This window comes from Balaenoptera borealis, assembly GCF_965194805.1.
Source record: "Balaenoptera borealis genome assembly, chromosome: 3".
NCBI lineage: Eukaryota > Metazoa > Chordata > Mammalia > Artiodactyla > Balaenopteridae > Balaenoptera > Balaenoptera borealis.
In genome coordinates, this window is record NC_138866.1 from 32,829,585 (window position 1) to 32,885,900 (window position 56,316).

The 56,316-nt window shown below is 50.7% G+C and overlaps 1 protein-coding gene across 2 annotated transcripts; it reads left to right on the plus strand.

Annotated features, from left to right (window-relative positions):
* Positions 1-4,048: 4,048 nt before the first annotated feature.
* ZFP36L1 (ZFP36 ring finger protein like 1) lies at positions 4,049-30,527 on the plus strand. Of its 2 annotated transcripts, none has more exons than XM_082384415.1 (2): positions 4,049-5,486; positions 27,682-30,527. In XM_082384415.1, exons 1-2 carry the CDS (start codon positions 5,481-5,483, stop codon positions 28,639-28,641), a joined length of 966 nt encoding a protein of 321 aa, XP_082240541.1. In that variant the 5' UTR covers positions 4,049-5,480; the 3' UTR covers positions 28,642-30,527. The 2 variants fall into 2 exon arrangements, with proteins under 2 accessions (XP_082240541.1, XP_082240540.1); XM_082384414.1 differs by lacking the exon at positions 4,049-5,486 and adding an exon at positions 24,895-25,258.
* The last annotated feature ends 25,789 nt before the right edge of the window (positions 30,528-56,316 follow it).

A 56,316-nucleotide genomic window follows, 5' to 3' on the forward strand; every position in this document is an offset into this window, starting at 1 on the left:
TGGGGCCCAGGAGTGCCCTGACCTGCGGTTGGCCGGGACCTGGAATTCCACTCGAGGAGGTGGCCTCTTCAGCCACGCTCTGGCCCAGCCTGGAGCAGGGTGAGTGGGAGGCCATCTCGCCCACACCTGTGAACCTGTGCTGAGAAGAGGCGGGGCCACAACGCGGGGAGCCCGCATCCGCCCGCAGGGGCAGCCCTCCCCAACCCTGGGAAGCAGGGCTAGGCTGGGGCCCTCTGGGGAGCGGGCCCGCGTGGCCAGGTTTCCACGGTGTGGACTCAGGCTGGATTCCAATCCTGCTCTGCCACGGACAGGCTGTGACCTTTGGGTGTTGCTTGTTTGCCCCGAGTCTGTTTCCTCATCTGTACAATGGAGATGCTTAACATACAATGGAACAGTATTCAGCCATAAAAAGAAACAGAATACTGATCTATGCTATAATGTGGGTGAACCTTGAATACAGGCTACGTGACAGAAGCCAGGCACAAAGGTCTGGATACGTGGACCATCCAGAATATGCAAATCCACAGAGATGGAAAGTAGACTGGTGGTTTCCAGGGGCTGGGGGAGGGGGGATGGGGAGCAACTGCTTAATGGATATGAGTTTCCTTCTGGGCTGGTGAAATGATTATGTACAGGTGGGAGTGCACACTGTGCATGTGCTAAATGCCACTGAATTGTTCACTTTAAAACGGTTCGTTTTCTGTTATGTGAATCTCACCTCAGTGAAAATTATGGGGCTGCTCCTGACCTTGCTAGGCGGTTGGGAGGGTTGAGAGAGATGTGAGGTGGATGTGAGGCCCTGGCGGATGTCAGGAATGGAAGCTGCGTTACCCTGGCAGCCGCAACCCTTCCTCCCTCCAATCCAGACTGCGGTCCAGCGCACAGGCCAAGGCGGAGATGAGGGCAGGCGGCTTAGGCTGGCGCATCCTTTAGCCAGAGGTAAAGGGGACTTCTGTGGCTGCTCCACCAGCTGTGGGTCAAGGGTCCTGTGCTGCAGACCCAGGTTCTAGCCTTGGATTTGCTGGGCGGCTTTGGGCTGGGCCTTCAACCTCGGTCTGTTTCTTAATCTGCCCAGACCTGCCTCTACCTGCCTTGGAAAGTGCATGTGACCACTGTGTCTGAGATGTCACCCCTGCCATATCCCTGTACCTCGCTCGACCCCTGTCTTCTTCACAGTGCAGACCACTGCCAGGCAGAGTATTAGGAATATCTTGGTGCTCGTGTTTATTGTCTATCTTCCACTCAGAATGCAAGTTCACAGGGGGGAAATGCTTGATCTGGTTTGTCCATGATGGTATTTCCAGCACCCAGGGCCTGGCACAGAGTAGGTGCTTAATAAATGTCTGTTGAAGGAACAAATGCATGAGGTCCTACAGTACTAAGTGCTGTGAGGTCAGAGCTATCACCATCCCCACTTTGCAGATGAGGAAACTGAGGCTCTGGGACATGGAAGAGCCACTGTGGAGCTGGGATCTCCATCAGGCAGCCTGGCATCAGCGCCATGGCTCAGACCCACCCTACCCTAGGCTGCTTCCTGGCTCCAGAGCTCCTGGTCTGAGATGCAGCCTAGGGCCTGGAGTGTTCTGCCCCCTCAGCCACCCAGCTCCTCCCACTCCCAGGACCTGGGTGTCCCACACCCATTGCCCTGAAGCCTTTTTCTCAGGCTCACAACACCCCAGCGCAGCTCCCTTTCCTGAGAACCTCTGTCATAAAGAAGGCGAGGCCCTGATCTGGCCTGTCTCTCCACCCTCCGGGCCTTCCTCACCCAAGGGAACCTTGGTTATAAATATGGGGGTCACGCCTTGCATTTGTATTAGGCACCTTTCATCTGGGGAGCTCCTGGCTGAGAGGAGGCTAATTAGCTGCTCTCTGGGAAGAGTAAGAGCTGACGTCCCAGCCCAGGCACTGGCTAACTAGGCACGGGGCTGGCCCTCTGGGGAGAAGTGGGTGTACCATCCTCACGGCACGCCTCCTACATTGCCCTTTGCTGCAAGAACTCTTCACAAGTGTCCCTTCTGTCTTAATAATAAAAGCTACCTTTTATTGAGTGCTTACTATATGCCAAGGGCTTGCTAGTCCCCTCCTGTCTACTGAATGTACCCACTTGTGCAAAGTACTGGGGGCGATTGTGAAATGATAACACCAAGGCTCCTATTATTGAACCTCACTCCTTGCTGGCAGCGGGCCAGTGCTTCATGCATGACCTCATGTAATTCCTGAGAAGCCCTTGGCGTGGGCCCTCACGTGGAATAAGTGCTTGATAAGTGGTAGCTATCACTATTCGCCTTCAGGTCAACCTTATGAGGTAAGGTACAATGTTATCCTCATTTTCTCAGACGAGGAAGCTGAGGCTCAGAAAGGTTAAGCCACTTGCTGGAGATCACACAGTGAGTCAGGAGCAGAGCCAGTATTGGAACTGGATTGGTTTGACTCTGAAGCTGCAATAGTTTTCCAGATGCTCTTCTCTCCCTCCCCCCAACCTGGAGGTGATTAGCCTCCAGGCCTGACTTTGTAGAGTTGTGTGTGGGGTCACTGAGCAGGAGCCTTTTTTTCACCCATCCCTCCAGCAGTGCGCTGGTAGGCTAGGCTTGGACCAAAACACCTTGGAGATCGTCTAATACAATTCATCCCCACCCCCATTTTTCAGATGAGAAAACTGGGGAGGGAAGTGACTGTGCAAGGCGACAGCCCTAATGGGCAGATGCCTCCTCACCGAAGTATGAGGCATAGAGGCAGTGGAGTGGCTGGTGGTCACCTCACCCCCCTGCCATCAAACTGGCATTGATACCAAGTAACAAGCATCCTCACAATAGAGTTCCTGGCTTCCATTTGCCATCTTGCTCCCTCCCCCTTTCCCTGCCAGGAGCTGCCCCGGGGATATTTGGGTGGGATGCAGGTTCAGGCAGCTGGCTGGGAACTGAGACTGGGGTCAGGGATGGTGTCCTCCACCTACCTGCCCCGCAGGACAGTCTGGGGACAGGCCTCACCCTTTGTAGCACACCTCACGCGTCACTGTAGTGACGCCAGAGCAGACACACAGTAGGTACTTAAAAATGCTCACTGAAGAAACGGCTGTATCCTGGACCTGCAGTAGGGAGGAGATGAAACATCCAGTGCACGGGTGCGTAGACGGTACACCAGGTCTTCTCACCATTGCTCACCTGGATCCATCAAATGCGGCACTCCCTCAGGCCTTGGGAAGGAGCCTGGCAGATCTGGTTCAGGAAGCAACAAGTTCATGGGTCATGGGCACTTGGCTGAGGTTCCCGCAGGTGGGACCCCATTCTTGGGCACTGAGGAGGGTGGCTAAGGGCTCAGTAGCCAGGTTCCTCTGAATGTTGCCCCTTCTGAAGAGGCAGGTCTTTGGGTACCAGATGCATAGACCTGGGGACTCTGACCCTCTGCCCACCCGCTCCCCCAATCCAGCTCTGTCCCTCCAGTCTCTGCATCTCCATCCACCGTCTACAGCTTCTCACCTGCTCTACCTGTAGCCTCAGTCCCTCTCCCGGCCTCCCCAGGATCTCTTCCCTTCTCCTTCCCGCCTCAACTTAAGGGTTTCCTCGGAGAGGGAACACCTGCCACGGCATCCCATATCTGAAATAGTTTTCCATGTATGTATGTTCTTTGAGCACCTTATTCTTTTCTTCCATGGGAATTTGAAAACTTTTTCAAATGGAATCTTATATTTATTTATGAGATTATCTGTTTAAACAAATCTCTCTTCTCTGTTAGAGTGGGCCCCATGAGGGTGGGATCTTGGTGGCGGTCACTTCTGGTCCTCAGTGCCCAGTGGGTGGATGACAGAATCCCCAGGACAGGATGAGCCACTGAGCCAGTGGTTCTATAAACGTAGTCCCAGCAGCAGCACCTGGGAACTTGTTAGAGAGGAAATGCAAATTCTCTGACTTTGGGTGTGGGACCCAGCAATCTGGGTCTGAACCAACTAGGCACCTGGATTCCGGTGCGCACAAAAGTTTGAGAACCACTGGCGCAGAGGCAAATCCCCTGCTGTTGGATCAGTGTCCACTGTGGCAAAGGGCCACCTGAGCCGCCTATAAAAGGCACTGGGGATGAGCAAGGCCACATCTTCAAATGCAGCAAGGGGAAGGAAGCCCTTCTCTAAGGAGGGACGGCCGAGTGTGCGGACATTGCGCCATCACCGGGACCCCGACCCCGGCCCACCGTGCTGTTCGGCGGACTGGCCACTGGAGGGCAGTGCGACCACGTCCATCGCGCCCCTGACCGGCTGCTGCCGGCAGCAGCCCTCGGAGGCCTACCCGGGAGACAGCTGGGGCGGCTTCAGCCAGGAGACAAGAAAATAGAAAGGGATCGCGGCCCAGGCTGCGGCCTCGGCTCACGGGCCCCAGACGTTCTTAGAGGCCGAAGGGACCCCGCCGGCGCGCATCCCCGGCCCGGTATCTCCGAGGGGGCCTCCCTGCCTCGCTCCTCCAAGGCCCGGTCTGCTGCCTGGAAGGCTGGGAGTTTGGCTCGCCTGGGGCCTGAAAGGTTCGGAGGTCCCGGAGTGCAGGACGCGCAGGGGAGGAGATGCCGTCAAGCCGCCGAGGGCAGAGCGCCAGGGGCAGGACCTTGACCGCCTCCCCAGAGGCAAAGGGCAGCCTCCCGCGTGACCCCCTCCGAAGTGCAAAACAAGGCGGCCATCTTGGCGGCGCCTTAACCCTCTCGTGGCCGGGGCCCCGGCCCAGCCAGGCCAGGGCGGGCTTGCGGTTGGAAGCTGCGATGCCACGGGGACGGCAAAGAATTTCCAAGAACTTGAAGAAAATCCTGGATCCTGGCAACTCCCTCGGGGGCGTTTGGAAACCCCATCCCGTTAGCATTAGGAGCCCGAGCCTTTGTAAGTGCATTGGACTTGTTCCAGCCCCCTGATTTCTTCTTGCCCCGTGTTCCAAAAGAGAAAGCCAGAGGCAGCAAACAGGCAGCAAACGTCGTTCCTGGTGGTCATCAGGTGTTTGGGGCTAGCAGAGCGTCTGGAGCCCAGACGAGTGTGTATCCAAGTGTTGTATCTTGTTGCTCACAGCGTAAAGGGCAGCTTCTTCACAGGCAGGCCAGTCTCCAGGCCAAGGACTGGCAGCCTGGAGCTGACTCCAAGTGGCCGCCTCCTTTCAGCCCCTCTCCACCGTGAGGACTTTAGCTGCCATTCTGAATGCCATTTGAGGAACCATAGGCCCTCCAGGCCCCACCATTCCTGTGGTCTCATATCTGATCTGGCTCACACATCGATATTGTCTCTCTGTCATTTGGGTACTTTTCAGCTTCTAGTATACACTTTCTTCTTAGTATCATCAGCCCTTCGAGATGCAGCTTAAATATCAGCTTCACCGGGAAGCCTTCCTCCAGTTCTCCCCCTTCGTTTCCAGCAGAGCCTGTCATTTCCCTCCTTGCTCACCGGAAGCTCCCTTGGTCTCTGCTGTAGGATCTCCTGTTTTCCTCTCTGCATCCCCTGCCACTGAATCGTGGGCACCATGAAGGTAGGGACTGTATGACGGTGGTCTTTGCATCCCCCTTGGTGCCTCGCACGTGTAGGTCATTCAGGAAAGGGTTGCTGCAGGAGCATCATGAAATTATTGAATGGGTTTTGGTGTTGTAAACAGATTTCCCAAACACTCTGAACCTTGAGCAAAGGAACATGTAATGGTGTTTTCTTAAGCCCTGTAATGGAGTCCTTTTGTGTGTTTAATTGCTTTGTTATTTTTGGTGGAAACGTCAGGGTGCCATAGGAACAAAAACCATGGGTCCTAGCTTGACCAAGAGGACTAAGCACTGAGCCCCAAGTGTTCTCATTGCTTCCTCTGTGTGGCCTTGGGGTCGGAGCCTGTGACATGGGATGGCAGGCAGCAGGGCAGACCCCAAGGACCAGCAAAGGAAGGTCTATGCATCTGGCTGGGCTTGAGGTCATGATTTCAGGCTGAGATCTCAGGATGAAGCAGAAAACAAAGTGCCTTGAGAGTCTTGGAGAAGGTGGAAGCTAAAGGAAGAATCCTTTCTTTTTCCTTTTAAAAGAAAAAGCCAAAGTGCCTCATGAAGGACTCCAGAAAACTCCTTTCATGCCTCACCCGCAGATGATTTGCTGAACGCTCATTAAGGGGAAAACAAAGAGGTGGTTTTGTTTATTTATTTAAGAGGAAAAATAAATGAGCTGTGACAAAACAATTTGAAACCAGGCCCCTCCGAGACCTGGGCTTTCACTTCCTTGATGGGAAGTAAAACAGAGAATCTGAATCCCCCTCCAAATAAAAGTGAAGTTAATAATCAGACAGCTCAGCCCTGGCCACATCCTGTGTCAGCTCCCTCCCTCTCTTGGCTCACTGTTTATAGCTGCAGAGCCCAGAGTCGACTTAACTCTTTCCTCCCCATCCCTCTGCATCCCGGGGAAGCCCAGCCCTGCTCTGAGGCCGGCAGGCTCCTCATACCTTCTGGTGCAGGCCTCGCCTCTGCAAGGCTGGCTCTCCCCAGTCCGCACAGGGCGGCCAGCCTGCCTCTCAGCCTCTGGCTGAGGAGTTTAACAAGCCCAGCTTAGATTTGAGTGATGTCTTCTGCTTGTCCTGCACAAAACCCGAAGTGGGCACAGGAGGGCTGCGCTGGGTACCTGCTTACCTCTCCACTGCCCCAGGGAAGCACTAGCTAAACCCATTCCCACTCCAGACGCAGGGCCTGTGCTCCAGGCAGCCTCCACAGCCTGGTGGTCTCCTTGAACTGAGTTCTGATGGAAAGAAGCACAGACCTTTGGGGCTTTTGGCCTGTGCTGAGAGCAGTACTATGCACGTCTCCGAGCTGCTTTCTATGAGGACTTCACGCTCTCTTCAAATGCCTTCCCATATTGTAACCAGCCATTGTTGTAAGCAGTGATCCTAGAGAGTCATTGTTACCCTCTTTTTTAAAAAATTTATTTATTTATTTTTGGCTGCGTGGGTGAGCGCGCGCTTTCTCTTGTGGCGAGCGGGGGCTACTCTTCGCTGCAGTGCACGGGCTTCTCGTTGGGGTGGCTTCTCTTGTTGCGGAGCACAGGCTCTAGGCGCGTGGGCTTCAGTAGTTGTGGCATGCGGGCTCAGCAGTTGTGGCTCGCGGGCTCTAGAGCGCAGGCTCAGTAGTTGTGGCGCACGGGCTTAGTTGCTCCGGGGCATGTGAGATCTTCCCGGACCAGGGCTTGAACTGTGTCCCCTGCGTTGGCAGGCAGATTCTCAACCACTGCGCCACCAGGGAAGCCCTGTTATCCTCTTTTTACAGAGCAGGAAACTGAGGCACAGAGGGTTAAGTACCTTGCCCATTATTGCAGAGCTGGGATTTGAACCCAGGCATTGTAGCTCCAAAGGTCTCACAACAGAGACTGCTCTCTTCTCTGGAGCCAGGGGGCTTTCTGAGAGCTTAGAATAATCCTGTGAATGCATTTCAAAGATCCCAAAGCCCAAGGACCTTTCGAGAACTTTCGAACTTTGTCTTGGGCTCTCTTCCTTTCTATTTCTTTCTGGGGTGAAGGCACAGAGAACATGTGGTGGGGTCCAGTGGACAGTGGAATGAAAGAATGTGGAGCAAGTTAGGATGGGACACACCTTTCATCCGCTTGGCAGGAGGTTCTAGAGCAAGGATCCAAGGACTTGGCGTGGCCGTTCTCTCAGCCACCAGTCTACCTTCTGCTTTTACTATCTCCCTCGTCCCTGCCAGCCCTGTAGCTTGTGGGTCCCTCACCCGAAGTCACAAACACCCTCTTCTGGCTGAAGCTGGTCTTGCAGGAAGCCACTCACCAGTTGCCTGGGGCAACTGGCAAAGACTTCTGAACTGGCGGTGTGGGCCATCTGCCTCTCTGGGATTCTTCCCTCTGCATGCCCTGGCTACTGAGATTTGTCTTGGAAGCTGTCTGTTGCCAGGTCACCTTTGGTGGGTCCCTCGGACCCCTGGAGGGTGTGTTGTGCTGCCCCCTGGTGTCTAGAGGCTGTCCTGCCCGCTCAGCTGCTTAGAGCTCCAGAAGCTCCCTGTCGGGGTGCTGCTGAGCACAGGGCCTGCTGTCTGTGTGTCTGTGCGCCCCAGACCCCTTGCCCCCATCTTTGGGAGTGAGCTGAGCTGCTGAAGATCTGCTTTCTTAGGATGCATTTCTCCATTCAAAGCCACAGCCCAGACTAGGCAGTGCCCTATTCCTCATTTTCTTTTTTTTTTTTTTAATTATTTGCTTTATTTTTTTTTTTAATTTTATTTATTTATGGCTGTGCTGGGTCTTCGTTTCTGTGCGAGGGCTTTTCTCTAGCTGCGGCAAGCGGGGGCCACTCTTCATCGCGGTGCGCGGGCCTCTCACTATCGCGGCCTCTCTTGTTGCGGAGCACAGGCTCCAGACGCGCAGGCTCAGTAATTGTGGCTCACGGGCCTAGTTGCCCCGCGGCATGTGGGATCCTCCCAGACCAGGGCTCGAACCCGTGTCCCCTGCATTGGCAGGCAGATTCTCAACCACTGCGCCACCAGGGAAGCCCCCTATTCCTCATTTTCTGACTCATTCTTCATCTAGAGAGAAAACTCTGGGAGCTTCATCCCTGTTCTTCCCAGAGCAGGGGTGGCTCCTCTGGGGAGGGAAGGGGACAGCAGTGGCTTCTTTGTGATACCCAAAGGGGCCGACACTCAGCAGGTTGCCTGGCCCAAAGAGGTCTCAGAGAATGTGTACCTTGACTCGTATTTAATTTAGATGTTTAAGTGAAGCATCTACATATCAAACAGAGCGCCCAAGCTGGGGTGGCTCCACCGTGGTCTGGTCGACATTTGCCAAACACCCCTCAAATCAGACCCGGCCTTTATCAGTGCTTCCAGTGCTAGGGCACTTTAGGACCATTAATCTCATTTACCTCACACTCTGGGAAATGGGGTACGTGTGATTCTCCCCACTTTACCAGTTGAAGAAAGTGAGGTTAGAATAGCTGCCTACTCTGCTATAGTGGCTGTCTGCTAGAAAAAAAAAAAGTTCATTGTGGTTTAAAATACACTGAAACCAATTAAATAATTTTCACTGAGTTCAAAAGCAGTGCAAATGGACAATAGTCCCTCTGAATGTTTTTTCTCGGCCTGGGAGGCCCTGAGGGGCAGGACTGCATTCTTGGTCCTCAGCATGTGCGAGGCGGAGGGTTTGGGGCACTTTCCTGATCCCGGAGTGGTGGTCTCCCTGTCTGTTCTCCAGCCCTTCCCAGCTCCTGGCAGGTCTCCCCACAGCCTTATCTCTTGTCCAAGAGCACATGTCCTTGGGAAGTAAATATCGTGTTGCAAGAACCAGTAAGAGGAGAATCCCTGAGTTAACATTTTTTTTTCAGCTTTTATGAACTTAAAACATTATGCAAAACTTCAAACATATACAGAAGGAGACATACCCGTCACCAACATCACCAACTCGGCCAAGTTTGTCCATTTACATCACCATCTGCCTCCCCACGTCCCATATAATTTTAAAGTAATTCCAATGTGTCAGGTCATATCACTTCATCTATCAGTATTTCAGTATGTATCTCTAAAAAAAAAGAACTCATTATACTTACCCACATTGTTCTTTTTTTTGTTTTTATAAATTTATTTATTTATTTATTTATTTTTGGCTGTGTTGGGTCTTCGTTTCTGTGTGAGGGCTTTCTCTAGTTGCGGCGAGCGGGGGCCACTCTTCATCGCTGTGCGCGGGCCTGTCACCGTCGCGGCCTCTCTTGTTGTGGAGCACAGGCTCCGTAGTTGTGGCTCACGGGTCCAGTTGGTCCGCGGCATGTGGGATCTTCCCAGACCAGGGCTCGAACCCGTGTCTCCTGCATTGGCAGGCAGAATCTCAACCACTGCGCCACCAGTGAAGCCCCCCACATTGTTCTTATTTCACCTAAAAGTTAATAATACTACCTAAATATTACCAAGATTCATTTGCTGTTCACATTTCCAGAACATTTTTTGAACTCTTTGCCTTTCTACTTAAAAAAAAATCGGCCATGAAATAAGAATTTCTCAGTGTTTGGTCGTATCCTTACAATAGCTCCTACAAGGACAGATTTCTGAATCTGGGCAAAAATGGCCAGTTACTAATTCTCTGAGGCCGGCGATCATTTTTAAGCTCACCCCCTGCTACAGCCCTCCGCTTGGCCAGGGCCGTGCACATAGTGGGGGCCACGTCAGTGTGAGCGGAGTCTCACGTAAGGTTGAACACAGGGAGGGTGGGGATGCAGCACGTTGCGCTAATGCGGAAGGACTGGAGAGCAGCCCCCTGTGTCCTCCCACCCACGGTTTGAGTGGCTGTCCTTGGCTTTCCGTGCTGTGCTCCACCCGCCAGCTGCCTGGGCCTCCTAGGGGACCCTCTTCTCTCTCTTGCTTGGGATACTTGACTCTTTTCCAGTGACTCCGTGGAGCCCCACTTTGTGGGGCCTCCAGCCGTCTTGGTTTTGCCAATTTGCTGCTTAACATACAGCAACAGTTGACGGGGTGGTTCAGGGAGTGAGCTGCTCACTCATGCCAAGTGCTTTGCTCATCTGTCCTCACGGCAGCCCCAGGAGATGGGTATTGCTGTCACTGCCATTTCACAACAGACAAGACTAGGGGAGGGCAGGTAAGTGCCTTGCTGGCCTAGGAAGGGGCAGTGCTAGGATTTGAAGGGGGTCACTCAACATCGGGTGCTCTCCATTGCAGCACACTGGTTCTCAGACTTGAAGATTTGTTTAGCAAAATGCTAGGCAACTTGGCCTAGGACCAGGCACTTACCCTCTTGAGGACAAATCTCGACAAGTTAGGATCTGCAGTCGCCATGCACTTTTCCCTGCAACATTCCCATCTTCCAGAACAGATATGGCATTACTTATTATCATACACACCCTTATTAGAAGATTAGCTCAGTTGAATGGAATACATTTTAGGTCATTCAGCCTCTAATTTCCTGCTTTGTCTTTTTTTATGGTTAAATAATAGTTTGAGTCATAGATTACATGACTGTGACAGGTTTGAAGGTTAGGAGGGATGGGAAGAAACAGGGTTGAGTATCTAAGGCCACAACCTAGATATTATCCCTTCTGTACATTTTGTCACATCTCTCAGTTGTTGATACTTGGAAAAACGTGACTTTCGGAATGTACAGAATCAGGGGCAGGTACTTAAGAATTCTCAAGGGAGAAGGGCTGGTGTGGGCACAGTTTTTTTGCCTCAGTCAATCAGAGTTCAGCCCCTGTGGCTTCCCTTGGTTGAACTTTGGAGGAGCCGTCTTAGGTGGCCTGGTGAGGCTCAACCCTTGTCCATGGGGAGCTTGCCTCACCCACCGCGGACAGCCGGGGCACAAAAGCTGGGTGCTAAACTATATAAATTCACTCGCATTTTACTTCCTTTACTTCTTGATTTTGCCTTGGTTTGTTTCAGCTTTCTCCCAACTCCTGCTGCCCTAGAGAAATGGAAGAGTAGGTAGAGGTGGGTTTGATTCATTAAGGGAAATGGAAAAACCAAAGCAGACACAGAGGAGAGAGGCATTGGCGGAGTCACAGAAGAAAGAGAAGCAACAGAAGGCAGAATCAAGAGGCCAGACAGGCAAAAGGAGAGGAACCAGTGTCTTCTGTAAGTGTTCATGGGGTTTATGGACACTAGGCAGTGAAGGCAAACCTCCAGAAGTTGTTTGCCCACCATGGCAGTGAGAAAACTGTGGCTATCATTAGGTCCCCTTCAGAATGTCTGGAGATGAATTTAGATCGTCAGCATTGTTTCCAAAAGTTGCATTTGCTGGGACTCCTCTAGTTTTGCCTAGAGTTGGGTATACCAATCTTCCATGAACCCCTCTTGTTCCAGGAGCCGTGGGTCTGTGGATTGGGTTAGCCCTGGTCCTCTGAGAGCTCCCTGGAAGATGCAGAACTGATGACCCAGCTCCATCACACCTAACGCTTCTGCTCAGATTCTCCAGGGCGCCCTCCAGAGACAGCATGATGGAAGCCACCAGGTTCTGCAGTGAACTAGACTGGTTTTTGGCCTTGCCCCAGGAAGATCAGCCCTCACTCTGCAAAAGACCAATGGTGGGGGTGAATTGGGCGAATTGTAGGAAAAACAAGGGCAAGAAGGAAAGCTTGCTTTTCTAGGACTGTCCTTGCTCAGTGTTTGGAGGAGTCTGAAATCCACAAAAAGCAGTAAGGCTCAGAACATTCCTGACTGTGGTTGGTTGAGGGTCAAAGCAGTTGTTTTAAATCCATTGCTGCCTCTTTTTCTCTCCTGGGTCTCTATTTTTAATTTTTTTCTGGTGTTGTTTGCTTTCACGTTCTTTTTTTTTCAGAGTATTCATATCTTACCCCCTCTTCTTTTTCATTCTCAATTCTCCTTCCCACCCCACTCTGCCTTCTTAGCATAATTTTTCTTTTCTTTTGGCTTTCCTTGTTCTACATCTGGATTCCCGGATGGTTTATTCTGTCTGTTTCCTGAATTTCCCTCCTCTCCCATTTCTTATCGTTTTTTGTTGTTGTTGTTCTTGTTCCTTTTCCTTCGGCTTCAGTTCTGTCCCCTAAAGCTTTCCTCGGGCCACACAGGCTTTTAATTCTTGTTCATCTGTTTAAGCAGTGCTGGCAAGAAGCAGGCCACAGCCGGCAGGCAGAGCCACGGTGGCAGAAGAGGACCTGGGTGTCTGCAGATTCTCCCCCAGCCCCGGGGTCCTTGGAAGAGGGGCTTCCTTCTGGAGAGTGGGCTGGGGCAGTGCTGCTCTCCCTCTGTGCGGCTTGACGTCGTCTGCCAGGCCTGGGCTGAAGGTTGGGGGCAGATGGTGTTTCCTCCACGGTGTGTGGGCCTGGGCCCCACTGCTCAGGGAGGCGATGGAATCAGCCCTTCTCGGTGGACAGGTGGAGGACTCATCAGGTTCCACCCAGAAAGGCTGAGGCTCAGGGGAGGTGCCCCATGGGGAATGTATCACTTGCCAAGCTCTGTGCTGTAGGTGGGAGGCCTTGCAGCCTGGGGGCTGCCTCTGGGGGAAGTCTGGGGATCCTTTGATCCTCGGTCTCTGGCCGAAGCCAGCCTGGGCATCTGGAGCTGTCTGCTGGGGAGACTGAGGCAGTTTTCCAGTGGAAGGTCCTTCCTTCCCAACAGCCCCCCACCCCTGGCCAGTGGGCGTTTTGAGGGCCCAGGAAGAATGCAAGAAGAGGCTGATAGCTGCGAGGTGTCTTAAAGGCTCTTGGCCACTGGGAGCAACACAAACCCCATCTGTGGGAGGCCCTGAGGGTCAGGTCTGGTACCGATAGAAGCAGGTGGCACTTCTTGATGGGTGCGGTGGCAGAGAAATCCTAGAAGTTGCAGCCGCACCCCTCCTTGTCTGGAGTGGCGTGGGAGGCGGTGGGAGCGGCCTGGCCCTGCTGCCCAGCTGTCTGAGGCAAATCAACTGGAGTCCATCTGGCTGTCCTCCCTGGCCCAGGCTGGCTTCCCACCCTGGGCCGTCAATGCCATTGGGTGCTGGCTGAGTCCTCAGCGGGCCCAGCTGAGGGGTGGATGTGTCACTGCTCCGCCAGGGGCACAGCTGCAGCTGAGTTGCACCCTGGGGTGGAGGGGCCCAAGAGCGCCAGGTGGACGCCCACCGGGCTGCGCTGCCTTCGCCTAGGCCCTGTGGTGATGGTGGCCACGTGCTTCTCTGGAAGTGCCATCAAGTGCCCCCTCGCCTTCTCCACACCTTGCTCCCTTGCCGGGTCCCATCCATTCCTCCTCCTTCATCAATGCACAATCTCCGGGGCCACTTTAGAAAAGACTGTTGATTATATCAAAGCTTGAGAGAAATCTTTGCTTATTTTATATTTTGCTTATCATTTCCTTATGTTTTCTAAGCCTCCAGTCCTAGAGTCCAACTCTTGGGTCTAGCATCCCTCAAGACCCTAGAACCATAGCCCCAGGAGCCCCCAGGCCCTGATTCCTGGGCCCCGCAGAATTGGTTTATCAAGGCAGAGCCTCCCTCCTTCCCTACACAGAGGGCCAACCTAGACAGGAGGGATGATGAGGGGATAGATGATGAATTTTCTTCTAAGTTCTCCCTTCAATTCTAGAGGAGGGCTGGGGGCGAGGACCCGGCCTCTTTGATGTAGGAATTTAGGTGGGGATTAGGATCCGGCAGCCTCTTGCCCTTCCCACCTGAGCCCAAAGCACACGCTCCTTCAATCTGCGGTCTCAGTGCCGCCTCGTTCCTGCCACCTCTCTCTGCCTTCCCCCTTCCCACGCACCACGTTGTATAAATATTTACACCCCCGGGCTGGCAGGAATCTTTCTCCAGCTGCTTCGCTGGTCTCTGGGAGAGCTTGTTCTCTTACTGAACAGCTGCAGCAGATCTGGTTGCCTTTGGTCAGACAAGGGCAGGCCCTGGTTTGGGGGCCCATGGTCCCCCTCTGGGGTGGAGGGTGCAGTTGGCGGGAGAAACTCAACTCTAAAGAGGTCACAGGGTTGTGGCAAAGACCCATGCTCTCCTCTGCTGGCTGCCTGTGTGGCGCCCCTCCGAGAGTTGTCTGGTCCCTGCTCTGGCGGGGAGGGTGGGTCCTGCTTCTCACAGGGACAGCTCCTGAGGGCGGGGTCTGCGCCTCTCTGGGCTGGGTTTTGCTGGATAGGGCTGGAGGATAATTTCAAAGCAAGCTGGCTGGAGCTAGGACAAAACAGGAACTTAGTGTACCTGCAGGCACTTTACAGTTTACAAGTAAGTGCTATACCCTTGATCCTCGCTGAAGCAGATCCCCTGGTTTAGAGCTGGAGAATCTTCATATTGGGCTTCTCCCCACCTCCCACCCCAGGCCATCCTCCCTCCCACCAACCTACCCGGGGGCTGGGGAGTAGAGAGGACAGGTGCCTCTTTCCCCACCTAACTTGGTGACCCAGGAAGTGGGAGTTTGCCAAAGAATCAAGCTGCCATTTGTTGGGTTCCCACCGGCCTGGCACTGTGTGAGGTGCTTCCCCATATTCTCATGTAATTATTCAAGTCTTAAGCCCAGCAGATTTTTTAGCTTCCTTGTGTGTGTTTCCTCTTCCTGCCCTCAAGACAGCTGCAGCCGCGTAGCCGTGAGCTCCCAGACACAGGGCCCTGCCTTTCTCTGGTGCTTTCGGGTTCCGTGGAACCTCCAGGGGCCAGCTGGTGGACACTAGTCTCACCTAACCTGCAGTGGGTGCAGGTCACCTGCTGCCGCCTCCTCTCCCGTGCCTCAGTTTCCCCCATGTCTGTGGGAGGTAATTAACCTGTGCCCCATAGATAATTCTAAATGCAGTGCAGGGACAGGTTTTAAAAAGCGACAGGGCGGTGTCATTTAACTCCTTTTTCTGTGTTGGGGGGTTGTGACAGAAGACAGTGTTCAGGTATCGGGTACTATGAGGCATGTGTGTTTGGTGCTTGGGGAGCCTGAGGAGAAGGAAGACAGGGATAAAAAGGCCTGGATTTCACCAGGTAGCGGAGCCACTGGGGGTGCAAATGGGTGGAGGGGCGGTCCTGATGGGCACCTGGGACAGAGGCCCTAGTCTCTCCCTACACTCATACTTGTGCGAGAAAGTAGACACGTAGATTCAATCTGTCTGTCTCTCTCTGAGCTCAGACTTTTTCTGGGCCTGGGAGGAAAGCTGCTGTCAAAAAGTAAAAGGCCTGGCCCAGTGCTTGGTACTCAGTGGGTAGAGGGCCATCCCAAGGTGAGGCAGGGGAGGGGTGCGCTGGGTCTGGCCTGCCAGGGAATGTATAGAGAGGAAGGTAGGAAACCACAGCTCAGAGACGTGCTGCTGGGAGATATTCCTGTTGCTGCCTGCCTCCCCACCCCCAAAAGGTAAAAGAAAACCCAAATAAAAGTCTGACCCGGCAGATATTAATACTCCAGAGCCAGGGCTGGTGTGCAAGCAGCCGCCCCCCGCTTCCCCCTTCTGTTTCTATAAGCGGCTGAAATAAATTTAGCGAAACAACCCCACCCGTCTGAGGGCCTAAGATTTCAGAGCAGTGGGACTCTTTACCCTGAAAGCCCCTGTTTTTCAGAGCTGAGAGCTTTTTGTTTAAATTCCCTTTGAGAATGGAATGCTCTTGATCTAAAATAATTATCGTACAGCAGTCATCTATTCCTCATAGATAAATGCTTTGACACAGTATGGCTTGCTAGAAAGCCGATCTACAGATGCTGTACAGCTTAAAATAGTCAACTCGATGGGGCCACTGCCTAGTTGGACCCGTTGGGATATTTATTGTAACATTATTCTTTGCGATGTCTGTGTGTGTTCAGCCAGTCCCCTCTGTTGTCTGTCACAGGACAGTGGTTATTGCTGGCTAAGTTGCCGAAGTAGAGAATTACTTATTTAGGGCCTACTGTGTGCTAGGCACTGTGCCGGTCGAGTTGAGAGCAGGAAGAGCCTGCTCCTGGAGCAGACATGCTGGGGGGAAGAGAGATGTCGAAAAGTAAGATGACTACAAAAAACCGGCAACTAATATCGTACTTAATAGTGAAAGATCGAATGCTTTCCCTTAGGATCGGGGTCAAGGTGAGCGTGTCCAATCTCACCACACCTATTCAACATCATAGGGGAAGTCCTAGACAGGGCAATAGGGCAAGAAAAGAAATATAATGCATATGACTGGAAAGGAAGAAGTCAAACTATTCCTATTCACAGACAACATGATTTTCTATATTAAAAAAATAAAAAACCAAAACTCAAGGAATCTACCAAAAAAAACCTTCTTAAAACTAAAGTGACTTTTGTAAGATCACAGGATGCAAGGTCAATACACAAAAATCAACTGTATTTCTATAAACAAGTAATGAGAAATTGAAAACTGAAATAAAAAATTACAATACAGTTGGCCCTTGAACAACACTGGTTTGAACTGCACAGGTCCACTTATCTTTTTCAGTAGTAAATACTACAGTACTATGTGATCCGAGGTTGGTTGACTCTGCAGATGCAGAACCATGGATATGAGGAACTGCTCATATTCCAGAGAGCCAACTATAAGTTATACGTGGATTTTTGACTGTGAGGAAGGTTGGTGCCCCTAACCCCTGCATTGTTCAAGGCCCAACTCTAGTTCCAAAAAAAAAGGGAAATATTAGGTATAAATCTAACAAAATGTATATAAGATCTGTGTGCTAAACACTACAAAGCACTAATTAAAGAAATCAGAGAAGACCTAAATAAATAGACATATCATGTTCACGGATTAAAAGACACAATAGTAAAGAAGTAAATATGTACTTCTTCCTGAATTGATCTATGGACTTAATGCAATTCCAATAAAAATCCCAGTAGGATTTTTTTGTGGTTATAGACAAGCTGAATCTGAAATTTATATGAAAAGGCAAAAGAACTAGAATAGCTAAAACAATTTTGAAAATTAAGAATAAAGTTGGAGGAATTATACCACCTGATTTTAAGACTTACTGTAAAATTATGATAATCAAGACAGTGTGGTATTGGCGAAGGAATGGACACACAGATCAACAGAAGAGAATAAAGAGACTCATACAAATGTGGCCAACTGAATTTTGGATAGGTACAAAAGCAATTCAATAGAAAAATGGTACTCTTTTCAATAAACAGTGTTGGGATTAGACTTGCATAGGCAAAAAAAATTTAACTTCAACCTAAACCATGTTATATAAAAACTAACTCCAAATGGATCTAACATAAAACTATAGAAAATCTTAATGACCTAAGGTTAGGCAAGGAGTCCTTAGATGTGTCACCAAAAGCATGATGCATAATAGATAAAACTGATAAGATAGACCTCATCAAAATTTAAAAACTTTTGCTCTGTGAAAGATACTTTGTTCCGAGAACGAGAAGATAAGGTACAGACTGGAGAAAATATTTGCAAACCACTTATTCAACAAGAGCCTGTATCCAGAATATATAAAGAACTCTCAATACTCAACAGTAAGAAAACAAGCAACCCAATTAAAAAGTGGGCAAAAGACTTGAACAGACATTTAACCAAAGAGGACATACAGGTGGCAAATAAGCACATGAAAAGTTGTTCAATATCATTACCTGTTAGACAAATGCAAATGAAAACCACAATGAGATACCACTACACACCTGTTAGAGTGGATAAAAGAAAAAATATTGACAATTATAAGTGCTGCTAAGGATTCAGAGCAACTGGAGACTCTCATATATAGTTGTGGGAGATGCAAAATGGTATATCCACTCTCAAATAAGGTTTGGCAGTTTAAAAAAAAATAAACCTTAACATACACTTAGCATATGACTGAGCAATCCCACTCCTACTTATTTAATAAGAACTTACGTTCACACAAAAATCTATACACAAGTGTTTACTGCAGCTCTATTCACAATGGCCAAAAACAGGAACTAATCCAGTGACCTTTAACAGGTGAATAAACAAATGGTGGTATACCCATACAGTGAAATACTATTCCTCAATTAAAAGGAATGAACTATTGATACATGCAACAGCATGGATAAATCTCAAAGGCATCATGCTCTGTGAATTCATATAGACTGTATGATTCCAGTTATATGGCATTCTGGAAAAGACAAAATGACAGTATAGGGAACAGATCAGTGGTTTGCCAGAGTAAGGGATGGGGAGGGTCTGACCACAAAGGGAGAGCGTGAGGGAGTTTTTTTTTTTTTGCGGAAAAAAAATGATGGAAGTGTTCTGTTTCTTGATTGAAGTGGTGGTTACGTAAATCTATTCACACGTTTAAATTCATAGAACTGTACACCAAATAAAGGTCAATTTTACTGTATGTTAAATAGTTAAAAAAAAACAACTCACAAATTGAAATAACTAAGGAAATGAATATTCCATGAAGACAGAAGAGAGAAGACAGATACCTTGCCTTGATGGGGGGAGGGGCGCCAAGAATGGTTGAGGAAGTGATGCTTGAGCTGGGTACTAAAGAATGACTTAGAATTTACTTGGGGCAAAGGAAGGTCAATCAGATAGAAGAAATGGCATGTGTCAAGGCCCTGGGGCAGGAGGAAGGATGGTTCATTTTCATCTGAAACTGACTAGAGCACAGGGAGTACCTTGGAGGGGTGGGAGAGATGGTGGTGGGGAGGGGAAGGGGTATGATAGTCAAGACTGGAGCAGTAAAAGAGTCTGATTACGCTAGACTAAGGGTTTGGTTTTTATTCTAAAAGGGATGGGTAGCAAAGGGTTTTAGGCAATTGTAATACAAGATCAGATCCAGGTTTTGAAAAAAAATTACTTGGGCTGCCGAAAAGAGGGGGTTTTGGGGGCACACAGGAATCTTGGAAAGAACATCTCAAATAGGGTTTCTCAGTCTTGGTCCTATTGACATTTTGGGCCAGATAATTTTTTGTAGTGATGAGGGGGTGTGGGGGCTTGGCCTCTGCATTGCAGGACGTTTAGCAGCTTCCCCCGTCTCTACCTTCTAGATGCCAATAGCAGTGACCTTTTCTCCTCCAGTTGTGACAGCCAAAAATGTCTCTAGACGTTGCCAAATGTTCACTGGGGTGCAAATCACCCCCAGTGGAGGACCACTGCTCTAAAACAACCAAATCCAGTGCTTCTGGCTTCATAGTAGAGTCATCTAGGGAGCTTAGAAAATACAAATGCTGGGCCTCACCTCAGACCAACTGAAGCAGAATGTTTGGAGGTGGGGTGGGGCCTGGCACCTAGCATCTTCATCATTTTGAAAGCTCCCCAGATAATTCTGCTCAGAGTGATGTCTGAGCACCACCAGCCTAGTCCACCCTTTCCATCTGTATCTCAGAACACTGAAGCCCAGACTAGAGAAATGACCCACTGAACTGGAGGCAGAATAGCTCCAGGATCCTATTCCTAACTCCTAGACCAGTGCTCATTCCAGTGCCTCTTAACAGCTGCACAGAACATGCCCTGGGCGAACTGTGGAAGCCCAGCCTCCTTGAGTTACCAGCTCTGGCCCTCTGAACATCCCAGTGTTAAGGCTGCCATCCCCCCTTCCTGCAGAGCCCAAGCCCTCCCTTCCTGCCACCCCTGGAACTTCTGCCAGTTCCTTCTTCTACTCCTGCTGCTAGATTCACGGTGACCAATGTTTCCGAATGGGCTCAACAGCAAGGGTTCAGTGCAAATCGAAAAAATTTACTGACCACCTACGCAGTTCTACTCATGAGTTCCAGGTAATATAGAAGCCCCGGCCCTGAGGAGTTCAAAGTCCAGTGGGGAGTAAACAGGTGATTTCCATAAAATGCTGCAGGCTGCAAGGCACCACTGGGAGAGAGGCATTTTGCCTGCTGGGGAGCTGCCTGAAGCCCCAGCAAAAGGAAGCCCCAGGGAGGGGTGTGCAGCAACCACCAGCAACTGCTAGCAGCTTGGAGTGGCTGGGGGCAAATGGCTCTCTGAGGTAAGCACTGTCTGGAAAGGGCTTCACCTTCCTGACCATCCCAGAGGTGAAGTGACTTGCTCGAGGTTGTGCAACTGGTAACCAGCCGGCAGAGTTGGGCTTCCCATCAAAGTCTAGGTGGCTCAAAGCTCACGCGCTATCCTGTGTCTCTAGGCAGGCCCAGGCAAGGAAGGCAGGGTGGGGTGGGGTGCAGCTGTGGGCTCGCCTGGGAACTTAATGGAATAGTGGAACATCTCTGTCAGGAAAGTGTTAAAACAATTGACCTAAGGAGGGTTTAGGTATCTCACTGCCAGGCAATGAGAGCCCCCAGGGCCGTGCTAGCCCTGGGGCTGGACTCTCAGTCCTAGCAGGAGGTGGTGGGCTCCCTGAGCTGTACCCCAGAAGTTCCTGACACTGTGCAGAGCTGCATTTACAGTAGATGTCAACTGCCCTCTCTTGAAGCCTGTGGCTGGTTTGGAGGATACTGGCAGCTGAGCCATGCCCACTAAGCACTATGAGGGGCTTGAGGATATTGAGAGAAAGAAGAGTCTGGCTTTTACTGGATATCAACAGGCCCCAGTGATCTAGTTTTCAGAAATATTTGTGACAACAATCAGGTGTTTTTCAGTTGGGCAGCAGATCCCCATCACCTCATCCTGACTCACCTTGCTCTTCCCCAGGCTCTGGGCCAGTGCCCTCTCCCCCTTTCCAGGCCTCGGGGCTTGCCTTGTCCAGAGCTGGGTCTGGGGGTCACAGAGTGATCGGATCAAAGCTGTCAGTTGACCATTTCATGGACCTCTATACTGAAGAATCCTTTTGCAAAGTGAATACACCCAGAATTTGTTTCATAGTTTAATAAGGCCCCAAGAATGGTTTAGTTTACATACAATGGCTGGGCATATACAAGGGCTCAGCTAGACATGAGACTAGGCACTTTACTGGCCAATTTTAGGCAGAATTATTATCCCTATTTTAGAGGCTTTGGTCAGTGTCTTGAAAAGTCACACAGCTAGAAAATGGCAGAGCCAAGATTTGGATCCAAAACGGCCCAACTTCAAAGTCCTGGACCACTGATTCTCAAACCTTGGTGACTGAGTCACGAGCAGGAAATATACAAGGAATGCAGATTCCTGGCCCCACCCCAGAGCATCTGATTCACTGGGCCTGGGTCCAGGCTGAGGAATCTGCATTCCACAAGCACTACACCTGAATCTGAACCAGGTAACTCTCCAGCAGCGCTTGGCCCTTCCTCCCTCTTTCTAATCCAGGAACCCTGCCGCTGTCCCAGGGTCTTGTGTAGCAGAGGGTGGGGGGAAGGGTGGGGTCCGATCCGAAGAATTTGGGTTCTTTTGCAAATGACCTGAAGGCGGGGAGGAAGCGCAACATCGCAGGGCTCCACAATGGCAGGGCCAGGAGGGGGCTCTGGGATAGGAGTGCCTGGAGGGCGTTGGTGACAAGGCCTGGCCCTCCAGGGGCCAGTGGCCCAGCGCCCCACACCCTCACCTGCCGCGAGGTGCGCCCAAACTGGCCGGTGAATACATCCATCGCGCTTCCCTAATTCCGAGGGCTTTCACTTTACCCCTTCACAAAACCTAACAACCCCAAGCCAAAAATACCTGGTTAGACCCTCCTCGCAAGGGGACCGTCTCCGCACGAGCGGGGAGGGCCCGGAAGTCGGGCCTGGGACGGCGAACCTGGCTGGCTTATCGCCTCCCGCTCGGAAGAGACCGTGCAGGTGAAGGGGAGGCCTTTCCGGGCCCGGCGCGGGCGAGGAACCCTAGGGCTGAGCGCAGGAGGCGGGGGAGGGCCGCGCACGCCTCCCGTCGGGCTTCCGGCCCGGGTCGTGGCTCGTAGCTTTTCCCGCCACTACCGGGCACCTGCCGAGCACGTCCGGGCGGGGGCAGGCCGGCTCTGGCCCTCCTCGGCCCGGCGGGACGCTGCTCCCCGGTCCGCCGCGGCGCGGATGCCGGGTCAGCGAAGGGTTAAGGAGGCCGGCTCCCTCACCCTTGGAAAGTCCCTGAAATGACGTTGCAACCCGACAATTAAAAGAAGAGTTTAATTATAGAGACAGGCTCCGGGAGCTGGAACAAACCCGGTCGGTCGGTGGGGCCGGTAAACAACTCCGGAGCGAGCGGGCCAGGCTGGACGCCGCCCGCGGAGCCCGCGCCCCTGGGAGCGGGGGAGGGGAGCGCCCTCCGGGAGTTGGGAAACGGAGGAAATTCGAGGAATCGGCGTTCTCTTTCCGGGGGTGGGGGGGGGAAGACTCTTTAGCCAGACTGGGGCGCCCAGGCCGCGTCAAGGTGCTCCTGGCCGGCCCCGCAACCGCGGGGGGGAAAGCTGCGCCGCCCGGAGAGGGGGACATCGGGTGCGGGTCGGGACGCGCCCTGGGCCCAGCCCGCTCCGGACCCCTTCCCCCTCGCTTTCCACCCCTGCTTCTCCGCCCCTCCCTCGTCCCCCCAGCAGAGCTTCGCGAACCCTCCAGAGTTAAAGACCAACGGGCCTTTTTTTTTGCTGGGGGAATGGGGGAATCAAAAAACCGAAATAGCTTCACATCGGGACGCAGACAAACCTTGTGGTTTTAACGCGCACCCTACTCTGTCCTGAAATCTGGAACTCATTACCTCATCACTAAGAAACTGCACAAAACCGCTCCCCCAACCCCTCCTTCTCGAGGCGGCGAAGGGAGTGAGCAAACAGCCCTTTAAGAAAGAAACCTACATTTGAATGATTTAAATTAAGGTGGATGGAAGTTATTTCTCCTTCTGGCGCTTGCCAGATTTCAAGAAAAGCTGAAAAATGGGAGCAGGGAGAGGGAAGCAACAGGCAGCTGGACAGCAAAAGAAGAAAAGCAAGGGGCAGCAGCCGGGTTAAAAATGGGGCCATCAATTTAAGCCAGAGGGGACAAATAAAAGCAGACCGGACTGGGGATCACATAGGTTTGTGGCTGCAGCCAAAGCTGTGTGTTTCGCGAAGGTGAAAAACAACAGGTTCCTAAAACGGTTGTGATTTGGAAGGTTTGGTTTCCGGGTTTGCCCGGCCAAATTTATTGACAAATAAGAAATGCAGTAAAAATATGTGTGGGGGGGTGGTGGTGAGAGTGTGACTCCAGCGCTCTGCTCGGCCCGCCCCGACCTCTTCAAAGAAACGTGCTCATAATGGGGTGACCTAATTACATCGCAATGGAACCCGCTCTTAGCCACTCAGTGCACAGGGTTTCATAACAGACCCGGCGGCCTCGAGTGCTGGGAAGAAACGTGCGAGGGCCGAGGAGGCGGCCGGGCACGCGGGGAAACAGGAAAGAAACGCAGCGCCGCGGTTTCCACCTCGGTCTTGACTCCAGCACTCCGGCGGAGACCGAGGGGGCGGTGGGGGACACGTTAACAGTTTTTTATTTGGGTGGGTGGAGGGGCATCCGAACCTAACAGTAAATAAATATATTCTTTCCAGTTTTCAAAAGAGTGATAATTCAGGGCCTTTCGGTTTCGAGGATCCCACACCCCCCTCCCCCCATCCCGCCAAAACAGCGCAGTGTGACAAGCCATATGTTCCGTTCCCGTGCGGGCGGGGGAGAAGCAACAGTAAGTTGAAAGTGTTGCCTGCCCCCATCTCTTTACCTACATTCTTAGCAAAGTAACTTTTTTTCATTGTTCTGGCATCTAGGGGGTGTGCGTGTGCGTGTGTGTGTTGGTGGGGGAAGTTTCGGCGCGGTCCATGGTTCGGAGCGCGCGGGGAAAATCGTGCCTTGCTGGGTGTTTTTTTTGGGGGGGTGGGGATTAGGGGCGTTCATGAGGATTTAGGTTTTCTTTACAAAAATATTTAAAGATTGATGCGTGAAATAAATACCACAAGGAGGCCTGTTAAAACAACCCGGCAACTATACTCCAGTAAAAATTAAACAAACACCCAAACAATCCGCCCGGACGGTGGTCTTTTTCGCGACGCTCTCCCACCCCTGCTCCTGCCCACACTCGGAGAGTGTCCGCTGCAAAACGAGCGCGAGTGGAGACGCGTGCAGCGCGCTAAACCGCTTGGTGCTCGCCCGCGCCAGGCCGGGTCCTCCTTGGGGGGGGGGGGGAAGTCTCCCTAATCCTCCTCCCCCAACCCCCACCTTCGCCCCTGAAAAAAACAAAACCCTAGGCTTGAACGCTTTGTGCGCCCCTTATTTCCAATCTCCTCTCCCCTTGGGGTTTGCCGAGGGGAGCCGAGTGCGGAAAAGAACTCGGGAAAAGAGTTAAGTTGTGCGGCAACTTGGAGAAGTTTCAAGGGAGATCAGCTCAAGATGGGAACTGCAGCCCCGGCGCTAAGGACTGGTTTCTGCTCCCGCTTGTAAAAAGAGAAAGTCGAGCCCGCCTTTCTGCCCGACAAAAAAACAACAACACAACAACCAGAACCCCGAAGAGGGTGGAATGAGTGATGTCACAGAGCCGCGCTCGCAGGCTGACAAAAGGGGGGGGCGCCCCTCCCCCACTGTGGGGCGCGCGGCCCCAGAGAAGGGCGCCTGCAGCGCGGGGTAGCCAAGCGAGCGGACTCGAAACTTTTCCTCTTTAAGAAAAAAAAAGTTGTGCGCGGCTCGCAGTGGTTTTTTTTTTTTTTAATTCGCCTTCTTTCCTCGTCTCCCCTCCCCCTTCTTCCTTTCGAAAGTTTCTTTTTTTTTTTTTTTCCCAGAGTTTGACCGCAGGGCTGATTCAACTTCAGTGTCAATCAACTTTTTTTCCTCCTCTTCCTCATTTAAATAAGTTTAAAGCTCCTCCTCCCCCTCCGGCCCACCAAATCTGAAACTTATATAAATTGGGCTTCGCGCGCCGCAGCCCGGGAGAGTCAGAAAGGCGAGGGGCGCCGGGAGCAGGCGTGTGGGACTCCAGACCGGAGAGCCGGAGGCTGCGCCTTCCCCGCACCGGGACCTTCACGGCACACCAGATCCTCGTCCCTGCCCCGTGCGAGCGCCCAGGATGACCACCACCCTCGTGTCTGCCACCATCTTCGACTTGAGCGAAGTTTTATGCAAGGTAAAGTGGGGCGGAGCGTTTGCTTTTCAAAGTCTTTTTCTTTTTTCTTTTGTCTTCTAAAAGAACCCCCGAAAGTTTAGGTCTGGGAACGCTGGGGGGAGAGGAGGAGAGGCGAGATGGTTGTTTTTTCCGCCCCAATTTCTCCCCTCAGTTTGAAGGACTTTGACTCTCTGCTCCCCACCCTTTGAGTTTCAACAGTTCCTGGCGGGGATTACATGGGAATCCGGAGACCAGAGTTTTGGGGGGCGAAGTTTGCGTGGGGCTGCCTGGGGGACGCGGGGCATTGACTAGCATTGGGGCAAGTTTTCGGTGATTCTTTCGTCCATAATGTGCTGCTCTTGAGCCGGGTTTCGCGAGTCTGCTCGGTTTCCCTGTGCGCGCTCTGGGTGTCGCCGCTGCCGGGAGGGGTTCGAGTCTCTCCAGCCCCATTGCCGGACTGTGGGTCGGGAGGTGGGGGTCCCTCGGGGAAGTGAGTCTCGGGATGACGTTTTGCTGGGAGATTTCCCCTTCTGTCCTGGAGAGGCCGGGAATCTGCGAGAAAAGGCCAGGAGTTGTGGTTCAAAGGATGTTGCCAAACGAGTTTGCAATGGGACTTCAGTTCGTCCCAGCTCAGCCAGGCTTCCTCTGTTATAGCCGATCGTGCTGCAATCTTTGGGGTGAGAGTGGGACTCGGGTTCACCCGCTTACCTGTTTTCTGAGGGACCACGACTCCTCGATATGGAGGGGATGGGGGGACACGACTACAAAATGCCGGTCTGAGCTCAAGGGTCTCGGCGAGGAAGGATTTAATGAGGCCCTCAAGCCGTGTAGCTTGCCAGCCGGTGTGGAAAAAAGCAAGTTTTAAATCCGGAATATTCCAGGAGTGCCGTTTAAGCGTACATAACAGAAGCCTGTGGATGTTCAAGTTTTTTCGCCCCCTCTCCCCAATTTGAAAGAGAGAAGCTGCTAGGCTACTTTTAATTGCTAAAGTGTTTTGCCTGCTTTTAAACACGTCGGGTCATGTTGCTCTCTTTCCCCAGCTTGCTTCTCCAGTCCGTGCAGCTGCCAGGGCCCCAGGGCTGCAGGGTTGGGGTGCAGGGATACCCTGGAGCTGAAGAGCAACATCAAAAAAGTTTGAATTTCAGCTTCCTTCCCTACCTGCGCATTCCCAAACTTCTGTTGCCCTGGCGGCTGCCTGAACTCTCCCGGCACTTCTTCCTTCTCTTCCTGGCTCTCCCGCTCTTTGATCTATTTCTCTTTCTCTGGCTCCCTCCCCCCGCGGGACTTTTTAAATGAACCTCATTGTTGGGAACAGGCTCTCAACTTGGTTCCTGTAATCCGCTCTGTGGGGTGGTTGCTGTTACAGATTCCCGATCCCCCGCAGCTGATCCTAAGGGACCAACTTTAGAAATCGCACAATGACACCCACATGGGCTGGGAGCCAACTCCCAGGTCCCCTGCTCACACCCTTTCCAAATCTTGGGTACAGTTTGGGCAGGTGAATAGGGTCCCATTGGAACAGAGACCTGCCTTTGGTGCCTCTGCCCCCCCCCCTCCCCCAAATCCATTATTGACTGGGAGGAGGCTGGGGGGATTTGGTGCCTTCCTTTTCCTTCCCACCTGCAGCTTTGCGTTAAAGATTAAACACTGGCGCTCTTATCCAAGCGTGCTCTTGCAGCCAGGAGACTAACTGCAAAGGCATCTTCCCAGTGGAGGGGGTGGGGTGGGCAGTGACTGGTGGGAGAGATCACTGTAGAAGGCACCTCTTCTGGGAGCACAGGGCAATGAGTTTTGTATTCGGGAATCACATCCCTCTCCCTGCCAACCCACCCCCCTGCCAATCCGGGATTTCTCTTCCTGCCCCTCCCTCTCCCCTCCCATCAGCAAGGTAAAGCAAAGGCAGTCTGGAAATCTGTTGCCAAAGGAATGGAATGCTTCTGAAGGAGGAAGTTGAGAGTCTTAGGCCAGGTTTGGGGGGAGGGCGGCGGTTAATTAGGCAGGGACTGATTAAAAGGAGACCTAGCTCATAGTCTCCTGAGGGTGGGAAACGAGAGTTTGTGAGTTGTGTGAGATATTTTCAACGCAGGCATCTATTTGGGAGGTGAAGAAGTTGGATTTCATGGATGAAAGTGGTAGCTTTGGGGACAGGATATGAGGGTGCATTCCAGGGATCGGCGTGGAGTAGGTGCATGTGTAAAACAATTTTTTCACACAGGCCAGGAATTTTGTGACTTCTTATGCCTGGGGCCAGAGTAAACCCTCTTGGCTGGTTGAATGGGAGAAAGAGGGCGAGGGGTTTGCCAGGGCAGAGGTGGGGATGGCGGGTTCCTTTGAGACGGAGCATTTCTGATCGTGGAGGGGGCTGCCCTTAGTGGGTACCCTTCTGGGCCTGGAGGATGGCCTTTGTCACTAACCGCCGTCTCTCTTCTCTCTCTCTCCTCCAGGGTAACAAGATGCTCAACTACAGTACTCCCAGTGCCGGGGGCTGCCTGCTGGACAGGAAGGCGGTGGGCACCCCTGCCGGTGGGGGCTTCCCCCGGAGGCACTCGGTCACCCTGCCCAGCTCCAAGTTCCACCAGAACCAGCTCCTCAGCAGCCTCAAGGGCGAGCCAGCTCCAGCTCTGAGCTCTCGGGACAGCCGCTTCCGAGACCGCTCCTTCTCAGAAGGGGGCGAGCGGCTGCTGCCCACCCAGAAGCAGCCGGGGAGCGGCCAGGTCAACTCCAGCCGCTACAAGACGGAGCTGTGCCGTCCCTTCGAGGAGAACGGAGCCTGTAAGTACGGCGACAAGTGCCAGTTCGCGCACGGCATCCACGAGCTCCGAAGCCTGACCCGCCACCCCAAGTACAAGACGGAGCTGTGCCGTACCTTCCACACCATCGGCTTCTGCCCGTATGGGCCCCGCTGCCACTTCATCCACAACGCTGAGGAGCGCCGTGCCCTGGCCGGGGCCCGGGACCTCTCTGCTGACCGTCCCCGCCTCCAGCATAGCTTTAGCTTTGCTGGGTTTCCCAGTGCCGCTGCCACCGCCGCTGCCACGGGGCTGCTGGACAGCCCCACGTCCATCACCCCACCCCCCATCCTGAGCGCCGATGACCTCCTGGGCTCGCCCACCCTGCCCGATGGCACCAATAACCCCTTCGCCTTCTCCAGTCAGGAGCTGGCGAGCCTCTTTGCCCCTAGCATGGGGCTGCCGGGGGGTGGTTCCCCAACCACCTTCCTCTTTCGGCCCATGTCTGAGTCCCCTCACATGTTTGACTCTCCCCCCAGCCCTCAGGATTCTCTCTCGGACCAGGAGGGCTACCTGAGCAGCTCCAGCAGCAGCCACAGTGGCTCAGACTCCCCCACTTTGGACAACTCAAGACGCCTGCCCATTTTCAGCAGACTTTCCATCTCAGATGACTAAACCAGGGTAGGGAGGGACCCCCCCCCCCCACCGCCTATCCACCCCCCACCCCCGACCCCGCACCCGCACCCACATCCCCTACCCTTCCCTCCCTACCCATCCGATTCCTGACAAACCCCTACATTAACAAGGTTAAGCTCAACCCCTTTCCCCCTGGACCTTGGAATGCCCCCTCCCTCCCCCCTCTTTAAACGCCCCTCCTCCCCAACATAAGGACAAGTCAATTTGTCAATAGCTTCTTCTGGCTAGAACCCCCCCCCCAACCTCAATTTTATAGCCCACTTACCATGCATAACAGACAAGTCCCATATTTGTCAGTAGATGCGTTTTTTTCCAGCTTAAGCCTTAAGTGCCAAATCACAAAAGAAAAATCAGTAACAGTTTACAGAAGCAACTTAGTGCCTTGTGATCTAACTTTGTCACTGTGACTACATTACCTCTTCAGCGCCAGAGGGCACCCGTGGGCCTCCCCGGAGCCTCTGCCCAGGGGGAGGGGGAGGGGAAGGGGGGGCGGGGGAGGGGGGGACTTAGAACCAGCAGCTCCCTCCACTGGCAACACAACTGCACCTTTCCTGATTCCAGTCTCCCACACACTTCCTTCTCCCCTCTCCCCAGTAACCCCCCGCACCCGCCTTGGGAGAGTTGTTGCCAGACTTGGGTTTTTGGGGAAACCTAGCTTGACATTCAAAACCTTTTTCTTCCCGACCTGAACCTCTGTTGACTAATCTTGCCTGGGTTCGTGTAGGTCTGCAGGAAGGAAGACTGCAAAAGCGGATGAAGATTGTGACATAAGTGGGACTTTGTGATTTAATTTTTTTTCTTTTGTTTTAAGTGGGGAGGAAGGGGAAGCTAGATGGACTATGAGAGACTTGATTTTGGTGCTAAAGTTCCCCAGTTCGTATGTGACATCTTAAAAGAAAAAACAACAAAAAAATGAGAGTAAAGCTTAAAAAAAACATGTAAGGGGTGAGCAGTTAATGGTATTCATTCCACATACAATATCTGTGTAAAACGATTTCCTGTAGAAGTAGCTTTAATGGTTTTTGCTCTAGAATACCGTAGGTCTATCCTTAGAGCACTCACGCCATGCTTTTTTCCCTGGGTTTTAAACTTCATATAACTTCAGAAATTGGAGAGCAAAAATTTTGCTTGTCACTGCACATCAATATAAAAAAGCTTATTTAACTTATCAAAACGTATTTATTGCCAAACTATGCTTTTTTTTGTTAATTTTGTTCATATTTATCGGGATGACAAATCCATAGAATATATTCTTTTATGTTAAATTATGATCTTCATATTAATCTTAAAATTTTGTGACGTGTCTTTTTCCTTTTTTTCCACAGTTTTAATATATTATTCTTCAACGACATTTTTTGTAACTTTACACTTTTTTTGGTTATTTTATTTTAAAAAAATGAAAAATTAATTTAAAAAAATGCAAAAAACTGTTGGATTATTTATTTTAGAAATTTCCCCCCTTTGTGTTGGACTGCAAATTGAGTTTCTTTCTCTTTTGGCCTTTCACAACTAGGACTGAGAATGTATGTAAAAGTTCTGTGACAGTACAGAAGGAAAACAACTTTTAATGTATAGCTTCTAAAAGGGAAAAAAAAAAAAAGAAACCCTTTGACTTCACGTGCCCATCTCTAGACATTCCGATTGCAGATTTGAGGTTCTGGATTCCAGGTTTTGGAGTTTTCCAATGTTAATGCAAACAGAACTGGCACACACACATTAAGATGAATGTAATTATTATTCCTCTTGCTGGTCACTACCGTCGCTTTCTATTTCTCTTTCTTTGTGTGAATTTATTTAAAAGAAAAAAAACTTTTTGTAACGACTATTTGCAGTTTAAAAATCAATAAACCCATTTTTTCAAGAAATTGATGGTGAAACTGGTTTTGCTTGGTTTGTGGTTTTTCCCTCTGCCTGTAGGCTTGTCCTTTGTAGACGATGTAGGTGCTGGGAGGAGGAGGAGGAGGGGGGCATTGGTTGATTTCTCATCCTTACAGCTAAACCAATGGCTGGTTCCTTTGGTTGAGGCTGGAAGTCTGCTGAGCTTTGAGGGGGTGGGTAGAGGTTCATTGCAAAGCAGCCTGTATTTGTATTATCTGCCCTGTTGTTGGTTGTTGACAAGGGTCCAGCCTTACCTACCCTTGCAGCCTCGAAGGTTCTTCAGAGAGCTGAGGCACGGGGGCTTACTGTCTTCTCTGCCTAGCCTGTGGTCTTAATTCCTTTGGGTAACGTTTGGGGGTGCTGAAATGGTGAAGAGGGGGATGTAGCACGTGGCATTCCAGCAAACTTGGATTTGAGTGTGTTCTTTTATTTGGGTGCTTCCAGGCTTTTTTTTTTTTGGCCACGCCACCTGGCATGTGGGGTCTTAATTCCCCGACCAGGGATCAAACCCGCTCTCCCTGCATTGGAAGCGTGGAGTCATAACCACTGGACCGCCGGGGAAGTCCCGCCAGGCTTGTTTTTTTCCCACAGGAAATTGACCCTGAAGCCCTACCCTCATAACACTTATCGGGTGGGTATGATGAACCATTGAAGGCTCAGAGAGGAGCTTCCAGGGTGGTGAGGGGCTCAGTCACAGGGGGCTGGGAGCAGAGGTGGTTTCACTTGGACCCAACATGTGCTTCTGTATTTGGAGGGCTGTTAAAAGGAAGGGGTATGAAAATGGCCAGCGTAACAGGAAGTCATCTGTTCTTGCCGCCTTAGTCTTCGTTGTACCCTTGATGCCATGCAGAATAGGTAGGCCGTCATCTTGGGAAGGGTGAGGTCTACTTGGCTAGAGGAACCCCAGCCGATCGATGTCAGGTGACCACTTAGAGGGGATGTTTTGCCTGCCAGAGAGAGGTTGGATCCTTCTGAAAATCCTGAGTCTGGTTCTTGGGAGGTTTTCTTTCCGAGGAGGCAGAGATGGATATTGTTATCTGAGGCCTAGCTGCCTTTGGTTCCTTGCACTCAGTAATTTTTGGGCAGTAAGCTGAATTTCCACTTGAATTCTACCCGGCCTCCCCCGAGGCAGGCAGGTCTGCAGCAGACATCAGCTGGGCCAGGGCTATCCTTGAGGTTGGAGGAGACCTACCTTAGGCACCCTGTCGACTCTTCCTTCCCTGGCCAGCAGGTGCCTGCTGGAGGGCAGGGCCGTGAGGTAGAAAAAAGGGACTATTACCTCTTTCAGGGCAGGGGCTGGTGGTGGAAGAAGGGGGAAAAGCAGCCCTTCTTGGGTCTGGAGGAAACCTAGGCCTCCTGTCTCTTGAGGAGGGAATGAGTGTGTGTATTTGTGGTGGGTGGTGATGGTGGTGGTGGGGACACGTGAGCTTCCTCTCTGACTAAAAGCAAAAAGACATATAATAGTGCACCTTGAGCTTGTTTTCCGTAGGAGTAGTTGAGCATATGGCAGGTATCTTTCTAATTCCCCAGCTCATGGAGACACCGGTTGGGTTCAGAGAGGGCTGAGCATATCCACTGACCAGCCCAGGATTCCCTCCATTGGAGTCAGTCCCTTGAGTGATAACAAAGATGGAAGCATTGATTCCCAGAGACCCTGGAGTGCAGACACTGGCTGAAAAGGTGAGGTGAGGTTCCCTATGGCCTGGGGAAGCTTTCTGCCCCCAGAACTTGACCCTTCACCCCACCTAAGTGTCTCCATGGGAAACTCACACAGGCTGAGATTTAGGCCACCCAGGCCCATGCATGGTCACCACAAGAACCTGATTTTTTACCATATAGATCTTAAAGGTAGAAGAGATACCAAGGTCCGAAGCTACTTGGGAAATATAGTAGCAGAATCTTTTTAGGCCCATGCTTTTTCCAGGACATTAGGTGATGAAAGGCCTCAGCAGCAGCAGCCCTAGTCCTGTGCTCTAGGCTGGCAGGGAATCCAGGGAGATGTGAGCCCAGAGCTGGCGGGGGACCTCCATGAGTGCCTCTACAGCTGGGGAAGATGGGAGCCGTGCAGAGAGAGCTGGAAGTAAGGCCTCCACAGAGGGAAGTGGGGCAGGAAAGACCAGGCCTGCATTTGTCAGCCAGCTTCCTGGGGCATGAGGCCTACTTCCCCACCTCCTGCTCTGGACCTTGGGACATTTCTCTTTGGGGGGCCTTTACAAGGTCTGTCCTGGCTGGGCAGGGCCTCCATGGCTGTTGGCCCTGCAACTCATGGTCTGGCTTTTGGTTAAATTTCTTCCCTCGGAGCAGCTCAAAGACATGAACTCTTTTGGCCACTGAGCAATGATTTACCTTTTTAGGTCTGGAAGCCTCATTTTCGGGAGGAAGGTTGGGAGTCTGCTGTACCTCAGTGTCACTCTGGTGAAAGGAGGACATTTGGGAGAATGTGGAGGCAGACATGAGATGGGTTTTGCAGCCAACTGGATCACAAAGCACCAGTTACTGGGCAGATGGGGTCATGGCCTGAGGAAGTTTCTATGGCATGGAGGTTGGAGCCCTTCAACTTGGGTTCAAATCCCAGCTCTGCTTATGCCAGTTTGCGCCTTGCGCAAATGACTCAATCTTGGATTTTTCATCTGTATCTTGAGGGGTGACTGTGAACCACAGCAATGATGGCTCTTCATCAGTGCAGGTAGTCTGAGAACTTTACGTGTGTTAACTAGTTAAATGCTCATAGTGACCCCTCAGAGGAAGTTCTGTACTACCACCATTTTACAGATGGAGAAATTGGGGTGTAGAGAAGTTCACTCATTCGTCGCACAGTTAGAAGTGTCAGGCTTTGAACCCAGGCAGGCCTGCTCCATGACTGCATTTCACTACCTTGTCATAGGCTGGCACGCTGAATGCATTTGGCATGGTCCTTAGCACATAGTAACTGCAAATCGACAGTGTTAGTTCCTGTCTCCCTTGGCCTTTGTGGAGATTTTGCAGGGGCCTGAGAGAGGACCAGTTGGATTAGATGACTCTGCACACACCCCCTCCACCGGGGGTCATGATCTCATGTCCCACAAGGCCCTGGATTGGTGCGTTTGGAGGATGGTGCCCAGGAGAAGGGCAGGCCACCCTCTTGGACTTTCTCCTTCTTTGCCTGTCATGGGGTGGCTTCTGTTAATGATTGACAGGGCAAAGGGTGCCCCAGGGCCGCCTTGGGATTTGGCCCTGTGCCCTTCTTCCCCCAGGGTCTCCCTCCCTGCACGTAGCCAACCATTTAATCACATCTGGCTGGACTGCCCTAAACCCGACCTGAGTTCAGTGGGCAGGGGCAGGGGAGACCGGCCAGGGTCCTCACCACCCGCCGGCTGTCTCGCAGATGGCCCTCCTCAGGCCGGCCTCTAGCAGCAAACAGGGAGTCAGAGAGTTGGGAAGCAAGGTGAAATCTTGGCCTTTTCTTGAGGTCAGCCAGCACTGGGGGGCCCTGTGGTGCCCCACCTCTTGGTGGGTAAAGCTTGGCCTACAGAGAAACCTTCTGGCCCAAGGGCTTAACGATGCTTTTTGCAGGAGCCCCAAAGGGTTCCATCTGAGTTACCACTGTGGGAAATTAGTCTCTGAGGAGCCAGGGCAGGGGCTGCCCACATGCTGGGCCAGGTTCCCTCCTCCTGCCCACGAGAGCCAGCTGCTGGTTGGGGGCCGAGGACGCCTCCACCACGCTGAGGCTGTTTGCAGTTGTTTCGACATATTGGCAAAGGCTGGGTCTCAAGGTACAGGGCTGTGAGTGACGACGGTACCTGCGCTATCAGGGGGACAGTGAAAAATAAATATTGGTAATGGCCAAACCTGAGGCAATTTTCTCACCACCAGAAGCCAGTCAGGTAACTGCCCCTGACTCCCAGTGGCGCCTCAGGGAGAAGGAGCTCATGACCACATGGGACAGAGTTCATTTCTGCCCACCCCAGCACTGCAGGAGGAAGGGAGGCTCTGTTGCCCAGGTAACGAGTTGGTTTTGGAGTCAGGAACCTGGATTCAAGTTCCTGCTCGGAGTCAACTGCACTCCGAGACCTCAGGCTAAAAATTTAGTAAGCAGCTCAGGGCCCCAGTTTTCTCATTTGCAAAATGGGATTATGATGATGATAATGATGATGATGGTGGTGATGAAGGTGAAGACAAACACCTAGTTCAGTGGATAAACAAGCTGTAGCAGTCACACAATGGAATACTGTGCAGCTGTGTAAAAGGATAAATGACGTTTATACACAACAACATGGGTGAATTGCAAAAACAGAAAGTTGAGTGAAAGAAGCCTGCCACAAAAGAGCACATTTTATATGAGTTCATGTATATGAAGTTCATAAGCAGGCAAAACTGACCTGTATCGATAGAGACTTGATTAGAAGGTAGAGTATATACACATAAAAAGTTCATTGAGCTGCATATTGAAGATGTATGCACTTTACCGCATGTAAGCTACACCTCAAGAATAGAAACAGAGCTGCTATGAGTGTTAAAAAGTACATATAAGGAAAAAAAAAAAAAGAAATTCAGTACCTGGCCCGTTATAGGTACTTAATACATCGTGGCTGGTTTTTGTATAGCAACAACCTGAAGATGGTGGTGCTGATCCCGTCCCCTTTTTATAGAAGGAGGGAATTGGCCCAGAGCAGGTGAGTAACTTGCCCAGGTGAAGTGGGATTTGAATCCCAGCAGATCAGTTCTCAAGCCTACACAGCTGCCAATGACCTGATGCTGCCCCTTGGTACACAGGTGTTGCTTCTTTAGAAAAGCTAAATATACAGTAATCCAGACTGGGGCAAGCTGCTAATTACTTCATGGGATCTTCCGCGTTAGAAAAGAGTTTCTCTTGGCAGATTCAAAAGAAATCTGTGGTAGCTGGTTGATGCCTCCCACGCTTTGTGTGAGGTCGAGGGAGGCCAAGCTGGGGCCTAGCTGGGCTCTGAGAGGCTGTAGAGAGGAGAGTTTGGCTGGGCAGACCAGCATATCGGGGTCACGGTCCTGGGAGTCGCCCACGTGCCCTGCCTGTCGCAGCCCATCTCTCCCTAAGGCTGGTGGGGACTGTGCGGCCTCCGCGGGCCTGGCCCGGCCTCTCTTCCCAGGCCCTCAGGCTCAAGGGTGTGTGGAAGCCTCACGTGGCCGTTATGGCACCACCTTTGCCCTCTGTTCCATTCCACTCTTTTGGGAAGTGGTTCCAGCAGCTGGGCTCTGGGAAAATGTTCTTGAATTCTGACGGAGGAAGACACCCTGCTCAGCCAGTAGATGTGGCCACCCCAAGGCTCTGGGGGCGGGTTCTCCCAGGGCTGACCTGCAAGTGCAGCGCGTGGGAGCAGCAGCCTCGTGCTCTGGGAAGGGCCCATGGCTTGGGGTCAGGCAGCAGGGCCGAGGTGAAGGAGGTGCTCACTCCCAAGTGCCAGCGAGTGCCTCCTTACGTTTTACGCCCCAGGCACCTTACTTGCTTCCCTCTCGTTCCAGCCCTATCAGGCAGGAGCCTGCATCTGTGACTCTCCTCAGCCGCTTACCAGCTGTGTGAGCTTGGGTAAGTCACTTAACCTCTCTGAGACTCCTTTTCCTCTTAAAAGCGCGGGCACAGGAAGCATACTCACCCTGGCCACCTTCTAGGGCTGTGGTGAGGATCAGATGACATGGAGAGGAAGGAGCTTCCGGAGTGAAAAGACCCTGGACAAAGGTGGTTTTGAGAGTGTGGGAGCAGTTTGTAGCCCTCAGGGTGACAGAGCCCTTCTGCAGAGATGTTTCAGTGTCGTCACTTGGCGTGCTTTCCTGCCTTGGCCCACCCTCTGGATTTCCTGCCTCAAACTCATGTGTGGTGTGTATGTTGTAGGCGATTCTTTAAAATTTACATTAAAAAAACCCCACACAATTCAGCATTTGTGGAGACTGACCAAGCATGCTAGGCTCTGGGCCCAGCCTCCGTCACACGGTCTCATTTGACAGTACCTGTGAGTAAGTACTATCATTAGACCCATTTTACAGATGGGGAAAGTCAGGTTCAGGGAGAAGTCACCATTCCCAACCACCTATCATACATGACCAAGCTGGGACCCAGGTCTGTGTGACCCCAACACCCAAGCTCTCAGCCCCCATACTCGACTTGGGAGGCAGATGTCAGATGGCATTGGGGTCACTCAGCAGGTCTGGATTCTGATATTTGCTCTCCCCTGGGGACCCACAGTTATGGAGGAGAATTTGTCTCCTCCCAGCCCATCCCTCCTTGGGATGTTTCCATCCCATCTGGTCACCCTCCCTGCAGCCCAGGGGGTCGGGGTGGTGAGCAGAGGGAAGGCTTGTTTTCTGCCTCTCTTACCAAGGGGGGAATCTGAGGTACGATATGGTGATGGCAACTGCGCTGGGCTCGTCCTCCGGTGCACCAGCTGATTGAAAACCAGGTCCTTGCCTTGGCTGTGCTGCTGCATGGCTAGTGGTGGAGAGAATAATATTGTACCGCTCAGACGGGTGTCGTCCTGCCTGATGAGCGATGGGAGACCCTGGGGATGCGCCCCCCCCCCCCCCCCCCGCCCAGGGCTAAGGTGATTACTCTTTAATCAGTTACCAGCCTTCTTGTCTACCTGAAACTGGGGTCTGCTCTAGAAGGCACTGGCTGACTGCTGGAGTTGGTGTTTCTTTTTTTTTTTTTTAAATTAATTTTTTTGTTATTTATTTATTTTTAGCTGCGTTGGGTCTTCGTTGCTACGTGTGGGCTTTCTCTAGTTGTGGCGAGTGGGGGCTACTCTTCATTGCGGTGTGCGGGCTTCTCATTGCGGTGGCTTCTCTTGTTGCGGAGCACGGGCTTTAGGTGCGTGGGCTTCAGTAGTTGTGGCACACGGGCTCAGTAGTTGTGGCTCGCGGGCTCTAGAGCTCAGGCTCAGTAGTTGTGGTGCACGGGCTTAGTTGCTCCGTGGCATGTGGGAGCTTCCCAGACCAGGGCTTGAACCCATGTCCCCTGCATTGACAGGCGGGTTCTTAACCACTGCAGCACCAGAGAGGTCCCGGTATTTCTTTTTTTGATGCTTTCTTTTCTGAGAGATGCTGCCCATACTACTGAATTGCATTCCAGCGTTCCCCTTCCACCCAAGAAAGTCATTTATTCCTGCTAATGCAGGGGGTCAGAGGGACAAAAATGCTACGTTCTCAGAGCTCCAGCCAGCAGCAGACGTCAGCAAGGGCAGAAGAAGGAGGCCCTGCCAATCAGCTCTGCCACTGCTCAAATCCTCCCTTGCTTGCCTGAAGTGGGGGGAAGGAGGGCAGGGCCCGGGCGCTTCATTGACTGGCTTAAGACTCAGCCCCCTTTCCTCTCGTGTTACTGACCATTTCACTGCTCGGCTTATAGGCATTGCCACCAGGCAGTTGGTTCCGTCAGATTTTTGGACTCAGATAGAAGCTGGAATAGGTTTGGCTTCGGTGTGGTCCCTGACCTTGGCTTCTCTTCCCACATTCTGCATCTTTTGGTTGGCTTTGGAGCAGGAGCTGGTCTTCCTGCACAGTGGAGGACCCCTTCCCCACTCACAATCAAGCAATGCCTGTCCCCGGCCCCTTCAGTGTGTAGTCAGATGTCTGGAAGATCTCTGCGCTGTGGGTCCACATGAAAAGGGAGTTAGGGAGCTGGGCTTTCTCTTCTTAAACACGCATGAGAAATCACTGGAGGACTGGAAGTCTGTCCTAACACGCAGGCAAAGCTGGGAGTTATACGTTAAGTGCAACTGCCCGACCATGCCCAGCTGGTTTGGGGGCTGGAGGAGCCAAGTCCCACCCTGGCCACAACTTGCTGATAGACCTGAGTGGCCATTTCTTATTTCCGGGCTTCCATTTCCTTGTCTATGAAATAAGGGGGTTGGGCCAGATGAGTTCTTAGTTCTATGATTCCACGAATATCTTAGAAAGCAAAACGCGCAGAGCCAAATATCCTTTGCCATCTCGAACAATGGGGCAGCAGTGTTTGATGCTGTAAAACCCCAACTAGAGTTCTAGGTGGAAGAGAGTTAGTTGGTGTGTCTTGTTGATGATGTCGGGTGACTCACATGGACAGGTCCAGGACTCTAGAAGTTGGCTGTCTGAACCTCCTTTGAAGTGGTGGTTTGAAACCCTTTTATGAACTGGAGGTTTACTGAGAACATGTAAGTCATCTTGTTGGTATGTTGTATTTTCCCAAACACGCCATTTTAAATTAAGACATTGAAGCAACTGTCTTATTTGAGGATTGTGTTTAGCATTTGAACATGCTGTTTAACATCTCTTAGCTGACTCCTTTCTGCGACGTTCATGAGAATGAGTTACTGAAATCTGAAGTCCCAGGGAGGTAGATTTCAGCTCGGTCTAGGAAAGAACTTTTTAACAAGCTGAGCTGGCCTTTGGAGATGCTCAACTTCCTGTTGTTGGTAATGTTCAAAACAAAGCCCGGTGCTCATCACCGGCCCCCTGCCCATCCCGCATGTTCTCCTGCCCCTACGCCCCCATCATGGACATTGCAGAGTGATTCCCTGACACCCTGTCCAAAGCTGCCCCCTCCTCCCCACTCTGTCATACCATCCTGGTTGGGTATTTTAACACTTGACACTTTCTGTAAGTGTCACGTTCATGTATTCTTTCATTTGTTCTTTATCACCCCACTAAACTTGGAGGTAAATCTGGCAAAGCAGGCACCTGGACTCTTGTTCACTGTTCTGCCTCCAGTGTTTCATCTCCTGGCATTTAGCAGTCACTCAACAAATACTGAATGGATAAAAGTTTGCTGTTGGTTTAGGCTTTATCGCTTCCAAGTCTACAAGCCCACTGTGCTATGGGACTAGGCCCTTGTAGAGCCTGGCTGGGGAGGTTCGAAGGACCCCTGGTGTCCCGGGTTAATGAGAGTGGGGCAAGCACTGGGCATCGGATGAGGGTAGTCTCCCTCACTGGCTGTGGGTCTCTTGGGTGAGTCACCCAACCTTTCTGGGTCTTGGTTGCTTCATCTGTAGAAGGAGAGAGTTGGATTCGGTTATCTTCAAAACTCTTTCCAGCTGGCCTACCTTGTGATTCAAGTACTTTGTGTTTGCATTCACTCCTCTGTTCTCAGACTGTTTGTTCAACTCTCTTTTATTAGGGGTTCTAGGCCTATTAAAATAGAAAAAGAAATTAAGTAGCCTTGAGAAGGGAAGAGTAAATTCAAGTGCAAATGGGTTGTTTTATTCTGCCTAACAAATTACAGAGCCGACAGGGAGACCCCAAAGGGAATGGACTGTTAAATAATCGCCAGGTTAAATATAAGTAGTTCAACCCAGGCATAAAGTAACAATTGAGATTCTTTTTCTCATGTACTTTAGCCACCTAACAGTGCTCTCAGCCGCAACATACCTAATATTCTGATTTTAAATATACTTTATAAATGGAGATGGTAGAGATGGATTCTTTCTTCTCCCTGGCCTCTCTAGAAGATGGCTAGTAAGCCTGGATGATTCCATTTTACCGGTAAGAAAATTAACAGTAAGCTACTCTCAACGACAACATTAAAACACCCCCTGCTGCAGGATTGCGCTCTATGGCTGGCATGGGCTGGCATGGAGGGCATCCAGATGGTGAATTTTTTTTTAGATGAATTTAGGACCAGCCCCTATATATTCCTCTTTCTTCATGTACCTGGAAAAGATTTTTTCTGTAGCCTGAAGTATTATCCACATGCCACCCACAATAGCAACACATTCAGAATTACCTCTGTAATGAAGCAGTCAACGTATAGGTAGGTATTGGGTGCTAATACAGTATAAAGGTGCTATATGGTGCAAAAAGACATACAATGTGATCCTTGTTCATAAAGTTTACATTTTAGTTGGGGAGATAAGATATCAACTAATGAAACCATCAATTAACAAGACTGGATTTTGTACTTTGATAACATTGTATACGGATACAATAAAAGACAAGCTTGAGATAATTAGAGGTCAGTAGCTTGTGAGACCCTGCTGATTGGATAGTACATTTAGTGCCAGTGAGTCAGAGGAGGGAGACTGGCAAGGGCCAGCAACGGTCTGGAGAAAGGCTTGCTTGCAGCTCTACACTGGCTCTGTGGGTACGGGAGGTCCCCTGCTACTGCTCTGAGCCACAGGTCTCAAGGAATCGAATGTGAATGGTGCCCACTGAGGCTGTGTAGGGTAGCAGCCCTGCATCATGAGGCTCAGACTGCAGAGACCTTGAGATGAGCAAAGGATGGAGAGACCTCAATGTCACCGCCTATGGGTCTGAGTCAGCCCATGGACCCATTAAATGTACTGCACTGTGTACCAGGGGTCCCCAGTCCCTGGGCCGCTGACTGGTACTGGTCCCACGGCCTGTTAGGAACTGGGCCGCACAGCAGGAGGTGAGTGGCGGGCGAGTGAGTGAAGCTTCATCTGCTGCTCCCCATCACTCGCATTACCGCCTGCACCATCCCCCCCCAACCCCCGTCTGTGGAAAAATTGTCTTCCACGAAACTGGTTCCCGGTGCCAAAAAGGTTGGGGACTGCTGCTCTACACAGTATTTCTAAATATTTTGAGCTAACACTTAAAAAATGAAGAGATTTAAAAAATAATAATCCGGTTGTCGGACATCTCTGGAAATATTGGGAGATCTGGCCACGTAAGACTCAAGGTCCCCTTTGGCATCAATTGTGGCATCAGTCATGTGGATCTAAGTAGCACCAGTTTCTTTTAAGATGAGGCTCATGCTCTCCAGCCTGCCCCAGTCCCCACCACTCCCTATAAGTCCCCAGGACTGCCTGAACCTTTTCCCCCTAATGGTACAGAAATATTTCTCTGTACTCATATTTCTATCAAGAATAAGAAAAATAAAAGCCCAATAGGGCTTTTTTTCTAAAAAAAGGCAATGAGAAGAAGCCTGTTCTTCATAGAAGTGAAGAACATGCAAACAAAGGGTGGCTATGTTGAAGGAATTTAGACCACTGGCCTCTCTCATGTACATTCCTGCTGGGCCCTGTGTTAGTGGAGTTTGTGGGAGTTTGTGGGAAACACGTCAGGTTATATAACAGAGATGCACCGCCTTAAGAAAACTAGTCCTAATAGCTGAGGTTTATTAAGGGTTCATATATATGTCTACCTTCCCAACAACCCTGTAAGATAGGTACTGCTATTTATCTCTGCCTCACAGAGGAGGAAACAGTCACAGAGAAGTTAACCAACATGTCCAAGGTCACACAGCTCCTTGAGGATGGAGACAGGATTTGGATACAAGTCTGCCTGACTCCAGAATCCATTCCCACTTCTGCTTCTTCTGTGCTGTGAGGCTCTAAGACAGATGCCCCTGGCCTGGGGGATAGATATATGGTGTGTGTGTGTGTGTGTGCATGCGTGCAATTTATCCTAGCACCCAGAGCAGTACTCGGTGCCTAACAGGCATCTGGTAAGTATCTTTGAATGTATGTGCTGGGCAGACGGCCCCTGAGCCCTGGGGTCTGGGGCTGTGTTTACTGAACTTGCTCCTCTGACTACAATGTCCTGTTGGGGGCTCAGATCTGATCAGAGGAACAGGCGGGGACAGCCTAGCCTGCTCTACACATTTTTCTTCCAAGTCTGGGTCTCCTCTAAGTCTTTCCTTCTCCACCACCTTCACCCTCCAGACCATGAGATGAGACAGTTGGCATATTTTCTCTTCACTGGAGAGTGAAGGAAAAAGCTATAACTGTTGACAAAGCCAGATGGTGGAGGAAGTGGTCCTTCAAGCCACTGAAGCCTTGTGAGGGGCTGTGCTGCAGTGTTTGTGCGCAGGAGCAGCGGGGTGGGGTAGTGGGCAGTGTCTGTGCAGCTGACTCGGAGACTGGAGTTGGGCGGTAGTAGTGGAACACAGAGGTGAGGGGCTGATGACAGAAGTGTTTCTGTGTGGATGCCCCATCTCAGTGCCCAGGGGTCTAGTTGCTTAGAAGCAAACTCTGAGATAAGGATTTGAGTGTAAGTAGTTTATCTGAGAGGTGATCCCAGGAAACACCAAAGGGAGAGATGGAGAAGTGAGTCAGAGAAGGGAAGGCAGCCGATAAAAGGTTTGTTATCAAGTTAGTTATCCCCAGGGGTAGTTGGACCTTGATCCTCCTGGGATGCTCTGGGAGCCAGTGAACGACACAATGCCTCAGACACAGCATACCCAAGGGGCAAGGGAGCTGGGGTGTTCAAACACCAACCCCTCAATGATGAGTTGAGGGCCACTTGGCACTCATGGCCTGATGTGAGGGCGGGCAGGTGGGCTCTGGTAGCAGAGATACAGGTGCTGGCAACTGGCATTTGGACAGGCATGCACTGAGATGGTGAGGGTGAGGGGATGTCGGTGGGGAGCAGTGCCAACTGCATCTGCAGCCTCCCTTCTATCCATATAGGCTGAGCATCATGTCTGGAGCCCAGGGTGCTTTGCAGAGGTACTACACCTGTCCTATATCTGTTAGTTTTTGCTACATAACAGACCTCCCCAAAATTTAGTGGCTTAAAATAGCAACCAGTTTATTTAGCTCTCAAATCAGTGGATGGGCAACTTGGGCTGGGCTTAGCTGGGTAGTTCTGGTCTCAGCTGGGCTCACTCGGCGACCAGCTGGCTGGTCTTAGATGGCCTCGTTGGGACAGCTTATCTGTTCCGCATGGCCTCTCTCCAGCAGGCTAGCTGGGGCTTATTCTCATGGCAGAGAATGAGCCGAGACAGGCAAGTGCTCTGAAGGTCTGGGCTTGGAACTGGTACAACATCACTTCCTCTACAGTCTGTTGGCCAAAGCAAGTCATTAGGCCTGCCCAGATTCAAGGGGTGGGGAAATAGACTCTACTTCTAGGTGGGAAGAGCTGGAAAGTCATACTTAGGAGGATGCGTACAGGAAGAGGAACATTTGCAGCCACTTTTGCAAACAATCTACCACATGGCCCGTGCCTCGAGGCATCTTGTGTTCTGGGGGACCGTGAAAACCAGCATGTGCTGTGCTCTTTTAGACATAGTAGGAGTCAGAAGCTGTCTGGGTCAAGTGTGGGAACACCTCTGTCCTACAACACCTCCTCTCCATGGATGCTTTCTTTTAAACACTATCCTTTCCTTTGGTCATCTGTAAGAAAGAAGTTGTTTCTGAGGGATAGCACACTGCGTCTCTGCTTACCAAGGCAGTCATTCTGCATGGGTCGGAAGAGGAGAAAAGAGCTGAGTGGCTTTGGAGAAAGGAGATGTGGTGTGCATGTACTTTTCTTTTGGCCAGTGTCTGGACCCTTTGCCCTGTGTTTAGGGAATTCCTTCTTTCCTAGTTCTGATGGGTGGCAGCAGAGCCGGCCACTTTAGAAGGTGAAAAGACCATGTCTTCTCTTTCCTGGCCTCCCTCTGTAGCCAGGATGTGGGTGTACAACCTGGACTTTGCTGATCAGACATGCCTGCCTCTGGGCTCAGGATAGGAGCTAGTGACGCGAAGAAGTGGGATCAGTAAACTCTCTCTGGAGGTGGTCTGAATTCCTGGGGCTGTGGTGGCTGTGGAGCTAGAGGCTGAGTCCAGTGTCCAGGGGTCGTGTGCTGTTGGCACAAGCGATGGTGCCCAGTGCCCATGGTGGTGGTGTTCTCGCTAGACAAGTTCTGTGGTGTATTTTGGGGGAATTGCTTCTGGCTGCAGAGTCCCAGACTTGGTTCTCTAGCTCTCCCAGAGATTATGTGAAGTATACAGTACCCTCTTAGTGAATTTCTATTTGGCTTGAATCAGCCAGACTTTATTTCTGCTGCTTGCAGCTAAGAGTCCTAACTTGTAAGGTGTGGGTGGAGAAGGAAGCATAAGGAAAGAGGGAAGAGACTGGCCCAAAGAAGACACTGGTTCTACTTCATTATTTTGCCCGATGCTGGCTCCACTGGGAACTGTAAAGAAAACTGGGTAAATGTTTTTGAAAGCATGTGATAGTTTATTCGTTTATTTATTTTTTAAAAATAGAATTTCAGAAGGTAAAGGGTTTGCCCCTTTAAGAAGCCGATTGGAGAACCGAGGGATAACTGAGAGAGAGGCTGTTCAGGAGGCACAGGGATGTTGTGTGCTTCCAGTTTGGAGCCCTGGAACAGACACCAGCTTCTGGGATGCCCCCGTGGGAGGGGAGAGGGGGCTGTAGAGGAGACGTGAAGCACAGTCATGGATCCCAGAGTAAAAGGACCAAGGACGAAATTCATTATTTTTCTCTGAAGAGCATCCAGGGTTGGACGGGGATGTGTTGTAACAGCGAAGTAGAGTCAAGGACACATAATTTGTATTTAGTGGTTTACTTTTTTAAAGCCCTGTACTTGCTTAGCTAAATAAACAAAAAAATTTTTTTCCCTTAAGATATTTTTATAGAAAAAAACATAGGTGAGTGAATCACATACGATGTTACTGCTTCCCTTGGTTTAATCACCCATTAAAGAAAGTTTACTTTTGAGCTTAAGGAAATTTGGCAGCTACTTCAAATGTAGGTGGCGTCACCAAGAGGTATTAATTCACCTCTCTACATAAAAGGCAGAAGAAATACACATACAAAAAGCTAGCCAAAGAGCTTTGACCCACTGTATAGTATGGCTCTGATGTTTACCTTGTGTGGAGTGACAGTTCTTGTCAAGACATGAATGCGGGAGCACGTGCCCAGCCATAGGTGTTTCTTGGGCTGCCTGGGGTCACACCTCCACCTTTGGGTTACCCACCTCCCCACCTTCACGGCTCATGTTCAAATGCCTCCTGCAGGTCCCTGGCCTTTTCTCCTTCTCCACCCTGCTCTGACTAAGTGACCCGAGCTGCCCTGTAGAAACCCATTGTTCTCTTTCCTCACCGTTGGGCTCAGAAGAGAGCAAATCTAGGTATGTTCCCCAAAGTCTGCAGAGCCAGACTGGGCATGGAGGAGAGAGACCCCAAGGCCAACCCACCTTAAGGGCTAGGAGATCCTCCCAGACTCAGGGGCTAAACTTCTATGTGAAGAAAGGCTGGGAGGCTCTGGGCTCATCCTCGTTCCCTGGCGGTGTGGTCTTTCTGAAAGGTGCAAACACCAATATTAAGACATCAAGTGTGCAGTGATCATAATGGAAGCCCCTCCTTCCAACCCAGGAAGCAGAAATATTCTTGCAGTATCTCTACATGGGACCAGCTGGATGTGAACTAAGCATGCAGAGCTCAAATATGCTTGGGTTAGGATTGATCTGTGTGAGTGGTCCTCACTGCAGTGCTCACCATGCCTCTTGGAAGCCAAAGGGAATTTCTTCTTGGCTTTTGGTGTCATTGACTGAGGATCTTCAAATGGTCAACTCCTAGCCGTGTGACTGTTGGTGTAGAAACTCTTCCCCTTGAAGGGCTCTCATTTCATTGGCTCCTCACTATGGTCCCCATTGTACAGATGGAGAAATTGAGGCTTCTAGAAATCAAATGATTAGCCCAAGGTTATGGAGGTAGTAAGGGATTTATTTTTTTATTTTTTAAAAATGTATTTTTTATTTTTCATGACTGTACCACATAAAATTTTTAATTAAAAAATTTTAAAAATCGTTTTTTGAGATATGATTCACATACCATATAGTTCACTCGTTTAATATGTACAATTCAATGGTTTTTAGTATAGTCACAGAGTTGTGCAACCATCACTAGAGTCAATTTTATAACATTTTCATCATTACCCCCAAATAAGTCCCACATCCCTTAGCCATCCGCCCTCATTCCCCTGCAAACCCTCCCAGCCCTAAGCAATAGCCAATCTACTTTCCACAAAACCAAGTCTTTTAATTCCAAATCCAATGCTATCACAATACCTAACTGTTAGTTCAGAATTTGCTCAAATATTGCATTGAAGAGAAATGACTTAGAGATTTAAGAATTGACTTCCTTCAAAATGTTACACACTTTAGGAATTGTCAAGGCATCAACGCTGTGATGGTTAATTTGATGTGTCAACTGGACTGGGCTAAAGGATGCCCAGATGGCCAGTCAAACATTTTTCTGGGTGTGTCTGTGAGGGTGTTTCCTGTAGACTGAGTAAAGATCATCCTCACCAATGCAGGTGGGCATCATCCAATCATTGAGGGCCTGAATAAAACAAAAAGGTGGATGAAGGACAAATTTGCTCTTTGCTTGAACTGGGATGTCCATCTTCTCCTGTCCTCAGATGTTGGCACTCCTGGTTCTGAGGCCTTCGGACCCAGGCTGGAATTTACACCATGTGCCCCCCTGGTCTTAGGCTTTTGGACCTGGTCTTGGACTGGGATTGACACCGTCAGCCCCTGCGGTTCCCAGGTCTTCAGGTTTGGACTGGAACTACACCTCCAGCTTCCCTGGGCCTCTTGCTTGCAGATGGCAGATGGTGGGACTTCTCAGCCTCCGTAATCACCTGAGCCAACCCCTCACCGCAAATCTCTTTCTACGCCTCTCTTCTTCTATATGGCCTATTGGTTCTGTTTCTCTAACCCAACCCACAGTACACCTTCCCTATCCCTCATCCAGAGACATCTCACTGCCTTCAGCCCGCACAGCTCTCTCCTTCTCCCGACAGAACACAGCCAGCGTCTGAGCAACGTCCTCCACCCCCATCACCCCCAGGAGCGGCTGGAGCCCAGTGGGGTGTCAGGGAGCTTGGGAAACCACAGGTCAACAGGCCCATCTCCCCCGGGTGTCAATTTTACTGGAAAAGTTTTTGGGGGAGAAAAATAAGACATATATCTACCTACTATGTAGTAGAAAGTACATTTGAGGACTAGTGTTTTTATCTTTTAAATTAATGCAAAGAAATTCTTGCTTTCAGTGGCTGTTTCCAGAGACAGCCCTGGATCTCCTAGAGATGGCTCAGTATCCTCAGGCTGTGGCAATTACTGTGGAAATTTAACCCCCATTATCTGAAAGGCTCATGGGGTATCTACCATATGCCTTAGGACAGTGTACTGTGCTGTTGTTTTCTCACAAACAACATATTGTTAGGTAACTTTTCCAGTCTGTAAGTCTTATTTACCCTGATAGGTTACACCCTCCTGGAAGCTCTTGTGGTAATAACAGCAACTACCTACTACGTGCCAGCAACTACCTACTACGTGCCAGGAATAGGGATGGGACCAGGGTGAGGCAAGTGAGGCATTTAGCATACAAAATTTAAGGCACGCCCCACTGCTGACCCTGCACTAGGGCAACCCTGAGAGGGAGCGCCTTGTTGAATTTTGTACCGTAGGTTCTCATCACAGGTTGAATTTTGCCTCACCCTGGATCTGCCCTGGTTAGATTCTTTACATACATTTTCTCATGCAATCTTCATGACAGCCTCATTTTACAGATGGGGAAAATCTGAAGCACATGGTGGTTAAGAAACTTGCCCAAAGCCCCACAGATGGTTCCAGCCCACCGATGGTTGACACTGACCTTATCTCCTTCAGTTTTACAAGAGCCCTGAGAAGTAATTGGTCATGGTAGAGTATTGGTTCATGAGAGCTGATTGCTAAATTTCCAGGAATTTTGAGAGTCAGTTGTTAAACACAGCCATTATTAAATAGTAAATTATACAAACTTATAATTAATTAAATAAATTATATTAAAAGTGAATATAATAAATACCCCACCTCATCACTTCCTAATTCTGATTCTACAGGATTGGGATGGAATCCTGGCTTTGTCACTCACCAGCTGTGTCACTTCGCTATACGGTGAGAGCTACAGTGGAGTGCTGAGGCTTATGAAGAGTAGAGGATTTGGACCCAGGGCCTCTTGATTCAAGTCCCAGTTTCACACTTACTGTCTGTGTCAGTTTTCCCATCTGTAAGTTAGGAGCAACTACTATTGGTGTCAGCTTTCTCACTGGCAAATTGGAAGCAATTTACAGATGAGAACACTGACACGGAGGGTAGTGTCTGTTTATGTCTCACGTGCTTTTGAACGTTTGCTGAGTACTCGCTATGTGCCAAGCATTGTTCTAAGCTCCTTGCTTATATTTTTGTATTAATGTTCCAATAACCCAATGAGATAAGTATCGTTCTCCCATTTTCAGATGGGGAAATAGCCTCAGCACAATTGAATACCTTTCTCAAGGTCACACAGCTGGTTGGTGGCAATGCCAGGAGTCCGTCTCAGACGGTCCCTTGCACCTAGGGGATGCTCAGTAACTGTTAATTGATCTGAACAGACAGGGGGCAGAATCCAGACCCTGCACTCAAACCCGCCCATGCTCCCTGTCCGAAGGTAAGGCAGAGGGAGCTGCTGCTTTGGAGCGAAAACCCCTTCTCTGCAGGGTGGGAAGAGGCCCTCTCCTCCCTGTGCCAGCCGGAAGCCACCTCTTCCGGGCATTCTCCAGGGCGGATACATTATAGGAAACAGCCATGAGGCCACAAGGAATAAAAACACCCGCTTCCCATGCTCCCAGCACGGTGATGGAAACCTCCAGGTTTGAGCTCCGAGACCTCTCCCTGGGTCCCAGGGGAAGCAGGCTTCCTACTAGGGTGATGCAGCCTCTGTATCCCACAGGCCTGGAAGGGTTTGACAAGAGAGTCTCTTGCTATGAGGCTTGAGGTGGCAGCGGGCCTGCAAGAGAGAGTTTGGCTTTGGGCACCAGACGAGCCTGGGTTTGAATCTCACCTCTGCCTCTTATAAGTTGGCTGTCCCCAGTTAAGTTCTCTGAGCCTCAGTTTTTCCATCTGTAAAATGGGAGAATACCTACCTTATAGACTCTTATGGAATTGCGGTTTAAATATCAAAGAGAATGTGTATGAAGCATATGAGACAGCAGTGGAAGAAGGAATGGAATAAATGTTAAGTGAATGAATGCCAATAACAGATGTGTGCCAGGTACTGTGCTGGGCAAGGAGGATTCCAACAGGGGTGGATAAGAGTCCTAGTTCCAGGACTCAGTGCAGAAACAGAGAAATGAACCAAGAGAGAAGGTGACAGAGGACGTGTGCTGTGGTAGCTGTGTGGGGAAATAGCAGGGAATGTGGGACGGGTCCTAACTTTCTCTGCACAGGCACTTGTTGAACAAGTAACTGCTGAGCCCTACTATGTGCCTTTGGGTATTATGGGGGATGCAGCTATGCATACAGTCCAGAAACAACACAATCCCTCTCAGAAACAAGACTAATAGGCATGAAAAGGTAAATGACAATACAAGCAATAAAAGTCTTAGAGACCAAGGTACAAGAAACCATAGAGCGAGGAACGTGGCCCTTGTCCACTTGAGAGGAGTGGATGGCAGTGAGAACCCCTTGTTCAGACTTGCAGGTGGGGGGCTTCTGGGAAGACCCGAGTTCTTCACCTCCACCAGGTGGAGGACGGAGGAGGGGCCTGGGCTGAGTTTGCCTTCTGCTGCCATAAAGATGCTCTGTGTGCCCCAGCTGTTTCCCTGGTCCCTGCTGCAGCCGGGCTGCGTCTCTGCCTTCACTGCTTGGGCCCAGAGATGCAGCACCACCAGAACTGTCTTGGTGGGACCACGAAGCCAAGCTGGGTATCCCCATTCATGCCCTCCTGGCCTGCTGGGGACATGTAGGGGAGGGAGTACAGGAGCTCAGGGAACAAAACAGGCACTTAAATCCTTTGCCGGGTGGGAGGTCTGGACAGGAGTTGGTCCTTTGTCACTGAACTATCCCATCCTCCACCGGCTCCTCTTATAAGCCTCCTTCTCAGCTGAGTCAGGTTGAACTCCCTGGTTGAGGAAACAGTTTCAGGAAGAGTTTGGAGGTAGTGTGAGGCTGGCAGATCAGAAAATGAGGTCCCCCCAAAACTCCCCAGTCCTGGCCCCATAAGTTCCCAGCAGGAGGGGCCTTCTTGCTTTCTCAGAGGTGTGGAGTGCCTTTCTGCAGCTACCCTCCCCTTCCCTTTGTGTGAAGTGAGTTTCTCCTGCAGCACGCTGTCTGCTGTGACAGTGCTGGTGTTTGGGGACACAGTCTCTTGGCAGGTGTGCCCTTACGTTCTACCAAGAGGTACCTTTTCTCCCCACCCAGTAACAATGAACCCATAATAAGCAATAAAGAAGACAGCATGATGATATTCCACTCAGCGATCTTCTATGTCCACATGACATTAAAAAGGGACCTGTTTTTAAAATTAGAGGGTGTAGGAAGAGCAGATGAAATGCCAAGTCCACTGCACAGTGTGGGGTGAGATGGTGCCCGGCACCCGCCCCCGGCCCTGCCACGTTCACACCTGTGTCTCCAGCAGCATCATTTTGTGGCCCTGCAGAGCCTGTCCTCATACGGGGGTGCGTTTCTTTACATGCATTTTCATGTTACGGATCACATTACTTTCAGAGAAGGTGACGCATTTTGGAAGAAGCGAGCTGAACTCCGCCTGCTCCTATGTGGGGGATGGGAAGGTGGGTAGTGGAGACTGGCGATTCCAAGTGTGAGCTCTGAAGTCGGAAAGCCTGGGATTCCATCCTGACTTTGCCCCCTTGCTCCTTGCACACCTTTGGGGAAGGCACTTGACCTCGTTGAGTCTCAATATCCTCATCTGTGAAATGTGAGTAATAACAGTGCCTGACCTCACGGAGGGGTTACGTGGATGATGCCAGGTCACGTGGTAAAGAGGGGAGCCCAGAGCAGGAATTCGTCTGGGGGCTTCTGGGCCACTTACTGCTGTGTGACTCTGGGAAAATCACCAGACCTCCTGAGTTTTGCTCATGTCTGCGGTAGGGGTGACTCGCCCAACCCATTGTAAAGAGTTGCTGTGAGTTGGGGACAGGTCAGTGGGATCTCAGGTCAGTGGGATCTCAGCACAGTGAAGAGCCCATGGTACGTGCTTAATAAATGCTGGCTGTTATGGTGGCCATGGTGGGCTCTTGTGAGGGCGGTTGGGAAAGAAGAGGAACACGACATCCTTTCCTACCTGAGTCTTTCTGTGTTTCTCTCAGGAAGTCGGGTCCTGGGGTGAAGAGCAGACCCCCAGGCCAGGCAGGTGCTGCTCCCTTCATGGTCCAGCCCTCCCAGCGGCCTCCTCCCTGCTCCTTGGCTGGCATCAGCAGGGCCATCCGTCCCTCTGGGTGGGTCCATGGCCTCCAGCCACAGCAGAACGTTCATTTCACAGCCTCGTCTGTTTGGAGGCATAAACTCCTCGGCTCTGAGACTGTGCAGCCACGTCCTCTCGCGACCTGGCCACGCCTTCCTTCCTAACCAGCCCCACTACCCGGGAACACTCGGGAATCTCTCGTCTCCCGCAGATCCCCAAATGCCTCCCACCCCCTTGTTGGAATGGTGGTTAATTAAGTGTCTGTCAATCATGGAAACCAGATACCGGATGACTGGTGAGGGCTGCTCGCTCGGTCATCTTCCTCCAGGCCCATCTGGGCTGGTTTTCTCAGCTCTCAGCTATACCCGAGCTCCTGTACTGCCCATCTTCTCGTCCACTAAGGTGGTCGCACTGAGGCTGGTGACCAGCTGTTTTCTATCTCCTGGGGACAAGCAGGAAACTTCAGCTGCAGTGGACTGCCACGTCTGAGAGAGGCCAGAGGGAAAACAGCCCACCAGATTGCTGGGCTGCAGTAAAACCTCCAGCCCCGGAGGTCTTGCACAAACAGGATAGAGTTTCATCTCTCTAGAATGTGTTAGGGCAGCAAGGCCTACCCTGTCCTCCCAGCCCAGATGAAATTCGTCTTCCATGAAGGCTGGGCCCCACTTCTGAGCTCCACAGAACTCTAGAGAACTCCATGAGCTACACAGAACATAGGGTACTACTCACGGCCTTGACTGTCTTGAATGAATATCTGTCTCTAGGTACGTGTTTATTTCCTTAACTCCCTCGAAGGTGAGGTCCACGTCCCATTGATACCCACACATCACTTACCACAGTGCTGCATGCTTACGAAGTATCTACTGAGCGCTTATAGTACGTAGGTCGCTGCTACTAACAGGAGAGCAGAGCTTCGGAGGATGGGTCACAGGACTGGTAGGTTTTAATGGCTTAGTTTCGGGTGCTGCCTAAGAAAGGTGGGCTCCACAGTAGGGGCAAGGCAATGGGGCTCCGAGCTGGAACAGCCAGAGAACGTAGTAGCCTGGGGAGAAAGGGCTGGAGTGCAAAGAAGAGGCATTGGGACAAGGAAGACAATCGACTTAGAGCTTCGTTGAGAACCATCCCTGGAATCCCCTACGTGACCCTTCTCTTTGTGTCAATGTGGGGTTCAGACCAGGTAGGCCTCTGCTGACCTCCAGCTGGATGGGATGGGGTACAGGGGAAGCATAAATGAGATGTGGCTTCAGGAGAGATGGGGACGCGGGGGGGTGGAACCAAAACAATGAGCCCCCTGGCCAGAAGGGGCATGGGGAGACGAGGCACTCAAAATACCACGACCACAGGGCTTCCTGCGAGCCTGGGGATGTGACCAGGCTCTTTGTCCTTAAGTAGAAATTGAGCCCTGAGGTTGACAGAACCTGGGCTGACCTCATGGGGCAAAAGAGAGAATAAATAACAACAACAACAACCATGGCAATACTTTACATTTGTATGTTGCTTCATAGTGTACAAAGGGCTTTCATATCTATTAGCTCATGAACTGGGAGAGGAATTCAGTTGCCTCCACCCCATGTACTCCCAGAAGGGCCTTAACCCTGATCCTCCCATCCCTCTCCTCCCTGTTTCTGGGACCGAGAACTTGTACAGGATGTGCTGCCTCGTGCAGCTTTCGCGCAGGGTTGGAGGAGGGGATATGGCTCTGGAAGGGTGCTCCTCCTAGCAGCCCCTCTTCCTCTCCCTTCATCCTGCTCCCCTCTCCTCCCCAGGCACATGTCTTCACACCTGGCTTACCTGGGCTCCCCTCTTCCTGTGTCTTCCAGAAGAGAGGAGCTTTAGGCTAGGAGGGGGACCAGAGCTCCCGGTACCTTGTTGACATCAACAAGGTAACCCCTGTTTATTTCCTCACCTGTCTCACCTACTGGGTCTTCCCATGGCTCTCCATCTTGTTCTGCCAATAGCTCTGCAGGTCCATCAGCCATGTGAGGCAAAGGTCAATACTGTCTGCCACACTGACTCAGGTCTCAGCCTCCTTCCTGCCAAATGGTCCAGGTGGCAACCCCAGTCCTGGCCTGGATAAATACGCCAATATTTCTCCATAAGCACACCAATCTTTCCAACTTGAGGAGTCTAGTTTCAGAAACTCCAGCCAACACCTGCAGGCTGCCCCAGACTGGCCAGGGAAGTAACAGAGTCAGAAGAAGGGTGTGTAGGATCCCAGAAGACAAATGTTTTTGACAAGGAAACTGGGACATGCACTAAAGAACAAGAACGGTTGGCCACAGGGGAAAATGGCTTCTCATGTAGAGACGGGTCAGAGTGGGCTAACACGAAACACTCTCAACTTAGAGGATAGGATGAGGAAAAGTCGGTGGGGCACAGATGAGCAGATAATACACAAATAAATTTGATGTGTATGACTTTGAACTGAAAAGACAGACACATGAGGATGTGGATATATATATATATTTTTTTTATATGTATATTATTTTGAAGTACAGTTGATTTAAAATGTTGTGTTGACTTCTGCTGTACAGAAAAGTGATTCAGTTATACATATATATTCTTTTTCATATTCTTTTCCTTCATGGTTTATCACAGGATATTGAATATAGTTCCCTGTGCTATACAGGAGGACCTTGTTGTTTATCTATTTTATATATGGTAGCTGTATCTGCTAATCCCAAACTCCTAATTTATCCCTCCCCCACTGCCTTTTCCTTTGGGTAACCATAGGTTTGTTTTCTATGTCTGTGAGGCTTTTCTGTTTTGTAAATAAGTTCATTTGTATCATTTTTTAGATTCCACGTATAAGTGATATCATATGATATTTGTCTTTCTCTGTCTGACTTCACTTAGTATGATAATCTCTAGGTCCATCCATATTGCTGCAAATGGCATTATTTCATTTTTTTTTATGGCTGAGTAATATTACACTGTATATATGTACCACATCTTCTTTATCCATTCCTCTGTCGGACATGGATGTATTTTATAACCAGTGGACTCTCCTAGAATCTTCAGGCTAGGATCTGTAAGTGTGAGTAAGATGGTTCCACCTATTTTAAAAATGTGAGATTACAACACAGATCGACCAGACATTGTCCTTTGGGGGCCACAGAAAGAAGGTATGGGGAGCTGTGAGTGTACTAATCAATCAATCATAGTGAAAAGTCTCATGGGGAGGCCTGTGTTGTACAGGAAGTGTGGTGAAGGGTCCACGCAGCCTGTGGAGCATTTCATGTCATCTACTGGAATCAGCTGAGCATTTCCCCAATGAGAGTCAATGGGGAAATAGAAAAAACACATACAGTCACCGCCACTGGGACACATCTAGTTTCCAAAACCAAGTCAGGGTGTATACGCTTATGCTGTGGTAACTACCACAAAATCTCGGTGACTCACAATAACAAAGGTCATTTTTCATTTGTCCCACAAGTCTGTTGTTTCTTGGCTGTAGGTCTGCTGAGTGGTTTTTACTCCTGGGCTGATGGAGGTTCAGTGGGACTCCTTGATCTGGGACACTGATGGTTTCATAGCAGAAGGAAAAGAGACTGACGTGATGAACCACTCCCTGGTCCTTAAAACTCCAGTGACACCTGTCACATCTGCTCACATTCCATTGGCCAAAGCAAGTCACATGGCCAAACCTAAACTCCCCTGGGAGAGGGAAGTGTATTCCTCCTCTAATAATAATAATAAATTCTACCCCACAGTAACAAAGTCTACCCCACAAAGGTCTTTATAGCCTGGTCTGCTTTAGGCCATTTGGGGTCCAGCCTCACCAATTCTCATGAGGTGTAGACACCTCAGAATCTGGTTGTGGACAACTGTCTTGGGATAGAAGTATAAACCAGTCACAGGAACATAAGCTCCACAAGAGATGAGTCTTGGTCTAATTTGTTCACTGCTGTATCCCAAGGGCCAAGAACAGGACCTTCAACATGTATTTGTTGCTGAATGAATTATAAATGGGTTTAAGATGCAATTTGAACTTTCCTGCCTCAGCCAAGGAGTGTCTGTGTCCCAAACTCTGATATCTTTGGGTGTGGAGACGGATACTCTCAGAGAACCTGCAGCTCTCTGATGGAACCAGAGGAGCTGGGACTTCACGTCCTGCCTTGGGATGCTGCTTTCAGCCCCTGTTTTGGTTTAGCCCAGGAGTCAGCAAGCTTTTTCCGTAGAGGGCAGATAGTAAACATTTAAGGCTTTGGAGGCCGTATCATATGGTCTCTGTCACAACTATTCAACTGTAGTAGTGCAAAAGCAGCCAGAGACAATATGTAAGTGATCAATGAGTGTGACTATGTTCCAATAAAACTTTATTTGCAAAGACAGGCTGTGGGCCAGAATGGGCTGGTGGGTTGTAGTTTGCCTACCCATAGTCTAGCCACAAGGCTGCCTTCTGAAGCTCTTGCTTTCCCCCTTGCTTCCCCCAATGTCTTTTTCAGGGACCATTTTAGGGTCATATACTCATTCTCAGCTCCATAAAATGAAATGCCACAATATTGTAGTTTCGAGACCTCCTGACATCTGCTTCCAGTGTTTGTTTTCTGCTTTGGTTTATTTTGCTCCAGGGCATGTCTATCCTCTAACATCCCTGGCCTGGCTAGGTTTGGGGTCTCACTGTGCTGCTGTAAGTCTCAGGTGCTCCACTCCATCGGTGCCCTCATCTGTCTTGCTTTGGGGCATGAGTCCACACTCCCTGTCTGACTTCTCCAAGGGGCCCCTGGACTATTGGGAAAGAGAAGGGCATGGGTGAGGCGGGAGGAGCTCATCTCTCCCCTCACAGTTCAGTTGGTCTGAGAAGTATAGAAATCTATTTTCTTAGGGATGTGGCTCAGATATTTTCATGTCATGGAACCTGATGCCTCGGACTCACAGA

What these genes read in the sequence shown, in the direction of transcription:
- ZFP36L1 (XM_082384414.1), top strand. Translation starts at nt 25,202, where the DNA reads ATGACCACCACCCTCGTGTCTGCCACCATCTTCGACTTGAGCGAAGTT. An exon ending in TGAGCGAAGTTTTATGCAAG is followed by an intron (nt 25,259 to 27,681) that starts GTAAAGTGGGGC and finishes TCTCTCCTCCAG; the next exon opens with GGTAACAAGATGCTCAACTA.